This window comes from Leptinotarsa decemlineata, unplaced genomic scaffold (genome assembly GCF_025532065.1).
Source record: "Leptinotarsa decemlineata unplaced genomic scaffold, Ldec_3_MD MMD2_tig00000882_RagTag_RagTag, whole genome shotgun sequence".
Taxonomy (NCBI): Eukaryota; Metazoa; Arthropoda; class Insecta; order Coleoptera; family Chrysomelidae; genus Leptinotarsa; species Leptinotarsa decemlineata.
In genome coordinates this window covers 7,708,937-7,780,657 of record NW_027412556.1, presented here as the reverse complement: position 1 = coordinate 7,780,657, position 71,721 = coordinate 7,708,937, and the positions used below count along the sequence as shown (strand labels likewise).

The 71,721-nt window shown below is 35.7% G+C and overlaps 7 protein-coding genes across 13 annotated transcripts in view; 4 read left to right on the top strand and 3 right to left on the bottom strand.

The window, feature by feature from the left end:
* stai (stathmin) overlaps positions 1-1,604 on the bottom strand; it is a 40,611-nt gene extending 39,007 nt beyond the window's left edge. For both annotated transcript variants that reach the window (XM_023165188.2, XM_023165189.2), the window contains exon 1: positions 1,357-1,604. In XM_023165188.2, coding sequence (XP_023020956.1) covers positions 1,357-1,432 — 76 coding nt within the window. In that variant the 5' untranslated portion in view covers positions 1,433-1,604. The remainder of the gene's footprint in view (positions 1-1,356) is intronic.
* Positions 1,605-12,289: 10,685 nt separating this feature from the next.
* Positions 12,290-20,017, top strand: LOC111509432 (probable serine hydrolase). Its single transcript, XM_023165187.2, has 3 exons — positions 12,290-12,378; positions 13,051-13,104; positions 19,096-20,017. Exons 1-3 carry the CDS (start codon positions 12,360-12,362, stop codon positions 19,935-19,937), a joined length of 915 nt encoding a protein of 304 aa, XP_023020955.1. The 5' UTR covers positions 12,290-12,359; the 3' UTR covers positions 19,938-20,017.
* Positions 20,018-27,222: 7,205 nt separating this feature from the next.
* On the top strand, positions 27,223-30,391 carry LOC111509438 (probable serine hydrolase). The gene is made up of 3 exons (XM_023165197.2): positions 27,223-27,381; positions 27,655-27,699; positions 29,346-30,391. The coding sequence occupies exons 1-3, from the start codon at positions 27,375-27,377 to the stop codon at positions 30,182-30,184; spliced, it is 891 nt and encodes a 296-aa protein (XP_023020965.1). The 5' UTR covers positions 27,223-27,374; the 3' UTR covers positions 30,185-30,391.
* Positions 30,392-31,133: 742 nt separating this feature from the next.
* On the top strand, positions 31,134-33,848 carry LOC111509437 (solute carrier family 25 member 44). Of its 3 annotated transcripts, XM_023165196.2 has the most exons (6): positions 31,135-31,333; positions 31,433-31,507; positions 31,561-31,653; positions 31,706-31,890; positions 31,942-32,125; positions 33,336-33,848. In XM_023165196.2, exons 1-6 carry the CDS (start codon positions 31,309-31,311, stop codon positions 33,653-33,655), a joined length of 882 nt encoding a protein of 293 aa, XP_023020964.1. In that variant the 5' UTR covers positions 31,135-31,308; the 3' UTR covers positions 33,656-33,848. The 3 variants fall into 3 exon arrangements, with proteins under 3 accessions (XP_023020962.1, XP_023020964.1, XP_023020963.1); XM_023165195.2 differs by having other exon boundaries at positions 31,135-31,507; XM_023165194.2 differs by having other exon boundaries at positions 31,134-31,507; positions 31,706-32,125.
* Positions 33,849-39,489: 5,641 nt separating this feature from the next.
* Positions 39,490-58,991, bottom strand: Stat92E (Signal transducer and transcription activator Stat92E). 3 transcript variants are annotated; one of them, XM_074174926.1, is made up of 14 exons: positions 58,840-58,991; positions 58,432-58,559; positions 57,714-57,887; positions 57,048-57,216; positions 56,773-56,854; positions 56,434-56,710; positions 55,103-55,312; positions 54,442-54,910; positions 51,634-51,890; positions 50,720-50,844; positions 50,508-50,663; positions 48,195-48,345; positions 45,796-45,933; positions 39,490-42,185 (listed from the first exon to the last, which is right to left on the bottom strand). In XM_074174926.1, exons 2-14 carry the CDS (start codon positions 58,548-58,550, stop codon positions 42,164-42,166), a joined length of 2,349 nt encoding a protein of 782 aa, XP_074031027.1. In that variant the 5' UTR covers positions 58,551-58,559; positions 58,840-58,991; the 3' UTR covers positions 39,490-42,163. The 3 variants fall into 3 exon arrangements, with proteins under 3 accessions (XP_074031027.1, XP_074031029.1, XP_074031028.1); XM_074174928.1 differs by lacking the exon at positions 39,490-42,185 and having other exon boundaries at positions 45,834-45,961; XM_074174927.1 differs by lacking the exons at positions 39,490-42,185; positions 45,796-45,933 and adding an exon at positions 47,764-48,137.
* Positions 58,992-60,050: 1,059 nt separating this feature from the next.
* On the top strand, positions 60,051-64,926 carry LOC111509425 (uncharacterized). Of its 2 annotated transcripts, XM_023165180.2 has the most exons (6): positions 60,051-60,223; positions 60,294-60,646; positions 60,704-61,174; positions 61,410-61,779; positions 63,757-63,960; positions 64,552-64,926. In XM_023165180.2, the coding sequence occupies exons 2-6, from the start codon at positions 60,536-60,538 to the stop codon at positions 64,836-64,838; spliced, it is 1,443 nt and encodes a 480-aa protein (XP_023020948.1). In that variant the 5' UTR covers positions 60,051-60,223; positions 60,294-60,535; the 3' UTR covers positions 64,839-64,926. The 2 variants fall into 2 exon arrangements, with proteins under 2 accessions (XP_023020948.1, XP_023020947.1); XM_023165179.2 differs by having other exon boundaries at positions 60,051-60,646.
* Positions 64,927-65,934: 1,008 nt separating this feature from the next.
* Positions 65,935-67,699, bottom strand: LOC111509427 (lysosomal Pro-X carboxypeptidase). Its single transcript, XM_023165182.2, has 2 exons — positions 66,958-67,699; positions 65,935-66,670 (listed from the first exon to the last, which is right to left on the bottom strand). The coding sequence occupies exons 1-2, from the start codon at positions 67,679-67,681 to the stop codon at positions 65,958-65,960; spliced, it is 1,437 nt and encodes a 478-aa protein (XP_023020950.2). The 5' UTR covers positions 67,682-67,699; the 3' UTR covers positions 65,935-65,957.
* Positions 67,700-71,721: the final 4,022 nt, after the last annotated feature.

Below are 71,721 nucleotides of genomic sequence, written 5' to 3'. Positions count from 1 at the left end.
ATACCGGTTTTTTCAAAGAAAAATTAGGGGTGTTGTGAGGGTATAATGAAGTATCAGAATTATTTTTAAAAAATGATAACAATATTTCCAATTATAAGTATTCATTTCAAAGAGGCGAGTTCAATAGTCATTTTATTTCATCAAACTGAATTGTTTGTTTTGGAATCTGAGGCGTCAGTATTGTGACGCCTGAAGATGCTACTGCATATCGAAACACGTGTAGCGGTCCTGTAAACTGTTAAGAGGAAATCACACATTGAAGTGTTTTTTTAAGTTTTTCAGAATTCCAAACAAATCAAATTGAAAATTATCACCATCGAGTTGAGAAGACGTCATTATTTCTATTCGGGTTTGAGGGCCGTCCATTTTCGGAATTCCTTCCTTGCAAATTGGATGAGGCTTTCGAGGCCGATATTTTCAGTGTTACTATCTTCATGACGACAGATAGAAAAGAGTCAACGAATGTTATCGACAATTTACCTAATCCTGGTACAGGTATAAGCACTACCTCAATGAACATAAATACGCTTTACGCAGTCCTAATAATCATCGGAGATGAACTCGAGATATAAAAACCTCTGAAGAAGCTAGCCACTGGAGCTAGGGAAACGTCAGGAATGAAAATAGTAAAATTTTGTCGAGTTGAGAAACGTTTTTTGAGAATTGTCGCGCAAACTTTATTCATTGAAGATGAGCTCGCAAGTCTGAGTTATTTCTGAAAAACATTGGTGATATGGGAAACATGGCTGCCACTCCTTTTTCATATGACAGCCGTGACTAGATTTTTATTCCAGGGGAGTTTTTCGAACTTCGGAGAGCAAAAATGTCCCAAAGGTATATAATCGCGAGCCTGTATAAATATCGAGGATTTTGAACTGTGCTAATTCAATGGACTTATGAGTAGAGATTCATATCAGTGCAGAAAAAAATTCTTCATACCAGAACAACTTTCAAAAATTGATGACAAAATTCTCCATAAAAATTATTCATTTCAGAAAGGCAGGTTTATTGATTAATTGATTTCAAGGGAAAATAGTGGGTTCGTTATTGGACGTTCAATCGAAATGAAAGAGGAACTCAAGAAAACTCAATGTCATATCTACCAAAAATTCCGCAAAGATATTTTTAAGGAGCAAGTTTGTTTGATGAATTTGTTGTTAGAAAGAGTTGGTTTGTCTCAGACTAGAAGGAATTCGCTAGAAACTCAAGGAAGACAGGTATGTTACCAATCATCAAAAAAAATCTGCAATTACTTTAAAAACGTTGAAAGAAGCAAGTTAACTGATAATTCTCTGTGAGATAAGTTGATTCGTGGAAATTCGATGATAATTCGGGAAAACCCAATGATGTACTTACCGGCAACTGGTAATGGTGCCCGGCACGTATGGCAGAAGCACTGCATAACCGATTCCCTGACGAGTCCGATCAACATTTTGATCCGCAAATATTCCCTGCACCGAATGAACCTACTCGAGCTCGATGCCCAAATCGAGGAACGTCCAACGCCCGCAAAATTCAACAGGAAACAGGATGTCTGATATCCTACCCCAAAGTCTACCGGCGACTTGTCGAAGCGACAGCGGTTAATTGACAGAAGTCCCGACCAGAAATGGCGGAGGAGACGGTGTTGCGGCGCGATGACGCATACAAGCGGTCGATACGTCGGGCGTAGTTCCGACAGACCGACGCCGTCTTTCCCGATGTACGTGCAGACCCTTGGGAATCGCGGATTCAATCGAAGAAACAATTGCGATCTTTCTGTCGACAAGCACCTAAAAGATTTTTTTTAATCAAACCGTGGCCTGAAAAGTTCCGGACCTACGGAAGAAAACGCGTTTTATACAAACCACATTGCTTAAAATAGTTCACCTACTACAAAATGGCGGAACATTTAATAATTTCCTGAGACAAACACATTAATATCGATATTTCTAGAACTATTCCTTTTTATCTGCCATATGACAATTCAACAACCCGATAAGCTTTGTTAAGTTATTTTTTGTTTATAAAAACGACAAAAAATTTCAGTACAACAATGAACATCATTGTTAAGTTAGAATATTCTCATTTAGTTTTCGGTTTCACTAGTAGAAAGGTACCACGTCAACAATCTCTGAAATGGTCAATTCTCGTTCATTGGAAAAAAAATTTAAGCGATTTTTATTTGCGGTGCGACGCGTAACTTTCACAAGACCGAAAGGATTTTCAATGAACGTTTTCCGAATCGTCCCATCTGTAGAAAATATTTGTACATAGCAAAAAGCCCCCAGGTCATCCGTCAATTCCGGAAAAACAGCAAGTGCAAATAATAATTGGTGAGATGGTAGTGAATCCTGAACAGTCTACTTATTCCGTCGCGAATGTTTGTGAGGTGTCTCCTTCTACTGTGGGGAAACTTTTGAAAAGGAATAGGTATCATCCATACAAAATTAAGTGAAGATGACCCTGATCGAAGAACAGAATTCTGCGAAATCATGATGGTAACCATTGCAAGGCATCCTACCTATCTTCACAGTTTTTGTTTTAGTGACCAAAGTACATTTTTCAAACGGCAATGTTCACAGACAAAATTGACGTTATTGGAGTGACACCAACCCTCACGTTTTCCGGGAAACACATACCGATTTGGGCAGGAATATTGGGAAACCATATTGTAGGACCTCTATTTATTGATCAAAATTTAACAGGGAAACTGTATTTGAATATGCTGGAAACTATTGTTGACCCTCTCATCACAGAAATCGTCGAAGCAAATCCTAATGAATTCGATATGGATATTGTATTCCAACAAGATGGAGCACCACCACATTACTCCAGACGAGTAGGAAATTATTTGGATACTACTTTTCCCGGCCGTTGGATTGGCCGTCGAGGTCCTACAGAATGGCCAGCCCGATTGCCAAATTTGGCACCTTTGGACTTTTTTTATAGGGCTATTTGAAACAAGAGGTGTACGAAACCGAACCTGCTTCAGTATTGGATATACGGCAGAGAATATTAAATATTTGTAGAGATATTGACGTTACTATGTGAAATATCGAATAGGCTGTTCATATGTCAAAAAGTTCAAGGCAACCATTTCGAGCATCTTCTGAACGGACCTCGAACTTATTACCTCATATTATATAATTGGATGTCAATGTATTCAGGCAATTATTTAATGTTCCGCCATTTTGTAGTAATTGAAGATATTGACATTATATTCTAGAGTTGTGAAGCATTTGTCAGGAGCTTCAAAAAGATGTGTCACAAGACCCCCCCTTTCCATTCAATTGGCGTCCAGTCGCCATCTTGAAAGTTTTATCTGTCAATTTCACTTCAAAATAAAGTATTCATGCATTAATTTCATTATCCCAAATTTCAAATTTTTCAGTTAAACCCTTCAAATAATAAAAGGGGGGACATTAAATAAATGCACTGTATGGCCAGTCCAATCTCAAATGTTTGCCTCACTCTGTAATTCGTCTAATTCGTCTGCATGAATAAGAGAGTACAAATTATTCAAGATCCGCAGTCTTAAATAGAAAGTAACGTGTCTGAATAGAATGCAAAATAATTTTAGTGTTGCAAAAACCATGAAGGTGAAAAATACAGGTAAATACATATTTTCAAAATGAAACGTGAAATCTTGAAACTCACTCAACTGTTACTTATTGGAATACATTCGTCTGAGCATTTTTTTCCATGTGTTTTTCGAAAGACAAGTTATTTGAATATCAAAATATCTTCTGTGAACTTTTTTTCACTTTTATTCACTCGTGCCTTCACAATTCAGGTGATTTTTCAATTTATACGATAATTTTATTTATTCAGCTTCATTTTTGTCTATTGTTAAAAAAATATCGTGGAAAATAGACAAAAGTGTGTTTTTGTAGTGTATCCTCAGTGAACATGAATTTCCACAAAATAAACAAGTCGTCAATCGAAGAAGTTCATTTTTGTCCATGAAAGACAAATCTACTGAGAAATAAAACATCCTATGTTTTATACCACCTGTACAAGGTATGTCAACAAGATTCCGTCGGTCCATTGCTATCAGAGGAAACAATTTTTCGAACTGCTCCATTTTTTTTCGCAGTCATATCAATAAATACTATCTTTCAAAATTATTTTCTCGCATACTGGGCCGAGCGTAGCCAACCAAAGTTATATTTTTTTAAATGGAACACCTAGTATATGAATACGTCATTCGATTCCATATTTTTTTAGCTCTCTGAGGATTTTTTTTAATTTTTTCGAGTTTCCATTGCGGCATTGCCAAGTTATTTCGGAAGAACCTATTTTGCAGACAATATTTTTTTAATTCACCACCCACATGTTTACAGCAATTAAGTGGATTTTAAAAAAATAGTTAGTCAAAATCACTATGACATTTTCTGGAATCTCAACTTTCGGAAACAATGTATAGGGTGCTCGGTAAAATCGGTCAAGTTTCATTCATTTTCGAACAGACATAATTCAACATTTTCAAATGGAACACCCTATATTTTTTCATTTGTATGAAATGTTTCAACACTTCACTACATTTTTCAACAGAAGTATACTATACGAAAAACAGATATTTTACAAATTTTTTATTGAGAAGAGGAGTCCAGAAAATGTTTGAAATGGCGACCATTTTCTGCAACACAAAATGTCAGTTTTTTTTAAACGAATTCTCCACAAGTTCTAGCATATCCTCTGGATGAAGGAAGATTAATATTTCTCTTGAAGATGATCACTTGGTGATCGAAACACATGTCGAGGTGTTATAGTAACGGTTTGGTGTTGGGAAAAAACTCCAGTAATATTCATTACTACACCAAAGGTTCCAAACAGTGCATCATAAGTACATACATCACATTCCTTCATACTCACAAACTTCACGCATTTATAATATTAGTAGGAGTAGGATAATGAATTTAGTATATTCTTATTGATTAAAACAACGAGTAGGATTAGTGGGATTACCAATGTATTTCATTCTAATCCTTTCAGTTTTATTTTGCTGATGCTATTCAGTATTGTATACATAGGTTGCCTTTTATATTTCGGGATTAGAGAACAAAAACAAATATTAATCATCGAAAATCACTTCATTGTTTTCCAAAATATTCCCTATGAAGATCTATACACTTTTGCATGCGTTTGAACCAATTGTCGAAGCACTTTTGCCACTCTGATTGAGGTATCTCCAAAACATGCATTCTGAATGCAGCAACTGCTTCTTCAGGTGTCGAAAAACGATGACCTCTCAGTTTGTTTTTTACGTGCGGGAATAAAAAGAAGTCATTCGGTGCCAAGTCAGGACTATACGGCGGATAACTTATCAAATCGATCTTTTGGGTGCTCAAAAATGCAGTTGTTTGAGCCGATGTGTGAGAGCTCACATTGTCGTGGTGAAGAGTGATCCGTCTTCGGCGAATGATTTTCCTGATTTCTTGGAAAACAACTGGCAAACAAATGCTTGTGTACCACTCAGAATTGACTGTTCTGCGTTGTTCTAGTGGAACGGTTGCCAGTTTTTCCAGGCAACCATTTGCTTGTTGTCCGTGCGCGAACAACTTTTATTGGATTTGGCTCATCTTGAAACACCAATACAGTCGACTGCTGTTTACTTTCGGGCTCATACGTGTAAATCCACGATTCATCACCTGTTACGATGTCATAGACGTGTTTCGAACACCGCGATCGTATTTTTTGAGCATTTCCTTCGACCAATCGACACGAGCCTTTTTTTGAGCGATTGACAAATTGTGTAGGATCCAATGCGAACAATTTTTTTGTGCAATATTGAATGTATGCTGGTCCCACTAATGCCTAAGGTTGTCTCAATCTCACGATAGGTCATATGACGATCTTGCAATGTCAGTTCGGGCACAGCATCAAGCATCAATGGTTTTCGAAAGAACAACTGATTTTTGACGACCTTCACGAAATTCGTTTTGGAGTGAACCACAACCACGATTGAATTCACCATACCATCGATAAACACTGGTTCTTTATGGAGCTTCATCGCCAAAAACTGAATTAAGTTCATTCATGCACTAATGCTGAGTTAATCCACGTCGAAAGTTGTAAAAAATAATCGCACGAAAATGTTCACGATTCAATTCCATTTTTGGGCCGAGATAAATCTTTCAAGTTACTGTAAACAACACAAATAGCGCGCGTATGTCAAAACGTTCTGAGTACGTATAAGCTCAAAAATGTTCAACTTTACGATAGAGCTGTCAGTTGTCAAATCCCAAAAAATAAAAGGCAACCTAGTAAGTGGGTACCTATTGATTGACTGACACTCTAATATCAACGTACAGCCGAAGTTACTGAACCTATAGTCTTGAAATATGCAGGTAGGTTCTTTGTATAGCGTAAATAAGTATCAAGAAAGGGAATCAAGAATTTCCACCCCCAACAAGGGGAAAAATAGGGCTTCAAAGATAGTATTGAATTTCGTCAGTTTTGAAGTTGGAAAGCTGGAGTTTTGGGTTATTAATGTGACAAACCAAATTTTATGCGGGCGAAGTAGCGGGCAATGTCGATCAAATGGGAAGGTATAGAAAATGATTTGGACAATGAAACTACCCAGGAGTGGCCGTCCTACTCCAAAAACCAACTTCTCGATGTCTTCTTGATAGCATTTGATGGCACAGTCAATAGAGCTGGTTGTGAAGTCCTGCTACGAAGAGGGATAAAGAAAGCGAGCAAAAGAGAGGGTTATATTTTATCTCGAGATGCGAGACTGAAGGACTCTGGATTGGAGTTCATGCCGATTTCTCAGGTATTGGACGTTGCTTCAAGGATCACCTGTGAAGTTTTGAATATTAGGAGCGACGCAAATTCGAAAGCATACCATCCCGAATATTATTTTATGATTCTGGATGCGATTGAGAAGAATTCAAGAAAGTTGGAGAGGTATTATCTTCCAGGCAGTGATCATTATTTGCATTTGATGAATGCGAATGAAATTGCTCCTATTATCATCAAGTTTTTGATATCCCAATGAACTTTATACTGGAGATATGTTGTTATTACAAACTTATAATAAATGTAATATGCATTATCGAATTACTTAGTTGAAAAACGTTCCACTTTCGAATGTATTTATTGTAAATAGTAATATCATGATGGGTTCCTGTAACGACGACAGGCCGTGGAACCGACTTATCAAACGAAATCTAATAAATGAAATTCTCGTGTTACAGTGCCAGTTACCTTACTCCTCGGAGAATAGGTTTCAATATATTTTTCATACCCATAAGTGATAAGGGTGTTCCCCTCAAACATTTTTTTTAATTTTTGTAAAAAAAACTGTTTTTATTTATTCATGATGTGACATTAAAACATACATATAACAGCCATTTTTCACCCCCTTATCTCCAACGCCTCTCTTTCAATGGTCATTTTAATAATTTAATCATTTTTAACAGTTTTGGCCACTAGTATTGTTTATTCATCGAGTTTGCCATGCCACCGAAGCTGTGAAATATCTAACAGAGTGTTTGAACTCATTTTTACAACTGAAGGTTGGATCGCTTCGTAATTTGAATCCACCACGGCTGTGCAACGCACGCGATTAGTCAATGAAAAATTGCTGAAAAACGTTGTAGAAGCCAGCATCCTAAATCGCAAGTTCCGAGGTAGAAATATATTGATACCACGAATCCCTATTACACCTACATACGTGCCAATTCATTTTAAACGTGTGCAATTTACAATTAGATTGGCATTAGCAAGTCTCAAAGCCGAGCTATGTCTGTTTGTGGCTTGGATTTGAGCACACCATTTTTTCACACGGACAATTATACGTGCCATTCTCTCAAGTGGGCAAACCATTCAGTTTATTTGTGTTAACTAAACATTAACTAATGAGAAATATTGTACACACTATAGCATTGAGGGATATTATTTTAAGTGTTATTGTTCTGATAGAAATAATTTATGAGGCAAAACAACGTTTGCCGGGTCATCTAATTATCATATAAAACTCTCCAATATTTCTAGTAGTTTTTGTTGTTCACGAATATTACTGTGTCCAATATGGTAACACTATTGAGAACTGGTGGCCCCAAGAGGGGATTCGAAAGATCTGGCTTGTGGTAAAGAGGGGGATAGATTTAAAAAATATTTTTGAATAGTTAAGTATACTGTAAACTAATTTCAACTATATGAGTCGCCTGGAGCAGATAACATTTATCCAGTAATGCTGAAAAAAAGATCGTTCGTAATCCTCAGGGAAAGTCTGGCTCTGAGATACATACCTAAAATATTGAGAGTGATTGTGATTGGTCACAATCACTCTCAATATTTTAGGTATGAAAGCAGGAAAAATTGGACAGGTTTCGGCGATGGCCTTGAGATCGGTCAGTCTCATGTCATTTGCATCAAAAACATTAGAAAAACAGCTTGACAGGCATATTAGTGACATATCACTTTGTTTCATTAGTTTTGAACGTTTTTATAAGTTTACTTTAAATTATACAGGGTGTTTCAAATTCGATCGTCACCATTGGGATCTCGGAAATTATGAGAGATACGAAGATGGTTGAATTGGGGCAAAGTTGCGCATTTACTTGACTAACAATATGCTGTTGAGAAAGTTCTGAAATTCCGAGTTATATCCGAAAAAAACAGAAATTTCGAAAAATGGTTTTTATTTTTTGGGGTCTTTATTTTTCGAAGGATTCGAAAATGAATTGCACTTACACATTGCCACTTTTCCCTGCTACATAGTAGTGTTTTCTGATTTGATATCCGACGTTTCGTCTTCCGGCCACCACCATCAACTTTATTTTTTCTTATGGACGCTATATTGGATTCTTTCTGTTTTGAATAGAAGCAGATTTTAACTTCTCAATGATGTATCATAAGTATTCATTCTTATCCGCAACATTGGAGATATAGAAAAAAATTAATTCTTATCATAATCTCGGGAAATGTTATTGAGAAAAGTTTTTCAGCTTTGAAAAATACATCTAGATTTGAAGTCATGGCCATCTAAGTGGAATTTAATTTTTTTTACTAATTTTTTTTCAAGTGAGCACTACGAAAAAAAAATCTGCTAAAACGATAAATAGACATCATCCTTTATAAGACGTTTTATTTTAAGAGCCTGTGATATTACAAATTACATAACTATGGTGTTAACCACGGTCAATTTTTTTGAAGATTAAAATAATTTTCAAAGTTTTTGGTGCGGAGTTATTTTTATTTTTTGTTGACACCGAAAATTACTCAAAATTATACAGTACCTATATACTGTAACAAGAATTTGATATTCAATAATATCAAATCACAAAACATCAAAATAAAATAGGTATTTCGGAACAAACTCGTTGATTTTCTGGAGATTTTCTTGTCCAAAATAATTCCCCAAAATAATCTCTAGAAAATGAATGAGTTTTTTCCAAAATACCTATTTTATTTTGATGTTTTGAAATTTGATATTATTGAATGTTAAGTTGGTGTTACGATATTGTATTATTTTGAATAATTTTTGTTGTTATCAAAAAATAAAAATAACTTTCACCAAAAACTTTGAAAATTATTTTACTCTTCAAAATAATTGACCGTGGTTAACACCAACTTGTGTAATTTGTAATATTGCAGGCTTTTAAAATAAAACGATGTATACAGGATGCTGTCAATTTATTGTTTTAGCCAATTTTCCTTTTCATAGTCCCCATTTGAAACAAATGGGTAAAAAAATTAAACTTCACTTAGATGGCCATAACTTCAAATATAGATGTATTTTTTAAAGCTGAAAAAACTTAGTTTTATTATAATGTTATTTATGAATGAGATAAAATCAAACGAATTCACTATAGTTTTGGACTTTTCAGTGTCATATTCGTCGAGGAGGTGTGTTCTTGTTCTTTGTTTTATGTTTGAATCTGTGGTTTTCTAGATAAATCAAGAGATCACTATTGCAAATTCATAAACGTGTACTGGGAAATCTATAAATTGCAGTGAAAGCAATATATTTTTTCATTTCTAGAGAAATCCACTAGTAACTGAACTCCAAATTCTGTACATTCAACAAACAAAGTAACCCAAACAATGATCACAACGTAAATTTGGATAAAATAAACAAGTCTCCCCACGCTGACCAATTATATTTAACTGAAATCGGCCTCTGCCAGCCGATTTCATGCAGGAATATCGCTACACGGTCGGAGTGGTGAGTTACGTTTTAACGCCTCTGGTGTGTACATATGGTTGGGTAAGGTTAGTTCCGAAGTGAGTGGGTCTATTCGACCCTCCACCGCAACCCGCAAGAGTTTATTGTGGTTAACACGTATTCACACTTGACCAAATAAACCCATCTTCTTAACGAATCCGATTAGTTTGTATGGTGCATGGTCTTTCAGGTCAAATGGAAAGAGTACTTCTCTGCCGAACTCTTAAAACCCTATTCGGTCCCCAGCGGGGCAGGCACAAAGTATATGCTCTGCTGTTCATCATTTTCCAAACAGAGGCGACACACACTGTCTTCCGACAGTCCGAGTTTTTGCATATAATGATTCAAATGACAGTGACCTGTAAGAAGGCCTGTTAGACATCCCTACTGTAGTCCAACAACTGTTTGGTTTCAAGCTTCGAAGGGTGAATGAACGCCTTGGAGTGAGCCAGAAGATTCTGCCAGAAGTATATAAATCTTCTTGCCATCCAGGTGTTCAATTTTTGTTTGGCAAAGCCTAAAGCGATGCCAATGACAAGTTCTGGTCCGATGAAGCTGCTTGCAGCACCCTCTTTTGCAAAGGAGTCAGCAGCCTCATTGCCTTCCAGACCAGCATGGCCAGTAATCCAGACCACAGACAATCTGTTAAGTCTTCCTATCGAGGAGAGTCGTTTTTGACAATTTGCTACCAATTTAGATGTGGCTCGGTAAGAGCCAAGAGCTTCCAACGCCGCTTGACTGTCCGAGAATATTTTTATTGACTTGTGTATGAGGTTGGATTCTTCCAATCTCTGCGCACACAATTCAATAGCGTGAATTTTCGCTTGAAATATAGTCACATAGGTTCCTAGGCGGGTTAATATCTCTGTCCTTGGTCTGCTACCAAGTGTCTGCTACCAAGTGTCTGCCCAACCAGTGTCAACCAACAGTCTGTTGATTTGTGCAATTGGCAATCTGCACAAGTCTGTATGCAGTCCATCTAGCCCCTCTCACCAGAAAAATGTGGAGGGGAGGTAGATCTAGAAGGATCTCTATGGCCGCTGACGGTGTGGTACTGATGGCACCACTGATGACCAGACAAGCCTGTCTCTGTAAGCCAGGGAGCTTCGCCTGGACCGTTTTCTGTAAAGCCATCGGCCACCATGCACTTGCACCATAAGTGATCATTGGTCTGACAATCATCACATAAATCCAATGGATTTGTTTGGGACCTTAACTCCAAGTTTCACCACAAATCCTTCGACATGTCCATAGGAACAGTCTGGCTTTGTGTAAAACGTTTTACAAGTGAGCGTTACAGGTGAGTTTTTTATCAAGGACAATGCCAAGATATTTCATCTCCGTTTCAAATGGAATGACCTCACCATTGAGGAAAAGTAACGTTAGGCACTCAGGCACTCAAGCACCAACTGTGAACAACGTCCAACGTGCTTTGGAGAATATTACAAGCTACTCTTCCCGACGTGGATCTTGCGAAGATGACAAGGTCATCTGCATGAGCTTGCAGATCTACTTTTCTTCTGTCGAGGGCATCAAGCACACTATACATCAGGAGCGGCCACAAAAGGGGATATAGTACCCCACCTTGAGGGCAGCACCTGATGACCTTGAACCTAATGGCCACGCCTTGAAGAGTCGCAGTTCTGTTTACCAGCATGGCATAGATCCAGCCAGTTATGGTGTGTACATATACGGTATTTTGAAGTTTGAAATTTTCAAAATGTCAAGTACTGAAGCGGTTGAAGAAACTGCTAATTGAAAAAAACTATACAAAGCCGCATATTATAAAAAAAAAAAGAAATTTCGGTTGTTCCTTTGTGCGACTCTGTATAAGCCGCCTTGTCTGGGAGATCACGTGCAATATTCATGATAATGTTTTGGAGCACTATTTTAACACCTCGACACGTGTTTCGATCACCAAGTGATCATCTTCAAGTGGAAGATCGAACTAATCTTCTTCTTGAAGTTAAAATAACGGTTTGGTGTTGGAAAAAAAACTCCAGTAATATTCATTACTACATCAAAGGTTCTAAACAGTGCATCACAAGTATTATAACGATCTCAACTATTTTTACGCACTCTGTTTTTCGTCTACACTTCAAGTAAATGATGAAGTAGAATTAATTCAGGATCAGAGGTTTAAAACACAAAGTGTACGTGATTGTATTCAATGCAAAATAATTTTAGTATTGAATGAACCATGGAGGCGAAAAATACAGGTAACTAAAATGTTTAATGTTCCTCTTGAAGATGATCACTTGGTGACTGAAACACGTGTTGAGGTGTTAAAAATAACGGTTTGGTGTTGGAATTAAACTCCAGTTTGAAATGTTCAAAACAAACGTGACGTCTTGAAACTCATTTATTATTCGTGTCAACTGTCTCGAATGAATTCGTCTGAGCATGTTTTATTTTTAAATTTATCTTTCCAATAAATATATTTCAATCTAAGGCATGTGCTTTTTGAAAGAAAAGTTCTTTTAATTTCAAAATATCTTTTGTGAAGTTACTCTTGTTATTTGTTCAACAAACCTCATGAATTTAAAGACATAGAAGTGGGTGATAAACGAATATTTCATCATTTTCATCCGGGAAATAGAAATCTACTGATTCATTTCAATTTATTCTTGAGACTCACCTGATTGTCTACTTCTAACTATTCTGATAATAACTCAGTATTTGAAAGACTGTGGCATAGACGTTCTTTTGTAACTCAGATTTCGAACCCCAAAAATTTGTAAATTTACATTAGACAAAAATTAGACCAAATTGAAATGAAGATTCTAAGAGAAAAACTTGAGGAAAGTCATTGTGAAACCACTATTATTTCATATGTTTTACACACTGTGGATAATAATTTACTTTCGAATTGATTGACAATTTTTTTTCAGTCAAGGCCGATTTTACTGAGTTGAAAATACCGGTACCTTGGGGACATATCGCAGGCGAGTATATTTTCTTTCGTGTAACGTAGGAGCTTAGTCTTCTTGACCATCAGTCGAAGCAAAACAGTGTTGTCTTATTCAAGGTTATAACATAGTAAGAATAATCAACCGGTGAGTCAACTCCCACTACTTTCATTAATAAATTCACAAAGTCCTCGGTGACCTCGGAAAGAAGTGCGGAGCCGATTTCGTTCTTTTACCATAGGCGTGCGCTCATATAAAAACAAAATTTAAGGATATTGTAGAAGATTCTGTGGTAAGTTACTTATTCCGTATGGCGATTTCACCGGCTCTTCACCCTAAATTGGTACGACCAATCAGCCTTACATCCTTCCTGTTGAAAGGACTTGAGAGGATACTGAACGGACACATCAGGAGGGTAGCATTATATGCATCTCCCCTGAATAACCACCAGTATGCTTATCAAACCGGCAAATCGACAGATTTAGCATTAAACAACCTCGTTGAGAAAACAAGGATATTGCGGTCGCTGTATTTCTTGATATTGAAGAAGCATTAGACAATGCACTACCTAAATCTATAGGATTGTCTCTGGCTAGGAAGGGTATAGAGTCGACCATAACTGGCTGGATCTATGCCATGCTAGTAAACAGAACTGCAACTACGACTCTTCAAGGCGAGGTTCAGGGTTACCAGGGGCTGCCCTCAAGGTGCGGTACTATCTCCCCTTCTGTGGTCGCTCCTGATGGATAGTCTGCTTGATGCCCTCGACAGAAGAAAAGTTGTTCTGCAACTTATACCTGACAAGGTCCACGTCGGGTAGGGTAGCTTGTAATATCCTCCAAAGCGCGTTGGACGTTGTTCACAGTTGGTGCCTGAGGGAGCAGATGTCTGTCAACCCCAGCAAAACTGTGTTAAACCCCTTCACCAAGAGGAGAAAATTGGATGATCTAACGCCACTTTCCCTCAATGGTGAGGTCATTCCATTTGAAACGGAGATGAAATATCTTGGCATTGTCCTTGATAAAAACTCACCTGTAACGCTCACTTGGAAAAAGTTTTACACAAAGCCAGACTGTCTCTATGGACATGTCGAAGGATTTGTGGTAAAACTTGGGGTTTAGGTTCCAAATAAATCCACTGGATTTATGTGATGATTGTTAGACCAATGATCACTTATGGTGCAACTGCCTGGTGGCCGAACGCTTTACAGAAAACGGCCCAAGCGAAGCTCTCTGGCTTACAGACACAGGCTTGTCTGGCTATCAGTGGTGCCATCAGTACCACACCGTCAGCGGCCATGGATATATTTTCAGCTCTACCTCCTCTCCACATTTTTCTTGAGAGAGAGGCTAGATGGACTGCATACAGACTTGTGCACATAGCCAATTGCATAAATCAATTTAATGCAAAGTGCAACCGATTGTTGGTTGACACTGGAAGTCACAGCATTATGGAAATGACCTCTGACTTTATGCCTCCAATTGTAAACTACGAAATGCCTGATCAAGTACCATTCCCGGGCAGAGAGGACTGGATCCTCCGGGAGACTGAAATATTAAGAGCAGATAGTTGTTGGTTCACAGATGGATCAAAACACCTTCCGGTTCTGGTGCAGGTGTTTTTAGTCACAGAACCAGGACAGAGATATCTACCTGCCTAGGAACTTATGCTACTGTATTTCAGCGGAAATTTACTCTATTGAATTGTGTGCGGAGAGATTGGATAAATCCAACCTCACACACAAGTCAATGAAAATATTCTCGGACAGTCAAGCGGCGTTGGTATCTCTTGGCTCCTACCGAGCAACGTCTAAATTGGTAGCAAATTGCCAAAAACGACTCTCCTCGATAGGAAGACTTCAACGAAGCTGCTGACTCCCTTGCAAAGGAGGGTGCTGCAAGCAGCTCCATCGGATCTGTTATTGGCATCGCTTTAGGCTTTGCCAAACAAACTTTTAACACCTGGATGGCAAGAAGACTCTTGGACTTCTGGCAGAATCTTCCAGGATTGGCTCATTCCAAGACGTTCATTCACCCTTCGAAGCTTGATACCAAACAGATGTTGGACTACAGTAGACATGAACTACAATGTCTAACAGACCTTCTTACATCAACATCAACATATACAGAGACTCGGACTGTCGGAAGACAGTGTGTCTCACCTCTGTTTTGAAAACAGCAGAGCATATACTTTGTGCCTGCCTCACTGGGGACCGAATCAGGTTTTTGAAGTTAGCCAGAGCCGTACTCTCATCATTTGACCTGAAAGACCACTCACCATACAAACTAATCAGCTTCGTTTGGCCGAGTGTCAATAGGTGTGAGCCACAATAAACCCTTGCGGGTCGCGGTGGAGGGTCAAATAGACCCACTCACTTCAGACCTAACCTAACCTCAGAGCCCAAGCCATGAAACATGCAGTCCACACATGTGTTGATATCGCCGCCCGGCCAGCCCAAGCAAAAAATCCGGCCAGTGACCATTTAGAAAAATGTTCACGGCAGTTTTAAAGGCGTACTTTTTTTTGTTTCATTTTCTTTCTTTCATGTCTTGAATAATTTTTTTTCTATAATGTTGATATGTACATATAAAGTCTTGTAAACAAGTACTCATGTGAAATAACAAAAAACAAGATATTAGGGATGACGTTGAAGCAGAAGAGATGGACAAATCTAATAATGATGTGTCGTCTGTCCCAGGTGTTCCTTAAATTGAAAATTGCAAAACAGTGAAAGGTGTTGTTTATTATTGTTTAATAACATAGTAATTATAAACGACATTATCATACCTATATCAGTACTTGACTTTGATGTCCAGATAAATATCTGCAGCATAATTCAAGCCATATTTTTGTCCTCGAATAAAAGTCATACATATTGAACAACTTATTAGGGATCTCTTGATCTTTCGGGAATCTTGAAATTTTCTTACTATAATTGTAGGCCTTGTTTTTGCAATCATTGAAGCAGCAAACATTTCCTGACTACTTTAATAATGTCTTTTGTACATCTCCCATTTTCTAATCACTTAATAATAAAACAAACAACAATAACCAACTACAGAAACTAAAAACAATAATAACAATAGCGAATGAACTAAATACAATATCAATTTCCGACCGGAATATTATAACTAATTCGATGCCCGCGGGACCGTCGAATCCTTTGATACTAAAGCACTGAACATATGATAAGAGAGCCTACTGGTTGTATTCTGCTGTGGTTATGATTTGCAATCCCTTTTTAGTTGAGAAACATTCTATTTGAGGTAAATGTCAACTTCTGAGAAGTAGAAATATTTCCTCACAAAGGACTTGAATAATCTTGGTACTAATCGTCCTTGCTTTTCAAAAAGGCTTGAAAAGAGCTGCTGAAATGAAAGATGAATGGATGTTATGTGAAATACTCTCACTGCTGTGATTTTCAAATCAACATTGTATGTGATGTTTGAGTAAGTTGCATTTATTATATGAACAGAAAATACCTTCAAAAGTTTTTATTTTGTTAGAGATATTGTAAATAGACGTTCAAAGACCAAGTTACAATAAATAGAAATGAATCAAATTCAAGAGATAACTTGAAACATTATTCATTCCTGATGAAATTCTTCATGACAATTACGTTTATATCCTAACAAAAATAACACACAAATGCTAACAAGAGTAAGAGAAGCCCTGAGTCTGGTTGAGATACGTTGACGACACCTTCATAATATGGAACCATGGGAATACAGAACTAGACACTTTCCTGAAGCACACCAACAACGTAAGTCCTTCCATCACTTTCACAATAGGGAAGGAAGTCCACAACGAATTGTCATTCTTAGACGTACTGGTGAAGAGGACCGACACTAGGTGGGAAACATCTGTATACCGAAAACCCACTCACACGGAACAGTATCTGAATCACGAATTCAACCACTACCAATCTACCAAAAAGGGAATCATCAAAACTCTAGTGAATCGAGCAGTGTAATACGGAGAAATATCTCGAGAAGGAGCCGGGCATCATCAAAAAAGATCTTCAGCGGAATGGTTACTCCAAAGTGACGGTAGAACAGACTTGGGTTAGAAGACAGCAAGAGCCTTGCAAGAAAGAGAAGCCTACATCAGAGGATTGTCGGAAAGGATAAGAGGAATTGGGTTCAAGTACAACATCAGAACCTGCTTCAGATCCGAAAACACCATCCGTAGCAGCCTCACGAAAACCAGGCCACCAAACGCGGACTGCGATTCCAAGAATTGCATTTACCGGATACCCTGTGAGTGCGGCATATCCAATATCGGTGAAACAGAGGGGCATTGAAAGTCCGCATTGCTAAGCGCAAGAAAAACACACATTGAGGTGAAACCAGCAAATCGGAAATTGCAGAGGGAATAGTGGCCGCAAGCTGCGATCATTCACAGGGAGAAACACTGGGTTAGGGGGAAGTTGGAAGAAGCTGCATATATGTTGTCCAACGATGCATTCAGTCGAGCTAGCGTAGAAATACGCAATATATGGAAACACGCAATAAAGCAGAAAACGGTCAACTCCCGCTAAACCGAAGAAGCGAATAGAGGCAAGAGGGGATAGGTAAAAGCGCTCCAATGTCCTATTAACAGTCATCTCGCGAAGGAATAGTCCAGTTTACCCGAAGACGATTGTGGATACTTTGTGAAATCTTCAAAATTTATTTCTAATTTTTCATGTTTATTTTTTTTTTATTTATTTTTACTCTGGAGTCATTTTTACTTCATAGATTTTGAATCATATTGGAATCATATTAGACAAAGGAACCCCTTACTAATGAAATTTAAAAGTAATATACATACCTAAACCTTTATACAAACCCTACACACATTTGATCTGTTACAAAAAAAATCTGTTTGAAATATGTTTTTCCATCAACCAGCTGTCGCACCCCTACGAACGACAACCCTCAGAAGTCGATACTTGTGCGAGCTAAGGATTAACGAGGTCTTACCTTGTGATTCCGTGTGATTCCTTACAAGGAATCCCTATCGACCTGATTACAGACACACCCAGTGATTGGCTCATTAAGTTTTGTCACGAACAAGTATTTGCTTTCGATCAGAGTACATTGCTGTTATCTGTGATCTAACTTGAAATATTTATTGGATTTTGACTTCTTGACATCTTGAGTTCATCTCCGATGACTGTGACTAGGTACTACGACCGCGTGAAGAGTGTTGAATCAGATACTTTGGTGTGCTGATATCCTTGAAGATGACTTCGGGATCGACTCGATACAGTGTACTCTAGAGCAACAAGGCCATGAAACTGAAAAGTTCCAAGGTTCAAAACGTGGAGAAGGCTCAGATGGTTGCACTTACGTACCTGCCATATCTCTAGGGTCATGGATAGAATTGGGTAACTCTTGGGGAAGCACAAAATTAAAACGGTTTTCAAACCGTTACAACAAAACCTCAGACCAAAGAAACCCACTATCGCATCCCGTGCACTTGTGGGGAGGTATACATCGGAACCACCAAAAGATCCATGAAAACACGGCTGAAGGAGCATGAAAGAAATTTCAGACTAGGCCAAACGGACAAGTCGGCTGTAGCGGCACTCAATGAAGAAAACAACATGATTCTGTTCGAAAACACGGAACTCATTGCCTCCAACCAGGGATATTATAGCCGACTGGTACGGGAGGCAATAGAGATCTACAAACACAGATAATATGAAGCTGTGAACCTCAACCGAATATGGAATCACATTCGAAGGAGTTTGACAATAACAAACATCATGACGGTAGGTAGAAAAAATGGTCGACAAATGTTATTGGCAATTTACTTAATACAGGTATAGGTATTACGCAGTCAGAGTACTCAGCCATCGGGTATAAACTCAAGATGTATGAACCTCTAAAGAAACTAGCCACTCCCCAGCGGAACGTCAGGAAGAAATTTCAAAAATCGATGGCCTTCAAATCCGATTGAAAATTGTGACACTGAAAACCTGTGCCGCGAAAGCCTCAACCATTTTGTTAACCATAATTAATATTAACTAAATTTTCACAGGCAAATGGTGGGGTTCCAGAAACGAGCAACCAATCATCGCACTCCACGGTTGGCTAGACAATTGCGGTTCCTTCGATAATCTGGCACCGCTGCTAGTCCAAAAGGGCTTCTCCCTGCTGTGCATTGACCTTCCAGGTCATGGATTTTCATCACATCTACCGAAAGGACAATATTATTACCTTATTTTTGATGGAGTCCACTACCTGAGAAGAATCGTGAAGCGCTTCGGGTGGAGGGAAATCACGATAATTGGACATTCCTTGGGAGGCTCTATAGCTTTTTTGTATGCAGCTACTTTTCCCAAAGACGTGAAGAAATACATAAGCCTCGATATGGCAGGTCCTTGTGGCAGACTCGATTCAGGCCGTTTTCTCGAATATTTCAGAACCAGTATAGAAAATGGTTTGGACAATGAAACTACCGGGGAGTGGCCGACCTACTCCAAAGATCAGCTACTCAATATCTTCTTAATGGCATTTGATGGATCAGTCAATAGAGCTGGTTGTGAAGTACTGCTACGGAGAGGGATAAAGAAGGCAAGCAATAAAGAGGGTTATATTTTGTCTCGAGATCCGAGACTGAAAGACTCTGGATTGGAGTTCATGCCGATTTCCCAGGTATTGGACATTGCTCCAAGGATCACCTGTGAAGTTTTGAATATTAGGAGCGACGCAATTTCAAAATCATACCATCCCGAATATTATTTTATGATCCTGGATGCGATTGAGAAGAATTCAAGAAAGTTAGAGAGGCATTTACTTTCAGGCAGTGAGCATTATTTGCATTTAATGAATGCGAATGAGATTGCTCCTATTATCATCAAGTTTTTGATATCCCAATGATGTAGAATTTTATATTGGATGTATATTGTTATTACAAACTGATAATGAATATAATATAAAAATAAAATAATAAAACCTCAGTATGATTTTTGCGGCCCTCTCTTATATATTTTGAAGCAGAACAAATTAAATCAATTAGAAAAATTACAAAATCGTGGAATGCGAATAATATTACTCTGCAATAGAATGACACCTATACATAATATGCTCTGTAGTTTAAGGTGGCTTAATGTCTCTCAACGACTGTACTATCAAACTATGATATTCATATTCAAAATAATAAATAAATTGCAACCAACATACTTAGTAAACCTTTAAATCACAAATAGTGAAGTACATCATCACGATTCTAGATCGAACACCAATTTTCACATCCCAAGGACAAATTCACGAAGCAGTATGAACTCGTTATTTTTCAAAGGTCTGGACAGTTTTGATAAACTGCCAAATAATATAAAAAATTCTTCTTCTCTGCGTCTATTTAAGACTTGGTAACATTCATAACGAAAAACTGAAATGAAGCTAATTTATATTTAAAATATAATAATAACTAAGACTTTGTTTTGATTGAATATATTAGTGAATATGTAAACGTGTATCCTATATAGAATATGTGTGATATAGTTTTTTTTTCTTTTTTGAGATTTTCTGTTATTTGGTTATAATATATTAATTTATTTTGATTTTTATATATTATGTTTAGATAAAGTACATTAATTATGTTTATATTAGGCTTGCCTATCCGGAAATAAAGTTCTTCTTCTTCTCCATTATCGAATTACTCAGTTGAAAAATGTTCCACTATCGAATTTATACTTATTGTAAATAATGATATCATGATGGGTTTCTTCAACGAAGACAGGCCGTTGAAACGACTAATCAAACGAAATCTAATATATAAAATTCTCGAGTTACCCCTTAGTGATGAGGGTGTTCCACCCGAATTTATTTTTTTCATTTTTTGGATTTTTTTGTTTTTATTGGTGTTGTGGCATTAAAAAATACATATAACCAGCATTTTTTACCCTCCTATCACCAATTCCTCTTTTTTAATGATCATTTTAATAATTTAACCATTTTCAACGCTGATCATAGATCAGTTATTTTCGCCAGACGGCTACCGGTGTTACTTCTCACTCAGTAAACAGCACGGTGTATGGATGAGAACGAAGCCGGTCTACTGTCTCTCACAATAAGCCTTCTTTCAATGCCTACACAGTTTTTGGTCACTATTATTGTTTATCAATCGAGCGTAGATACATTTTGCAATGCCACCGAAGCTGTGAATTATCCAATAGAGTGTTTGAACTCATTTTTGCAACTGAAGGTTGGATCGCTCCGTAATTTGAATCCACCATTGACGATTAGTCAATGAAAAATTGACGAAAAACGTTGTCGAAGCCAGCATTTTCAATGCATTGAGGGATCAATATTATTTGTAAGTGTTATTGTTCTGATAGAAATAATTTATCAGGCAAAACAACGTTTGCCAGGTCAGCTAGTTATATAAAATTCTGCAATATTTCTAGTAGTTTTTGTTGTTCACGAATATTACTGTGTCCAATATTGTACCAAGAGGGGGTTCAGGAAGAATTGGCTTGTGACAAAGAGGGGGATAGATTTAAAAAATATTTTTGAATAGTTAGATATACTGTAAACTAATTTCGTTGGTCGCCTGAACCAGATAACATTTATCCAGTAATGCTGCAAAAAACGGTTAGTAATCCTCAGTGGTAGTCTGGCTTTGAGATACATACCTAAAATATTGTGAATGATTGGAGATTAGAGCCATCTTCACACTTAAAGGAGGAAAAATTGGGCAGGATTTGGCGAAGGCCTAGAGATTAATCAGTCTCATGTCATTTGCATAGAAAATAGTAGAAAAAACTGCTTGACAGGCATATTAGGGACATATTAGGTTGTTTCAAAAGTTTTGTTCATTTTTTTGAGTTTACTTTAAACTATCATCGTACTTTAAACTATATATATTTATATATATATATATATATATATATATATATATATATATATATATATATATATATATATATATATATATATATCAGTGAATATTTATTCAATTTATTCGAAATAAACGTTATTTGGATCAGTTCACTTTTGCCAACGTAACACAAGTCGATTAACTCCTTCAGCATAAAAATTGCGTGCCCAAAATTCGATGAAGTCGACGAAGGCCGTTTTTGCCTGATCCTAATTGGCGAAGGTTCTACCGGTGAGAAAGTTATCGAAGTGCTTGAAATGATGGTAGTCGGTTGGAGAGAGGTCCGGGAAGTATGGTGAGTGGGGCAGAACTTCGACGCTCAATTCGTTTAATTTTCAGATGATGATTTGTGAAACGTGCGGACGGACGTTGTCGAGGAGCAGAATCGGACCTCTTCTGCTGAGCGGTGCCGGCTGCTGCTGACGCAATTTTCTGTACATTTCGTCGAGTTTCTCACAGTAGGACTCTGCTATAATGACTACCATACAGTATCCATGGTTTTTATTTATCATGGGTTTTCGCTTTGGGAAGTGCCTGGGTGGCTCATCGGCGTCCAACCACTGTCTTCAACGTCTCCTGTTGTAGAGGATCCACTTTTCATCACACATGACGATCTGATTCAAAACAGGATCTTTTTGGATTCGCAAAAGCAAAGGTGAACATACTTCGAAACGTGACTATTACTGTCGATTGTTCAAATCGTGGAGCACCTACTTTTCAAGCTGTATGACTTTTCCATTACGTCTCAAACCATCAAAAACCGCATTGAAGCTGACGCCCAGTTCTTCCGTCATCCCACGCACCGTTTGTGATGGGTCAGTCTCCACCAGGGTCCTCAAATCCTCGTCCAGGATTACTGTTGGTCGACCACTTTGGGGCTCATCCTCGAGTCCAAAATCTTTTGAAATAACTTAATAGCTCTGGTTAAAAGACTACTACATCGAGACCAACATGCGTACAGGTTAGGTATGTCAACAGAAACGGCTTTATGCCTAGTCACGGAAAAAGCAGAATATGCTTACAAGAACAAGGAAGTACTTTAAGTTCTTTCTTCAGTAGTGAGGGCGCATTTTATACGTCTCCAGAATCAACTATCTGGGCGTCGAGGAGGCAAGGGATCGACGAAACAAGCTGCAGGTGGGTGGGATGTATGCTTAGAAGATTGGTATACACGACCGTTATGAGAGAAAAAGTAGTGGCACACAAGTTGTATAAAAGGTGTTTCAGAGTTCAGTTCTGTTTCAAAAAGAGATTTATTTCTTTTCGAATAATGTTGGCGTCAATAATGATGAGTACAACAACTTAGAATTCGTCTTGTGAAGGTTTTTTTGATTGAGAAAATTTGAAAATGTTTCTCTTGTAACGTTAACCTCGGTAGCTTAGAACAATCACTACATAGTATAAAACAAAGTCACTTCCCTCTATCTGTCCCTAAGGCCCCTCGTCCACGGAGCAACTTGTTTTCGATGAAACTTCAATAATAATTTAGTAACGATGCAGTTGGATACTCGGTTCACGTACACTTTAGCGATGCGAAAATAACTAGAAAAGTATTATTGGTATACCAACCGATTATTTCTTACAACGTTCCTGTTTACTTTTAGTTGTACTTTATTGTGTTGTGATAAATTATGGATGATCTGGATGAGATAGCTATTTTGTACAACTACAATCGTAGATAAGGCCGCAAAAGAAGGCGATTCTAGGTCCATCCCTGCATAGAGAGGAATATAAACTGTAAATTATTTGTAGCCGCCTCAGAATTGCAACTAGATGAATGAATGAGCAAAAAAACCTATAGACTCATTGTAAATAGAATTCGTCCTGCAATTGTTAAAAGTAATACAAATATGAGGGAATGCGTTAGTCCTGAAGAAAAGATAATGATAACTTTGAGGTTAGTGAAAAAATGTATTTATTCAATCAAAGTATTATGTATTTATCCACTTGTTAACACATCTAAAGGGGAAAAAATCTTGTCCAATAGAAGTATTTTGCAACGATGAATCAATCGCGATTTGTCTGTCTCTGGAGTATGAATCAGTCTAATTATCATTGGAGGGAAAAGAAATCTGAGCACTATCTGAATATGGGGGAGATGCCATTGTAACCATATATTCTTTTGACAAATCAGAGAATCTCCGCAAACTATCTTGAAACTGATTTATATATGTTCTTGATGGAGTCATGATTTCATCTATTACATTCAGTGTTCTTTCAAATAATTTCCATTGTTGATCTGACATGTTGGCGATTTCATCCAATCAACTCAGAAGGAACATTTTGCGTGTATTTTCTGACTCCCCGACTTGCCTTTGCCTTTCCTTCATGAAATTATCAAAAAAGTTCTATCCACCTCATCTAGAGGCCTTTTACGCTTGCTTATTTTCGTTAGAGGTATTGAACGGTTTTGTGAATGAGGCACCTCAGCTGACGGTAGATTTATTTCTGTTACATCAGAACTGCATTGCTCTGTCTGAAAAAACGGGTTGTTCGGTTGATAATTCGATGCCTCGGTTTAGGCTGCTTCACGATCTTCTAAAGACGGTTCACCGCAAGTTTAAGCTTTGTCGTCTGAATTTATAGTATTCTTTTCTGGTAAGTTACTAGCATGTAACGGTATTGCGGTTTTGACATATGGTTATACAAACTGGATAACGTCTGTTAGGTAGTATTGTTTTTTTTTGCACTAGAACTACTTGGGGCAGGTTTCATATGCCTTACAAAAACTGCCCGTAGATTCTTCTATTTCTCCTTACAGGCAGCCCCTGAAACAAAATAACACCCGTAAAACAACAAAGTAAAAGATGTACTTTATAAACTTGTTTAAAATAACAGAAAGCAAACCTTTGTAATGTTCAATAAAATAAGAACATATTTTATTCTGAATTTATATATAATTAAAAAGAGAAATGAAAATTTCATTTCTCTTTTCATCATGATCTCCTACCACATAGTAACGGCTACATCCATCAATTTATTTATAGATAATTGTTTGTTTGTTTTAGATACTTGGCAACGGGATGCACTTCTGTGGCACTTGGCTTGAATTTTGCAAGAGAAGATTGCACGATCTCAAAAATTGTGGCAGAAACAACCCCTCTCATTTGGGAGATCCTTCAAGATGATTATTTGGCAATTCCTTCTATTCAAGCTTTGAAGAGTATTGCTGATCGCTTCTATGAATTATGGAATATTCCAAACTGTTTAGGTGCAATCGACGGGAGACATATCAGAATTAAAAAAATACCCAATTCCGGATCCACTAACTATAATTACAAACATTATCATTCTGTAGTTTTGATGGCTTGTAGCGACGCCGATGGACTTTTTACAATGATTGAAATAGGTTTTGCTGATAGAAACGGTGATGGCGGCATATTTAGAGCTGGTCGGATGAAACAACGGATACCGAGAAATGGAAACATTCCTCCACCTTCACGGTTACCCCACGACCCACAAGAAAATGATTTTCCCTATTATTTTGTTGCAGACGAAGCATTTCCGCTTTTGAAATATGTAATGAAATCCTATTCACAGCGTTCCTTAAACAACAAAAAACGCATTTTTAATTACAGATTAAGTCTTGGTAAAAAACCATTGAATGTGCATTCGGCATGGCGTCGTAAAAATTTCAAATATTAGAGACGCCTACACGGTGTCTCAAATTACAGACAGTCATTCATATAATTAAATGCGTATGTATTCTTCATAATTCTGTCCGAAAAAATGAAAGTGCACCATTCGCATTAAATGTGCAAGAAAAACAAAATAATCCAGATTTTTCCATAATTCAACAAATACAGCAAGAAAATATATTACATATTGATAATCATTCAACGGCATTTAATTTAAGAGATCATTTAGCAAGTTACTTTTTGACTCCACTTGCACAACATCCATGGTAATGGAACGTTATAACTTAAAATTTAAAATTTTCTATCAATGTATTTTTTTACCTATTTATAAAAATAATCAATATAAAATATACTCACCGGATATATTCATTCATTTTCCTATTATATTCCATGCTCCTTCTGTAATATCTTTTCTGGAGTATTGTGACAATTTATAATTGTACAAACAAGGAAATTTTTCCACTTTCTGGACAAATTTTAAGTTCAAACTTTGTTCATTCGTCTTTTTCTTGAAAAAATCAACGGAAACTGAAGCAAAAGTCTCTCGGCGACCGACACTGCCAGTCTTTTGGCGACTAATCACTTACGAGTAGGTACGCTACCGATCTGTGACTGGTACGTCCGTGTACGAGATATGATTTGAATCTACATGCAGAGACGCGCAATAAACTGACAAGTGATGCAAGTATTTAATCAGTCAGAAACCAGTTGCTCCGTGGACGAGGGGCCTAAGTATGCTTAGATCTTTGAAACTACGCAACGGAATTTGATGCGGGTTTTTTAAAAGATAGATTGATTCTGGAGGAAGATTTATATCAGTATAATATGTATAACCAGCTCTTCACCTTCTTCAAGCCGGATGATATTATTTTATTCAGCTCCACTGACTATTTCTCATTCCACAATATTGTAGTATCGTCCGCGAATAGAGTGAAACTTCCAAATATGTCAATCATAGAGATGTCATTCATATATAGCAGAAATAAAATAGGACCTAACACAGAACCCTGTGGTACACCAGAGCTCCTTTGTCCTCACCATTTGACTTCGCCTTGAAAGGTACGATTCGAACCAAGTGTTCGTTACACCTCTACATCCATATTTATGAAGTTTCGTACGGTAAATAAGGAGTATTATCTTGAAGTTATGCGCCGTTTGCGAGAAGCAATACAATAATACCGTCCGGTACTGTGAAAAAACATTCATGGCTTTCGCATCACGATAATACACCTGCTCACATGTTCATTGCTTGTTCGTGATTTTTTGGTCAAAAACAACACCGTAATCATGCCTCAGCAGATTTGGCCCCTGCGACTCTTTCCTCTTCCCAAAATTGAAGAGCTATGAAAGGACGGTATTTTGCGACGATTAAGATAAAAACCGAATCGCTGATAGAGCTCAAGACAATCCAAAAAGTGCATATCAGAACTGCTGAGAGGATTGGAAAAAACTAGCATAAGTGTATTATATCTGAGAGGGACTACTTCGAAGAGTTCAAAATAGAAACTGATGAATAAATGAATATTTTTTGAGAAAAATAAAAATTCACCTTATTTCTTTAACAATCGACTATAGCTATTGTTTTCGAAATAAATATATTCCGATATGACTTATATCAACCTGTAGGTATACCACAACGATGACTTTTCAAATTAGCGATGCATATTCATCAGCAAATGCTTACTATATTTCATTCCTACACTTCGAACGAAAGCAGGGGTCTGGAACGTGTGTTGATTGTGTCAGAAATAAGAAAAACTGTAAATTGTGCGAACCATCGAAACTACCAAAAGAACAATGAAAGGTAAGTGAAATAATGGAAAAGTATACGTAAATTTGAGGCTGAAGATGTAGGAGTGCAGACATTTGTAGATTCTCAATACTTATGCTCGCACCGAAATATTTATAATTTTTGACGTACTTTATTTATCGAGCATTTTTAGATATTGTTATTTTCACACTTCGAGTTTATTTTCTCATAAACCTGCCTGGGGAGGAGAAAAGGGAGTTGGAATGTTTTACACGTTCAATTCTTGTTTATCGATGAATGCTAATACTTACTCATTATCTATTCTAGATTTTTCCGAAGTGAAAATACCGGTACCTTGGGGTCATATTGCTGGTGAGTAGTTCCTTAGATAACAATAATATTTCTGTTTCACGTATTTTATTGTTTCATATCACTTTGGGACACTCTTTCCTTCGAATGAGTATTTTTTTTGAGGAACAATCAACATTTCTGACATTCTTCTGAACTTCATTAATAATAATAATATACTTTATTGTCATTAAGAATAAATTTTGTGGACAAAGCTTGTGAAAAATACATACAAATGTAAGTCTAGACATATAAAATGTGAATGGAAAAATTATTATCAGTAATGAATCGTATCATAATTTGAACGTATGTTGGAACTTTTGATAACAAGCTCTGAGAAGAAAAAAGTTTCTAATTAATTCAAATCCATCAAATCATAACCTTACATAATGTATCTATAGATACATATCTATAGAATCTATGTCTATATCTTGCCTGTACAGATAAACGACGATAATGAATGTAAGTCAGATAATTGTTTTTGCGATCCTCTTGAGGCAGTATAGACATAAATCGTCGTTGGTACCTCTTCAGCACCATTACAACATATAGCATAAAACCAACGCTGTGATATCCAAAACTAAAAAAAAACGAAAAGGCAGAAATGTTATATTTTTTTGGGACCAAAACTTTTTATTCCGTCAGAAACTCTAGAAAGCTTTATAGCTACAAGCAGAGTATGTTATAGACTTGCATGAGGTGTTGCTTATACTATACATTATTATATTATAACATTATAATAGTGTCTGCTAGATTGAACCTTCCGAAATCTTCAAAAGCAAAGTAAACTTCTCTGAAGTAAGGATAGTACCTTGGTACTATCCTCGACAGGGAGCTAATATGGAACTCTCACCTACAGAGTGGAGCAAAAAGAGCATATGTGTCTTATGAGCAATGTCGGAGGACAGTGGGACGCGCATGGGGTCTTTCACCCCGTGAGGTCACCTGGATCTACACTGCAATAATAATACCTATGTTAACGTACGGAGCCATTGCATGGGGACCGAAAGTTCTACAAGCAACGGTCATCCAAAAATTATATCAAATACAGCGACTGGCGTGTTTAAACATCACAAGAGCCATGAGACCAACACCAACCGCGGCTATGGCAACCTCTGCTGCAGGAAACTAGTGATGCAATTGAACCCAGGTTTGTGTTTAAGAAACCCTACAAAATACAAATCGAACAGAACACAGAGTCACATGCTACAAATGCAATACGCATATATACAGACGGCTCAAAAACCAAAGAAGGCTCAGGATATGTGGAGTGTATTCTAGATCACTAAGCATTAAGTGGGGAATGGGAAGTAATACCAGCGTGGTCCAAACAGAACTGGCTGGTATCTCAATTGCCACAAAAGAACTAACCAGGAAAGGAATTTCTGGCAAAAACATAACAATCTGCACTGACAGCAGACAAGCCCTATTAGCCTTGAACAGACAACGTATAACCTCAGTGCTAGTACTAGAGTGTCACCAAGATTTAGCCAAAGCCTCGGTTGATAATAACATTATCCTGGGGTGGGTTAAAGGGCACGACAGGAGTAAATAAACTTGTATGTATCTCTCCTCGATAAAGTCTTCAACCTTTCCATCTCTGTTTGGATTTGGATTTCGGTACCTATTACCCCTTGAATTCAGTTATTAACGTAACATATTTTTCACAGGGAAATGGTGGGGTTCCACAACAGAGCAACCCATTATCGCCCTCCACGGCTGGCAGGACAATTGTGGATCCTTCGACAATTTGGCGCCATTACTGGCCAAAAATGGTTTATCCGTGCTGTGCATCGACCTTCCCGGTCATGGATTTTCATCACACTTTCCGAAAGGACAGAATTATTACATTTTTTGGGACGGTGTCCACCATTTGAGAAGAATCGTAAAACATTTCAAGTGGAGTCAAATCACTATAATTGGACATTCTTTAGGAGGCTGCATAGGCTTTCTTTATTCGGCCACTTTTCAGGATGACGTGAAGAAGTTCATTAGCCTTGACGCAGCAGGACCTTGCGGTAGGCTTCCTACAGAACAACTACTTGATGACTTCGGAACCAGTATAGACAAAATTTTGAGCTACGAAAATACTGTGGATTTGCCTTGCTACTCTCGTGAGCAGTTACTCGATATTGTAGTTGCGACATATGAGGGATCTATAGACAGAGCAGGTTGTGAAATACTTTTAAAAAGAGGTATCAAAAAAGTTCCTCGCAAGGATGGCTACATTTTATCTCGGGATCTGAAACTGAAGGATTCTTCACAGGAGTTCATGGGAATCAATCAAGTACTAGACTTCGCTTCGCGAATCACCTGTGAAGTTATGAACATAAAGGCCAACAGATCTATGGTTTTGCATTACACAGAGTATTATTCGATGATTTTGGACGCAACTGAGAAGAATGCAAAAAAATTGGAGCGTCATATGATTCCAGGAACAGGACATCACTTCCATTTAATGGATGCAGATAAAGTGGCACCTCTCATCATTCAGTTTTTGACTTCCTAATGATGTTGAACAATCACAAAATTCCCAAGTTTTGACAATGCTTTTAACGTTTTCTATGAAATGGCGGGTAATATTTAATATGTATTCTCCTTACAATATCGAAATAGGACTATTAAAAATTGGTCAGGGGTAGAATTTCAGCTGCTTTCCATTTAGCCAAATGATTGTATGATAGATTTTACAATATAAACATGAGGATTCTGAAAATGTCACTGTTTTTTATCACTTATGAATCACCTAGGCCCTCTTTGGTCTTGGGTTACACTTTTTCAATACATAGGACATTCACAGATAGTATGTGAAGTATTCAAGGAAGTACCATATTAATGATAGGTTGGTTCTTTACTTTCAAGTAAAAGAAACTCTTGAGTAAGTTCTGTATGAGCTATTCGAAGGCGACACAAACTTATTCTGTGTTTTATATCTGATTGATCGGGAAGATTGAGCTCAAGATAGATAATACAATTTCTTACAATTGTAGCTCTCTCACCTTTTATCTGCATTCAGTCAAATTCATGAAGTTGCTAAGTTACTTCATACAAGATGTTGATTATTGTTACAAGGAACCGACACCGAAAATATTTAAATATCACTGGTTTCTTCCGTTTATATGAGCCAACCCAAAAGCTATTTTCTAGAAAATTCATAATTCCCAGAAAATCTGGATTTCGGAATAAGTAATCTAAATCAAAAACTGTATAACAAATTTATGTTTTGTAGAGAACTTTTGCTGAGATGACCTTGCTTGTTAGTACACTGAATATATCAATAAATGTATCAGCAGATATCTGACCCAATTATTTATCATCGTTATTTATGCGTTAATTTCAGTGATACTTTGCGGTAATGGTCTCCTCGAGATGTAAATTTCTCTACCCTACTTACGAATCTGGCAAAATACGCCAATATGATGAAATAATAAGAAGAAGAATATGAATATCCTTATCTTTTTACTTTCCTTTTTTAATGACGCAATGTCAAAGTTCAGCTGATTCAATTTTTTTTTCGTAAAATGACCCAACAAATATGTTTTAGAAAAAAAATAATTCACCTTGCGTAAAAAATGTACCTCTTAGAAAATCCATACTCAGGAACATGCAAGTGATCAAAGAGATAATTCAAATATGGATTTTTACACTATTCTTGAAGGTAAAGATGAGAAGGATAAGAAATTTATAAAAACCATAGAATGGGACATGATGGATAAAACAAAATTTTTCCCATTATCCATGTTAAGTTCCTTTTCAGTTAGATGCGCTCTGTATCCATTGACTCTAATTAAAACCAGATTACAAATTCAAAAACGCAATGCCTTATACTCAGGTAAGCAGAATTGTTACAATTATAGGTACACCTTTGAATAAATCACCTTTCAGGTATGTTTGACGCCTATGGTAAAATTTATCGACATGAAGGGTTTTCTGGATTGTACAGAGGGTTTTGGGTATCATCTGTACAAATAGTTACTGGTAAAACATTTTTTTTTCATTAGTTGGGATGTTAAATAACATATCATTTCAGGAGTAGTTTATGTTTCAACATACGAAAGTGTTAGACATGTTTTAAACCAAAGAAATATAAACTCGAGCCTAAGAGCCCTAGTAGCAGGTGGAGCAGCTTCGTTAGTTGGCCAAACAATCATAGTTCCCTTCGATGTCTTAAGCCAACATTTAATGATGATGGGCATCACAGGACAGGAAGGAAAGGTAACTATTGATTCAACAAAGTTAAGAGGTACAAATAGAGACATTTTTCAGGCATTTAATAATTTGGGACTAAATTTGAAACCTGGGCGAAGTAAATTTGCCGTGACAGTAGACTTAGCCAAACATATTTTTAAAATGGACGGAATTGCTGGTTTTTATAGAGGTTATTGGGCTAGTTTATCAGCTTATGTGCCCAACTCTGCATTATGGTGGGGATTCTATCATATTTATCAAGGTAACCTCCACAGGTTTTGTTTTATTGTGATGTTTTATTCTATATGGATAACAAAACGACTTTAAACCACTTCTTTGTGTTCAACAAAAGGCAGAGTTGTGGAATTGGATTATTTGAATATCATACTGTCATTTCAACAACTTGAAGGTCCTTTCTGTCTGAAGATTACACAAAGTTTTCCAATCAATTTAGAAGAGAACTTTGTCAGAGATTTCAAAATTTACATGAACGTAATGAACCGTATCTGCGAAACTTTCAAACTCAAACCTAAGACCGCTACCCATACCCAAGGGACATAATTTAATCCTAGTATTAGGCACTTTCACAATTTCGCAAGGATCGTGCACTTTCCTTATCGAAAATGGGGTCACCCTGGAGAAACACCTTCCTGACCATCTACGGAATCCAGGAGTCCCTCATGTAGGACATATCAAAAGATGGGATGGCTTTATAATGTAAAGTAATATTGACATGAAAGAAGTGAAACTGTTTTCTATTGTCTTTTTTTTTTGGGTAATTTCACCTTATAAAACTCAGTGTTGAAAGAATTTCTTCCAAACTGGCCAATGGTGATCATAGACTCAACCATGACCTTGAATAGTCAAGGTCAGGTCAATTTTCAAATGTCAGAAATCCTATTTTTCAATCTGAAAATGGACAAAGCAATAAAATATACTCTCCATATAACATATGTCCTTGAGTATTTTAGAAACGTGACTTTCGAAGGTCATTGCCAAGTTCACTATAAAGATATTGAAGAATAACTTTGGGCAGACAATTGTCTTACCTCAACTGCTTTCCTCCCAATGCCTATCTTGGAAGTCGACTAATTAAATTTTGTTGAGTGGAGAATACGATTCCCACTTATAAGAATTGCCTTAACCTTGAAGATAACCTACAAGGTCATGGTCAGGGTCAAATACATAATCACCACTGGCCAGTCTGAAAGAAATCCTCACTTCTTTAGCCCCTTTGAGATATCCGATTGCCATTTTGAAAACTACCTCTAGGCAAAATCTCAGCAAATTTAGTTGAAAGGCATTTTCCATAAGGAAATTGTGGGGACCTTCAAACCTTTTCATCTATGTCGATAACAATTCTCTGAATATTGAATTATTTAAAACTTTTTATCTCAATTTTAAACGTCTATTCATGTATCTGTTCTGAACAACTTGTGACAAGTGCAATATTAATATCGCAATAATTCCAGACGAACTTGCTGCTATACTGCCGTTCTGGGTTTCACATCTCTTAATTCAAAGCGTCGCTGGTACGCTCGGTGGATTTACAACAACGATTTTAACTAACCCGTTGGACATTGTGAGAGCTAGATTGCAAGTTCAAAGGATAGAGGGTTTCGGGGCAGCATTCAGAAACTTGTGGCTCGAAGAAGGACTCAAGATGTTTACCAAAGGTCTAAGTGTTAGACTCATCCAATCTGCCACTTCCAGTTCGCTCGTCATAATCATGTATGAAACAATAAAACGGGTGTCAGTGAATGAAGAATATAGAGAATACATTAAATGGTGATATATTTGCATTGCTCCTACTGAACCGCAAATAAATTGTTTTTATTTTTGTTACGTTTCATGTGAAATCATTATTTATTGAAAAGTTGTACATAGTATTTGAATGTATATAAACCTGAAATAGCGTAACTCTGTTACAATAGACTGCATATGTTGAAATCTGCAAAAATATAGATATTGACTAGATCGTTGAATTGCTGATTTTTTTTTTCAACGTGAATAAAAATAGGTCCAGTGGAAGAACGATAAGGTTCCATATTTTGTGGAAATTACTATTTCAGTGGCATCTGTTAAATCTACAAGTCTCACGTCTCAAACAGAATAATTTACCTCGGATATTTCTCGGTATAAAAAGTTTCAGATGATTTTTTTACTGGAAAATATTCAGGAGAATGCCGGGAATTCGATATCTTCATTAGTTCCGCTCCGCGAATGATGAAAACCTGGATAATTTCTAGCGATCTCGACCGTCATCCATAGCACCCGCTTTGGTGGAGCGATGACGTGAACAACCTCGTCAGAGCTGAAGGTTCTGTATCTATAGAGTAGGGAGGGTGAGTATAGATCCACAGCACTTAGGCCACATGTGACCCATTGTACATCCTCCCGAGGAGTTGTTCTCCTAGGTCATCATCCATCCTGTCCTTTCCAGGAAGGTGAACAAGTCACTAGAAGACATCTCCTTTATATTGGCAGGTGTCTGCCAAGACTCGCCGAACCACACTCTCTTTGGCAACCTTGAGTGGTCTCCGCGAAGATGCAGCGACATTACTGTCGTTGCGCGGCTTCTTTAACCTTCTTAGGGTTCCCTCCATGGAGTTGCACAAGTGAGGGAAATTTCCTGCAAGGGCAGCCGGTTCTTTGCCTTTATTCAAGGCGGAGCTCTTGGCATCCGCCGAAAGAAGTGCCTTTGCTGTTGGAAGGTGCACTTATAGTTGATGCCACTCCTGCCTTTTTCTACTTTTGGTCTCGGCGCCACAAATGCGCTTACGCCTTGGCCTTACATCACGAGGTGATCTATGTCCAGCCTCATTCCAAACGATAGATTGGGGTGGACATTTCTATTCATCCCTATCCACCGCCTTAGATTGAGGTGAGCACTTCTGTCCAGCTTCGGGATTGGTTTTTGTTGTTTCTGTTTTTGTGGTTGTTTCATTCATGTGGAGCGAGTAGCAAGGGAAGATTTGGTCACCTCTGGCAGAGCCTCGCATTACCAGAGAAAGGCTGATTAGGTACAATGAGATTTCGCCCAGTTCCCCAATGGAATCGTTCGTAACCGCATATCACCCTGCGGCCATTCAGCTGTCTGCACGATTCCTTAAACCTTAGCTTGGGTAGGCTGGTCCACGGTGGTATGTTTTGCAAAGGCTTTTGGGGAGTTTCAGTTCCCCTTACCCTACTTATTTCTGCCACTGACCAGGAGTCAGCTCCTCTCCGAGTTTGCGGCCCTTTGTAGTATTCGCCACTTGGACTATCCTTTTCTTGTTTCCGGTACTCTTGTCGGCTATCGTCGCTATCAAAAATATGGTGTAGAGCGCGCGGAATCCGGAGCTTCATCCATAATTCGAGGTTAAAGAATAAAGCTCGAGTAGGTGAGAAACAGGCATTATTTTTGAGGTTAATTGCACAAAGCTTCCAATACCCGCTTGCTTCATAAATCGTAGTCGATTGCGTTTCCTGCCTTCCGTTAGAACCGCTGTCGTTGTCTCCGTACTTACTTCGTTGCACGTCCCTGTAATTAGTTACAGACCGTATAGTAGTTAATTTGGTTTAAATGAAGAGTTGAAACCGATTTATTCGATTCTTTTTTTATGAGTTATTGAAATATATCTGCAGCTGGTTAACAGGTTGAATTCCCAGCTAAGTCAAGTCAATTCTGACTACCGACTTTGTATAGTTCACACAGACCCCTGGATTACCGTTCCTTCCACTGTAGCTGCCCGGTGTAGTGGTGTCTTTTGTTACTTGAAATTTGCAAGTCTGGCGCCCGAGATCTCGTCCTTTTCGTCTAAGGGTGTCAAATATTGAGTTGTCGCAACGAAAAGAAGGCAGCATTTCCTATCTTTTTGATACACAAAAAATATGACGAAAGCGCAACCATGTTCTTCATTAATCCTCTAACACTACCAGCAGAACCATTGGAAAGCTCCTTGAGAAGATACATTTATCCAAAAAACTGTGGTGTACAACAAAGCTAGAACATGGTAGTCGCGTTCCAAGAGGACCTCACAAAACTCAAAACTTCTGTCATAATCATCTTGTTTAGTTCATGAAGGGTGAAGGGGAAGTCTCGTGGTGGCCGTGGTAGTGGACGGACGTGCTGATAACGTCCGTCCACAAAGAAGGTACGCGGATGCCATGTGCTATCGTGGGGCTCCGTTTTGTGTCGTGGTATCCGGTATCCAGGCCGGGTGGTTTGGATAACCACGTAAAAGGGCCATATATCTGAATTCAAAAATCAGAAGGTCTCCCGAAGAGGAGGCGACCCAATAAATATATATGTAAAAAATCAAAAGGTCTCCTGATCAGGAGGCAACAGTTAAGCACATCGTCTTTTATTATAAAAAGTGTGATAAAAAATGGCTGGCAGGAATTGCTTCGAGCAAGACCGCTGCGCCTCTCCCAATGAGCTTTTGTCAAATTGATGTCGATTTGATAGGAGGAGCCTGGACAAATGCACGAATGCACCCGAGTGGGAAGCATCGTCCATAAAATTAGAGAGAGAGAGTTCATGAATCACTTTCATTTTGTAAAGGTGGAATTGTGTGGATGATGAATGAGCCTTTTTCCTGAGAATAGTACAGCAATCGAGTCACGAGAGGCAGCACTAGTAGTAGGGACAAACAATACTTTTCACATGTAAAACAGTGTTATTTACGTAATATTAATTTATTAATTAAAAATATAAATCTGATATAAAAAAGTATTTTGTGCTAGTATAATGCCAACAAAGCATTGCTGTTTTGCAAATTGTACGTCGGATTATCGATATCTGAAAGAAAACGTGTTTTTCATACCATTTATGAAACCTCATAATAATGAAGTTAGATGTAAGAAATGGATACATACTTCGAGGAGAGTGGATTTAACAGTGCAAAAAATAAGTAAATATTCATATGTATGCTCTAAACATGAAATGAATAGTAAATTTTTCATAGTTAATTACCATTGATCAGAATGAGATATAACCTCAATCGTTTATTAAATTATATTCAGTATATTTAATTAAATTTATTTCATTACCATATATATTTGATTCATATTTAACTCGGAAATAAGTCTAAAATTCATAATTATTTTAAATTTCTTTTATTAAAGTTTGAATTTACCGCTACTCGTTTACTAGAGTCTGTATACTAACCTGTCTATTAATTCCCTTTTTTTTCAGTTACTTTCTAATTACGGCATGCAAGCCAACATTTTAATGTTACAACATTGTTATCCTTTACAGTTGCAAATTTCAGTTTTGCACAGGAACATTTTCTTCTGTTAAAAAACATTCTTTTTTAATTGTACTTTACCATATATTTATATGAGGATTAGTCAGTGTTTGTCCCTACCGAACTACTAGCGCTGCTAGTGAGTGATTTTTCGTACTTCAGGAAAAAGGTTCATTTAGAAAAAAATGTTTGTACTTATGAGGTTTGGGACAACTTAGCCAGAGTAACCACGGTCTTTTTTTGGTGGGTTTTCTCCTTTGGGAAGTGCATGAGTGGCTCATCGGTGTCTAACTATTATCCTGAATGTCTCCAGTGACGGCTCGTGCATTGGAGAACAGGGGAGGCTAAAGTCATAAAGAATATATACACACAGAAAAGCCCGCCGGAAGCGTAAATTTTTTTTGAGGTACCGCACCTATTTAAAGCAAAATACGTAATATTTGCATGAATGCAAACAAAAATTGTGTATTGCCGAAAATTAGATGTATAAAACTGACCATTAAAATATAGAAAAAAGGGTTGTCTTTGAGTTATTTAATATAAATGAACTCTTCTCAGTCAATAAATAATACTTTTCTCTTCTAATATAACAGTTTTGTTAAAAATTGCTACAAATATTTTATAAACACAAGTACTCAATTATGCTTGTAAAAACAGGTCTAAAAGTAAATTTTATTGCCCAGCAAGAACCAACGGGAGGTGAGAGTCGTGTCTTGCCAGGAAAGGAAAGGAAGGATGGGGTAGAAAGGAAGGTTAAATCTGGTTTGTTTAAGTGAATTCACAAGGCACCCGCAAACTACTTTCAATCGGCGGTCATTCAAGTTCAATATAGTCTGCGAGGGTCCCGCATTTTGAAAGGTGAACTGAAATGTGTATTTTGTAATTTTGGATAGGAAGGAAAAAAAGAGACTAAAAGTAAACATAACATTCGTTCTTAACCAAGACGATATAGCTGTTGCTATATTTTGTTTGCTAAACAATTTTAATTTACAAGACGAAAATATATGCTCCTTAGATTTAAAGTTCCTTTCTGTAGAACGATGTAAATTTTTTAAATCGGAGTATCCTATTTTAGACCACGTTTGGTATTCGATTTGTACGGAAAATAAAACACAGGGCCAACAAAAAAGTTTTTCTCGTTTAATGGAGCAGGTTAACCAATCGCATTTATCGTACCAACCGGTCCGTCACGGCATCCCGTCCGAATAATTAAATAAAAAACAAACGCAGTCGTACACTAACGGAAACCAACTGGAGGATAGCCTCCTCTAACGTTTTATTTTCTGCAACTGAAATTACAAATCGGGACGTATGTCGCTGGTTGGATCGGTCTCGTAGAGCCTGTGTATTTTAAAGCAGTCGGAGGCTTGGCTCCCTTGTAACGTATGGCATTTATCTACTATTTCGGGGTGATGGTTTATTTGTTATTAGTTCATGGGCGGTGCGTTTGAGTTTTGTTAATGCAGGATACAGTGTGGTACGTACTACGTAGTGAGTGATCGTGTTTTTTCAGGCATATTATGTATTTATATTGAAAATTAATGGTAAAGTAATGATAACCAAGCAATTTTTAGAAAAATAATCAAAATTATTTGTCAATATGTTTCAATTTATTGCGATGAATAGCCTCAAATTTTATTGGGAGGCTAAGCCTCCCCTGAATGTTTCCTGCTGTCGTAGAGGATCCACTTTTCCTCACACGTGAGGATCCGATCCAAAAAATGATCGTTGTGGTTGCGCAAAAGCAAAGAACAGACCTCGAAACGTGATAATTTTTGTTAATCCTTCAAATCGTGAGGCAGCCGCTTTTCTATATTTCCAATACGCGCGACACAGTTGAATTAATGTTTATTGGGATATGGGGCTACAAAAACATAGACATTAAAACAGATGAAACTTTTGAAACAACCTGAACCTCCAGCCAACGACCTGTCTACTCGCTGAACATCAGACTGGAAAGCATCTAAGAAGTTATGAACCCGAGTTCGCTTCTTTGTTTCCCTGATTGAGGTGTTACCATCAAGACAAAGCCACTCTGTAATTTTCAAACTTACAAGATTCTTAATCTGCCTAGACCTGTTGTAATTCGTTTCAGCGTTTGTTACTACTGGTTGTCTTAAGCAGACTTTTGGCTATTTTGCACCTGGTATACTCTGATTGAATGCCTGGCTCTGTAAGATTTGACGGGAACAGTTGAAGGTACTTCAGGTATTCTCCAGAGTTTGAACTCGAGGCGTTATGATTATTTTTACTACTGGTGGTTTGATAGAGTTCTAAATAATCTAAATGACATCAAAACCAAATCACGAATGGTTTTGAAGTGAATAATGAAATAATTATTACTGTCACTTTGCTTCAATTTTCAATGGGATCTTGGTGAAATAAAACAAAAACAAATTCTGCAATACCTTTATTTAATACAGCTTTCTGTAATTATTACTGATAACAAAAAGTAGAGCACTCGCATGATCAACTTGGGAGTTCAAAAACTTCTGAATTCATATTATTTTCAAATCGACTGTGTATCAACAAACAAAGTATAGAATCAGACGATTCTATAAAATTAAAAGCTACGTCCCACTGATAGAGCTGATAGATTTTCGTACTGATGCTCTATATCAGGATTTCCAAAGCACTGAAGTAAGCTAACAACCTTCAAGATATAAGTATATCCAGAACAAACATGGAAAGCAGAAACTATACATGTTTCATTGCATTTTGAAAAAATATAACACGTGTCCTAAATTTGTGTGAATAAAATCATTTTCACATCTATGAAAAAGTGGGTCAACAAAGAGGCACTAATACAGAGAGACCAATCAATAACTGAACCAACAAAAACAGATAATCAAATGTTTTCTCCAGAAATAATGGAAAAGATATTCATTTATGTTAACGAAATAGTTCAATTTTCCTCACGTTCAGATGTGTACGATTGCTAGTTATTAACTGGCAGTTAGACATAAAAACACGTACCCATTAGTTTACATTTCAATTGCCAACGTTTCGGCGACGTTTGTCGCCAGCTTCAGAGCCACAATAAAAATAGCCAAACTGTATATCTGAGCATGTTGTTTTAAGTAAAATGAGATATTTTGTGGAATATCTAAAAAAAATAAATAAACAAAATACTCAGATTTACAGTTTTGGTGAATACAAATGAAGGGCAACATCGTCAATAGGTTTTTTGGAACTGTACAACAAATTATAGTTTATTATCATCTATTTTTATTGTAGGACTAAAAAAGGCGACAAACGCCGCCGTAACATTGGCAATTGAATTGTAAATTAATGTGTACTTGTTTTTATATCCAACTGCAAGTGGATACCTTGAAATTAATAAAATAGTTGATATGATCACTCAGCAAAGCAGCCAAAATACTAGCAAGTTCACAAAACTTTCGAAATTTTGAAATCGCCAAAACAAAATAAATGTTATTTAATAACAGTTGAAGTTGATTGGTCTACCACTATTTTTTTTTCTTTTAAAACCCCCACAGTTGCATTTTTAACAATCTCGAAAGGTCGATCTCGTGTAGAAAATAACTGAATCATTCGATACAAAATTATCAATTGAAAACAAAATAGGATTTATCAATAAAAATACCAATGATGTTATTGATGTCAAGTTGTATCATTTCAAAACCTTTTCAGGAATGTGGAACACTGTTGGTTTCAAGTGACTCAACGTTTCACCGAAACAAACGTTGCTTTTTCAAGAGTACAAAAATTCCTGAAGATGCAAACCACTCACATGGGAGAAACGTTGATAAACTCACTAGAAACAAATGACAAACATATCCCTACCCTCTTTGTTGGCTCCAACACATCATATGCTAGTCAATAAACGGTTTGAAGTTAAATTTAATGGAGGTTCTCTAATCCATAATTCGATCCTTGGCTATCCAGCTGTTCAAACTTCAATTGTTAAAAACATTTTCAGACCCTTACAGATGAAAAACAACTGTGGAAGTTCTATGAAGAATAGTCTATTTACATCAATATTTCTTTCGAAATATTAGGATTGTCTATTAATTTAAAAATAGTGTAACAAGGTTTATATCTCTCTAAAAATATATGGTCACCCTTATAAAATGGCGGAAAAGAAGGACCACAAATTTTTATTACTCGTTTCTTGGAAATTACGACTTCGAATCTCAAAATGTCGACTTTAAACTTGAAATTACGTCTTTTTGACTGAAAATTATAACTTTTAAATTCGAAATTACGACTTTTTAACTCGAAAATACGACTTTAATCTGGAAATTTCGAATTTTGTCTCAAAATTTCTATTTCAAACTGGAAATTACGAATTTTCAACTCGAAATTACGACTTTCTAACTAAAAATTACGACTTTTCAACGACTTTTTAACTAAAAATACGACTTTTTAACACAAAATTACGACTTTTTAACACAAAATTACGACTTCAAACTCGAAATACCGTTTTTTAACTCAAAATTACCTTTTATTTCGAGATTAAAGTCGAAATTTCGAGATTGAAGTCAAAATTTCGAGTTTCAAAGTCGTAATTTAGAAGAAACGAATAATAAAAATATGTGGACCTTCCGCGCTTCCGTATAAAATATGTGAATGGGTAAAACATTTAGAATAAAATAGTCTCGCAACTGAATTATTCTTAAAAAAGTTAAAAACGCTTAAAAACTAAGTTAACTACAACAAAACTTGAAATATATTCAAAAGCACCTTATTCAAACTATCGATAACATATACACGAATTACCAATAAATTGCACATCCAAACAGGTTCCTAGAAGATAAAAATTATTGATGCTCCGTGTTTTTCCAAACACTTCACAATAAAGTATCATTGTACTCTCGACTATGAAAGCCACAGCCTTCAAAACACGTTTGTACTCACATGCCCGTTAGTGTTTTCAGCAGGAAATGTTTTCTGATTAGAAGATAAGACTCAATCACAAGTAGTCCAGTTGTAGTCGAAATCTAATTTGAATTTAAAGTCAACAACCCCCGATCAGGATTAAACGGATACTGTTAGATAGGTGGTCCTGAAACCTCTTGCTGCTTGTTTTAGGTATCCAGTTGAAATTAGGTACGTGCCAAAGGATTCCTTTTAAACAAAATTTCATATATTGAACAGTCAAACAACATTTCCAATTCGTTACTCGGCACAGCCAACTCATTTTTTAAAGGGTTTTTCCCTACGAATACTATTCAATAACTTTTTTCAACTTTTCTCGTTCATAATAAAAATATCCCTCGGAATATGCATTGTATTGCAGCTAAATAGTCCCTTTTTCAACTAAGCCCCACAAACCTTGTTGAAGAAAGTACGTAGTTTCATATAAACTGCTCAACAATTGAAGTGGATATTAGTATGTACAGATTTTGGGGCCATATTCCTGCAAACATTTTTTGTGGAGACAAAAACACCAAGAAAAAAGAAAATGCAAATAAATTTTGACTACAAACAATATAGCAAACACGATTGGCCTCAAAATATATTTTTATATCTCAATTTTTGGAATTTAAAAATTATCCAGTTCAATTGTTGATCAGAGTATTTTAACTGGCTGATGCGAATATGTTAACTTCCTCAAAAACACTCTTTGACTCAAATTGTTCAAAAATGGGAGTGGAAGTAAGTTCTCAAATTGAAAAATTCACCTAAATACCTGAAGCAGCACAAGTCATTCAAGCTATTCAATAAAATACCACATTCTCTACGTATATTTGTATATCTGTTCACCAAATCAGGAGCAGAATATTTTTATGAAATGAGACCTTAGGAAAATCCAGAGTTTTCAAAATTCTTCATTTTATTAATAACGAATGTTTTTGAAAAAACAATTGGAAATATCTATAATTGAATAGAACTGGCCAATACTTGATGAAAATCCATATTAAAGAATTAATGAATACAGTTTATTGTATGATTTTCAAGCATAGTTATGCTTGAGAAAGCATAACTATGCTTGAGCACCGTGTCGCGGTTTTTGTAAAACCCTTTATAGTGAAAATCATACAATTAACTGTATTCATTAGTTTTTTTTTTGAAATATCTATCTTCTGAGACGATATTAATTCACAATATTTGAGCTGATTCATTTTACTTCATACGAGTCCTTCTGTTCTGGTATGGAAAAAATGTTTTCCTCAGATTCATTCTTCGCTGGAGGTTCCAATTCTTTTTATCAAAAATACTCGGCTAATATTGTTATAAATTACTCAATAACCAACAGTAATTTAGTTCATGCTTTCTCTAGCAAATAACTGCTGTAATTTCATTTCTGAGATGATTAATTCCTATGAAATGTCGATAAACAATGATGCCACGAAAACAAAATAGAGACTGTTAATTCAAAAGCTAAAAAATCTAACGGGAAGGCATCAACACAATGTTAATTGGATACCTAACGTTGAGAGAGTTCACATTTAGGCCAAGGAAAGAGTAGGCATATTTGTTAACTCTGTAACAAATAGTAGCCGTCTAACCTATTTATTTGTAATTGTTCTATTAGCCCTTAAATTGACCTCACACATGAATCTCTCAGAGCATTTCTATAAATGCCAAATTACCTACCTATAAATTTCTACTTTATCATGTCCTACACATGTTTTACATATAGTGCAGTTAGTGCGGTCTAACCTATAAGGTCAATGAAAAATAAAATTCCGACAAAGGGAAATACAAAAGATTAAAATGATGCTATTTGCAATGTATATCACTTCTTATTATGGCAACACAAAACACATAAAAAATGATTGTTTGAGAACCATTTTCAAGTCCGAGAAAAAATTTATACAGTCCATACATAACCCAACTTTTTTTAATCATCTGTTTTTGAAAGTAAACTAATCAATAAATTGAAAACAGTTGGATCAGAGTCAGCATTATGTAGATTATATTCAGTTCCATAACATAATATCAATTTATTTCAACTTGAATGATATTAAGGGACAACATTTCAAATATACAATCATTTGTTACATGTTTCAGTGAACAATGTTTTAAACAGTAAGACATCGCTGAGAGTTCGTATTAGATTGATCAAGGAAATAGCACACAATTAACAAAAATGTTCTCGCACATTCACATTTTTCTTGATCTATCTCAAAACGTGCTTGTTACACAATATCTATGTAATTCGAACGATAAAAATCATGTGTGAAAGCTGTTTCCCGGGTTTTTTGGCCGTAGTCTTCAGGATTTCATGCCAAGTGTTTCGTCTACCGCAGTAGTAGACGAAACGTCAGGCATACGAGGGTGGTTTGAAAAGTTTCCGACCTCAACATGAAGATAGCAGCACTAGTAATTGAAAGCTAGTGAATTTCGTTGTTCATATGTTGACAGTTACTCACCACAGCCATTTCGGACGCGCAGTTATTATGTAACAGTCGTTTGAGTGAGTTGATGTGTGTTTTTGTGAAAATGGACAAAATAGAGTTTCAAGCTGTCATTAAATATTTGTTTTTGAAAGGCAATACGCCTACGCAAGTCAAAGATGAGTTGGATTCTGTGTATGGGGACTCTGCATCATCATTTACTACAGTGAAATTTTGGGCAGCCGAATTTAAACGTGGCCGTAAGAGCTTGGGAGACGATGAACGTTCGGAACGTCCAAAAACTGCAACTACCGACAAAAACATCGCCAAATGGTGCTAGACGGCTGACGAATTAAAGTGAGAGAGATAGCAGAGGTTACGATAAAAGTGAGTGGGTCTATTCGACCCTCCACCACAACCCGCAAAGGTTTATTGTGGCTCACACCTTTTCAAAAGTTCGGGACGTCCAAAAACTGCAATTACCGACGAAAATATCGCCAACGTTCACCAAATGGGTGCTAGACGATTGCGCAATTGAAGTGAGAGAAATAGCATGGGATACGAACATGTCAGAAGAACGTAATGAATCAACATTTGGGCATGAGACAGCTGTCCGCGCGTTGGGTGCCGCGTTTGCTCACGTTAGACCAAGAATGCGTTCGAATGAACATTTCCAACGCGCAATAAATACGCCTTTTGACGCCGAATAATTGCCGCCAAACTTCGATACACCATGGTGTATGGATGGTGAAATTTGGATACACCATTATACGCCCGGAAGTGGCTCAAAAAAAAAAGAAAAAACTGTTTTTTCAACTGGGAAAATGATGGAAACGGTTTTTTTGGATAGTCATGAAGTTATTCTAATCGATTATCTTCAAAAAGGAAAAATTATCACAGGAGCATACTACCCATCAATACTTGACAAACTGAAGGCAGAACTTGCGGAAAGAAAGTCCTGTTTCACCAAGATAACGCACACTCTCACACCTCAGCGGTTGCCATGGCAAAAATCCACGAATTACAGTTTGAACTGCTTGACCATCCGCCTTACTCACCAGATCTAGTCCCAAGCGACTTCTTTTTGTTCCTTCATCTAAATATTTCGCTCGGAGGACAGATATTTTCATCAAATGAAGAGGCAATCACCATCGTGAACAATTATTTTGCAGAGAAAAACGCGTGTAGAGTTAAAAGGAGATTATGTTGTTAGGTCAGTAACTTTTCAGACCAACTTCATAAAAACCTGCAGACCATGGCCAAAAAAACCCCGGAAAATAGCTTTCTGACAGTTATCTCCAGCCGTAAAGTTTACATTCTTCAAACACATTACATACACTGATTTGGAAGTAACAAAAACAAATTAACTACAAAATAAAAGTCATGAAACTTACTGTTTATAGCCCATGAGCTCGTTCAAGTTGACCAGACCATTCAAATCGATGTTGACGTCATCGAGCTGATCCAAATAGTCCATCCCGGAGGAGCCATCCAGATGAGTGGTAGCGGTCGTTGCCACGGAGCCGGCATAACTGCACAGACATAACCAGACATCACATACTGCAACACAGACAACCAATAATACTGAGATAATGTTGTGAGAGAAGTTTGAAACTGACTTCGGGCACAGAATTAGGAATGTTGCAATGTGTCTGGTTAAGTCTGTTTGCAGCATGCTTGTCATTAATTGAAGGAAATCCGGCCTTGGCCGAATTTGCGGATTTAGGATTTTTATGGCACTCAAAGTATGAATACACTAACTCATTATTTGATAGTCATAATTATACAATTTCCGTACTAAACATTTCTTTGGGATTTGTTTGACTTCCATTGTCTAACATGATGATATAAATCGATTTGGAATCCCTGAAAGAATCTGCAAAAAATTAAAAAGATTAGCTGAAAAAATAACAATTATACTAAACAAAAAAAACTGAAATTACAATGTAATAAAATACAAGCAACAACCAAAAAATAAAAAGAAAAAATTGAACTATTAACACGAGATGAAAATTACAAAATGAAAATTATCAACATGAAATGAAAAATAAAAATTAAAAGATTCCAAAGCAAGAATCGACTGTTAGTATCGACAATCGTCGTTTTTTTTTAAAAAATCTCGTGTTAATTTTTCATTTTTTGGTTATTTCTTATATTTTATTTCATTGTAATTTCAGTTTTTTGCTTGATATAATTGTTATTTTTTTAGCTTATCTTTTAAATTTCTTACAGATTCTTTCAGGGATTTTGAATCAATTTATATCATATTAGACAATGGAAGTCCGAACTAATGAAATATTTCTTCAGGACTCGTTTTGCTACAGAAAGAGGAGCTTCAACTCATGTCTAACTGATGAAGCAACCGCTTGGCGAAACGACGTTTCTTAAATAAAACTTTTAGTGTGAAAACTGTATAATTATTATCGTGGATAGTTTATAGCACTTGTCAAAACCAACTGAATCATTGAACTCTTTTACAGCTGATTAACGGAAAAACATATTTTAAACAGATTTTTTTAAAAACCTTTTCTTCATTTAGACAATGAAATATTACATTTCAAGTCGAAGATTCATATTGTTCCTGTAAAATGATTCATGTAGCGAAGTAGTCAACAGAAATATCATCATTATCATCACTATTACTGTTAAATAGGACAATTTTATTACAATTAAAGTTACGTGACCCAGACGATAAATTAACGTTCAAAAACACCCCTCTTTCAGGGAAATTTTATCATACTTCAGGGGCATGTACGCTGAGTGTTCAAAAAATAAGGTGAATTTTCATTTTTCTCAAAAAAACCTTTATTTATTAAAAATGTATTAATCAAAAAAATAGGAAAACCGGGAAATTTGAACATTCACTTCATATTTCGAACAATATACCAATATAAAAAAAATTAAAATCAGACTCTCAAAACCCATGAAATTCAAAAACTCCCCTTTTGATCATACCTCGTATGCTTGTGTTCTTCTCCACAGCTCACATATTACCCTTTTTTAGTTACAGGAAAAATATTCGATGATATATAGGAATATGAGTTGTTCACAGAAGTTATTCAATAATTCAGTTAGTTCAAACTTATATTTGGTAACGAATAAAAAGGTTCTTAAATTTTACAGTCTGGAGGACTATATTAACACCAAGAGTTCATCTTTTACAACAATGTTCAACACCATATTGATACGAATGCTTAGAATATGCCCTTCCTGTGTTTAAAATGGTGTTAATCGCGTTGTAAATGTTTGGACCTTTAATGGAAGTTATGTCTCTTGAGGTAACTTTTTTCCGATCTGTTGAAATGTGTGAATACTAACATTGTTCATTTTTCCCCAAATTAATATTGAAATAAAAACACGACTTCAACAAATCTTGTAATTTGTCATATGTAATACTTCAAACATTCAACATTAATTAGAAATTTTATCACATTCAATTATATTTATGACAATTACCCTGACTTTGAGCATAGATAAAATTTTAGAAATTTTAGTAAATTTTTTTATCCAGAAGTAACAAAATACTATAGTTTCAGCACAATACAACTTTGTTGTTCAAAACTATATAGTAGATAGATATTTATTTGTATATATATCAAAAAGTAAAAAAATGTCCACTACTCTTCGTATCACTTAACTTAAAGCACATAGTTTTGCAAAACAATTATTAAATTTTTTTTAAAGTGGTCCGTTTGCGTTCCTCCTCAGACTCTAGAGATCGATCATATTAGGATAGCTGGTACAGAAAAAATCAGTGAAGATAAATTTCATACTTGAAGGGAACATAGCTCACCTGCTTGCTACCGACGGCGTGTCACGACTGGGATCTGGAGACTGCATGAACGGATGTTGTGGTGTATTAGGATAACTGTGACCAGTGAATCCAGGGACGTGCGTTACCAGATGTGGCCTCACGTATCCGTTATTTGATGTCGGTTGATTGTCTGCAAAAGCAAAATGAATGATTTATGATGAGTGATTTACAAGTAATAATTAAAATAATTTGATGTGTTTACACAACCGCGACACGTGTTTCGCTATACAATAGCATCTTCCGGCGTCATACTACTGTGACGCCTGACTGAAACTGAAAATTATGACCTCAAACTCGAAACTACGACTTTTAAACACAAACTTGCGCCTTTTTAACTCGAAATTACGACTTTAAACTCGAAATTACGACTTTCAACTCGAAATTACTACTTTTAACTCGAAATTACGACTTTTAATTCGAAATTACGACTTTTAACTCGAAATTACGACTTTTAACTCGATATTACGACTTTTGACTCGAGATTACGACTTTCCAATTCGAAATTACGACTTCAGTCTTGAAATTTCCACTTCAATCTCGAAATTGCGACTTTAAACTCGAAATTACGAATTTTTAACTCAAAATTTTGAGGTTGAAGCCGTGATCTCGAGTTAAAAAGTCGTCATTTAGATATTAAAGTGGAAATTTCAGAGTTAAAGTGGAAATTTCAGAGTTGAAGTCGTAATCTCGAGCTAAAAAGTCGTAATTTCGAGTTGAAAGACGTGCTTTTGACTTTAAAGTCGTAATTTCCAGTTGAAAGACGTGATTTTGACTTTAAACCTGAAATTTCGAGTTTAAAGTCGACATTCCGATATTAAAGTCGTAATTCCGAGCTTAATGTCGTAATTTCGAGTTTGAAGTCGAAATTCCGATATTAAAATCGTAATTTCGAGTTTAAAGTCGAAATTCCGATATAAAAGTTGTAATTTATAGTTTAAATTCGTGATTTAAAGTCGTAATTTCGAGTTCAAAGTCGTAATTTCGAGTTCAAAGTCGTAATTTCGAGTTCAAAGTCGTAATTTTGAGTTGAAAGTCGAAATTTCGTGTTGAAAAATCGAAATTTCGCGAAAAACTCGTAATTTCGTTTTTTAAGTGGTAATTTTGAGAATGAGGTCGTAATCTCGAGTTAAAATGTCGTAATTTTGAGTTAAAAAGTCGTAATATCGAGTTAAGAAGTCGTAATCTCGAGTTAAGAAGTCGTAATCTCGAGTTAAGAAGTCGTAATCTCGAGTTAAGAAGTCGTAATCTCGAGTTAAAAAGTTGTAATCTCGAGTTGAAAAGTCGTAATTTCGAGTTGAAAGACGTGGTTTTGAGTTTGAAGCTGAATTTTAAATTTAAAGTCGAAATAAGTCGAAATTTCGAAAAAAAACTCGTATTTTCAAGATTGATATAATTTTGAGTTGAAAAGTCGTAATTTTTACTTTGAAAGTCTCAGTTTCGAGTTTAAAGTCGTAAATTTAAGTTTTAGTCAGGTGTCACAGTACTGTGAAACCTGAAGATGCTATTGTATAGCGAAACACGTGTCGCGGTTTTGTAAACTTTCAAGTGGAAATCACACATTAAAGTGTTTTTTCAATGTGTCATAATGGATTCTGTTCCTTTCAACACTTGTGATATATTTTTGTTATGTTGTTACATATGAATCCTGAGCACACACTTTTATGCTGACGAAATCAATTGACTTGGCAAAAGTGCATTGATTCAAATGGCGCTCGTTCAGCTAAAACTGTGAACATATGTTCGAGCCGATTGTACCAACATAAAAAAAATCGCAAATCGAATATATGTAGCCTGCGAAATTTGAACGTTCTTAAGGAAGTTAACCTGTACTCTTTCCAATATGTCGGCATAGTTAATTCCCCAAACAGATGAGCACGCAGAGAAAGAGCTGATAACAAAAGCAGCGTATAGTTTTATTAACGATTCCTGAGAATTTGTCTTGAATTTCGTAAGAATTGAGATTTGCTACCTGATTTTCTTTCGACACAGAGGAAACTGATATTTTTCTGAAGAGAGATGAAGAAGCGAAAATAACTCCTGAATAAGTGTACTTATTTACAATCTCAACTTCGGAATTGTTTACAAGAAAACGGTAGTTATAGTTAATTCTGAATCAGCTTTTGGAAAACCGCATTTTCTTGGTATTCATTTCTAGATGGTTTCCAGGAGCATATATTTCCAATTTCTGGAAAGACCAATTTCTATAAACAGCAAATAACCTACGAAAAATCAGTTGGAACTTCTTTGGTTAAACAAATATTACTTTGAATAATTGATATTCCATATACTCACCTTGATATGGCGTATAGTATTTTCCGAAGGGAAGATCTTTCGCAATATCCGGATACAAGTACACCAGATGATTCAGATCTGCAACCCTATCGGCCAAAGATCGTATAGCGAAATCTTTTGAAGTGAAAGGTTGGAGACTGAAGACTTCTCCAGTGTCTGAAAATAAACGTCATTAAAAGCTGATCTCGTATCAATATGAATGAATATTATACCGGAGACCCATGCAATCGTGATTCCTCCTAATTCGCTGTCTGAGAATCGTAAAAGGAAAGTCCCACACGTACAGGATGATAATAGTTCTTCAGCTTGTCTCTTCCTCACAAAGCCCATTATGGCCCTAAACATAATTTACATCTATCATATGGAATATCGTTACTCTACTGTTATAAACAAACATTTACCAACATAATTATAAATTCATCATACTGGATTTCAACGAAGTTATAGTATCTGCTCTAACTACGCTCTGTTCTATGATCTCCATTCTACAATTGCTATAATTCATTTATTGAAAAAGTTCAATATCATTTCTTAAAGTCTATTTACTTCAAATCTTATGGTATCTAGCTTGATAGAGGTATTCCATGTGAATATCTTACTATAACATTCAATATTAAAAGTCTTGAGTTACGTAAAAAATTTGCTGGAATAGTTTTCCTACATAAATCACTGCACAACAATATGGATATTTTGGAGGTGTTATCTCTTATAAATTTCTGTGTGCCTCATTTAAGAACTTTTTACTGCCGACTGGCCAGAACCAATTTGTACCTCAATTCACCTATCTTTAGTATTTGCAATAATCCAAATTCAATTTCAAATTTGTATGATATCAATTTTGATTCCCTAGAATATATTTCCAAAACTACATCTCAGTTTTTCATGGAATTTTCAATTTCTGGCATATTTTTTTCATTTATAAGAACCTATATTACTTTTCAACATACTTAATCATCCCTGTAAATGATTTTCATCTGTTGGGTAATGAAAGCTATTATTATTATTATTATCAGGTTATTTCATAAGTTTTGTCCATTTCAATGTCATATATTTTTGAAGCTCAACACTTCAATAATATTATATGGACAAAACTTTTGAAACAACCTAATATATTATCAATTCTTACCCGTCAGCCCATGGTCCCCTCAAATGTTCTCTAGTCAACTTCATTATTGCATAAAACCATTCCCAAAACGTGAAATTCCTTTCACTCAAAGGTTCCTTACAAAATTGAGCCCAACTCAACATTGCGTTACTGGTTTCATTGTAATTTCCTCTGAAAGCTTTTTCTGCTAAAAATCGCAGGTTGTCCTCAGTCAAACATCTGTTTGTTGCAGCTCTAAACTTTATGGATAATGTTTCAGCAACTTTATTCCAAGCAACCTGAAATTGATTTTTATTGCCCATTTCATATCAGCAATATTAAGCAATAATAAAAACCACACTAGTTGCACCGTCCTGCAAGAGAGGGCGCTATAATATCCTTTCCGGGAGAATATAATATCCTTATATTACTCAATATAATTTCGTTTTATTTAGCAATAATAAAAACCACACTAATCGCACCCTCCTGCAAGAGGGGGCGTTATAATATCCTTTCCGGGAGAATATAATATCCTTATACTAGCCAATATAATTTCGTATTTAGCAGGAATGAAAACCACACTAGTTGCACCGTCCTGGGAGAGATGGCGTTATAATATCATTGCCCGGAGAATAATTTTTCATTTTATTAGCCAATATAACTTCGTTTTATTTAGCAAGAATAAAAACCACACTAGTTGCACCGTCCTACAAAAGAGGGGTTCATAATATCGTTTCCGAGGTAAAAGTCCTTCTAAATGAAGCCTCAAATGTATGAATACCAAGCTAGATATTGAGTTACGTCCAGCAGACATTCATGCACAATACCTCACAGAGATTTGTCTCGTAGAGGTTTCTCGTGTAAGAAAAAGATTGTTAACTAGTAACAGCTCCATCTCGTAAACAAAGCCTCAAGCCATACTCTAACAGAGATAAAAAACGTGTCTGAAAACTATATCGAGGAAAGATACATACGTATAGGAAAATGAATAGTTCTAAAATTACTAATGATAATGATGTGTGATTAATTTGATGAATCGATTGAAATTTTAGTTTGTCAAAGATTGAAATGTTCGTTCACAATAAACCAATCCATCTCCACTTTTTTCAAAACAATAGTAAAATGAATAAAATCGTCTTTCGTGAAAACAATTCAATAACAATTAGTGAAAATGAACATGAGATAGCTGAGAATTTCAATAATTACTTTGTTAATAGTATTTCAAATATCTGTTAGTATAGTATTTCAAATATCTGTTATTCCTATACCAAAGGTTAGTAATACAATTGAAGCAAGCGATTTTCTCCCAATTAATACTCTACCAACTTTGGAGAAAGTCCTTGAACTAGCAGTTTACAAACAATTAGTTGCATACTTGGATGATAATGAATTATTCTTAGGTAAACAGTCAGGATTCAGAAAAAATCATTCCTGTGAATCAGCTATTCAGTATACTTTCTCTAGATGGAAAAATGCGTATGATGAAAATAAATACACTGTAGCTGTCTTTTTTGACTTTAAGCGCGCATTTGAAACAATTGACAGAAACATTTTGATAAAAAAATTAAATTATTATGGGTTAACAGGCTCTGTGCTGGCATGGTTTCTTAGTTATCTTAGTGAAAGAAAACAGAAAACGAAAATTGGTTCAAAAATATCTGATGAGATAGATATCAACATTGGTGTTCCAAAGGGAAGTGTACTTGGTCCACTTTTATTTATTATATACCTGAATGATATTTATTATGTTCCTGGGCTACATGAACTTAATCTGTTTGCAGACGATACATTACTCAATGATGCTGTAGATACTCTCAAAGGTTCTATGAAGAACATCGAAAAATATTTACATATGAATAAATTAAAATTAAATGCAGATGAAACAAAAGCTATGGTGATAACAACTAAATGTAAACTGAACTCTATCGATTATAATGAAATAAAAATTGAAATTGGTAACACTACCTTGGAATATGTGTCTGAAATAAAGTATCTGGGAGTTATTGTAGATAACACTTTGAGTTTGAACAGTCATGTTGAATACGTTATAAAAAAAAATTCAAAAAAATTATATTTTTTTTCTAGGATAGCAAATAATTTGACTATCAACTCCAGAATATTAACATATAATTGTATAATTAAACCTCATTTTGAGTACTTTCCAACTTTAATGCATTTAATAAACCAAAATAGGCTTACCCAATTTCAAAAACTCCAAAATAGGGGCATGAGAATTATATTAAGATGCAGTCGTTATACTTCCATTGATCACATGTTGAATATACTACAATGGCTGTCGATTTCAAATCGATTATTCTTTTTAACAATGGTTTTTATATTTAAAATAACCAAAAGTCTCCAACCAACGTATTTTAATGAATTTTTGGTTTTAAATAATCAAATACATGAACATGAGACAAGATCTTATAATAATTTTCATATATATATAGAACTCACACTGGTGGCGGAACGAAAAACTTATTCTACAAGGGACTACGGGAATTTAACAATTTACCAAATGCCATTAAAGAGGAAAATACTGTAAGAGGGTTTAAAAGTAAATTATTGGAATACCTAGAGCATTAGTTAGTTGGAAAATATGTATATTATATATAGTTACTATATCAATATTGGTTTTCAACATTGGGTCTTATAAATTGTATATTTTTTTATTATTATCTTTTTATTTAGTTTATCTTCATTATTGTTATTATCTATATACAGATTTGAATGTTATTAATATTTTTGGCACTGTGGAAATTTAAATTGTTAATTAGTTATTATGTCTTGTAAGATTAGGATGTATCCTTTAATAAAGATTACTATTACTACAAACAATATTGTACTTACCTTATCAGGTACAACAAATGGCACTCGTCCGGGTTCACTAAAAGCATTATCCCAAGTTACGGTCGCCCACGCATGGGGTTCCTGATTACCGTGGACTATAACTACGACAGGTAAACTCAGAGTCCACACTTGGAACATCAACTCTCCACCTCCGACGCTGAACTGGGATTGAAACAGCAACGAAAATTTCTCATCCATAACACTCTCAGTCCCTTTCTTTTCGGCGCGTTTTATCTTCTTCAGTTGCATGTTACGAAAGCTGACAGACAACTGTCTGGAATTCTGTTGGTACTCCATTGTTCCAGTGTTGTTCAAGATTTCCCCAGAGCTCTCACCGCTTTTTCCGAGCTTGTCATTTTTGAGTAGCAGATTCGCCTGCGATTCAGATATTATCGTTACTTTAACTTGGGGTGGGGTCATATGGACATTTAGTTTTCCCCCAACAAGTAATCGCACAGTGGCTGTGAATCTGAAAAAGTGAAATACGAGATCAAAAACCTTGTCCACTTTTAGAAAAAAAAATTATTCAAAGTTTTTGGGTACCCAAATTACACTTTGTCGGGTTGTTGTTGATAACATTGTAGTCGGAATAGCGAATTCTGGAGACAGTTAATACACTTGCATCGCAGACTGAAAATGAAAGAAGTAGAAGAAAAGATACCTGGTGTTAGTCTTCATCACTTGGGGAGGCTGTTTTTCGATTATGAAAGTCGAAGTCACCAATGTTGAAAGCAGCTGTGTAAAATCTTGAAGCAGATGTGGCAATACATCAGCCACACCAGGTGGATCAAGCGGAACTCTTTGTTTGAGCCTCTCTACTTCCTTGATTTGTTGTCTATTCAACCAAATCAGTTCTGCCAAACTCTCGCACCTTAAAAAACATCAACAATGGAAACTTGACATATATATTACAACCCCACAAGAATAGCTTCACAATTCAAACTTATGTTATACTGTTGTCAACTATTCAATGCAGTGACATTATTATTTATGAATCAAGACGGAAAAAAAGTCTGCCATAGACATTTGTCATGCCGTTTGTACTTTCAACATAGCGGCATCTATTGGATACTTAAACCAGTCAACTTATATCGTCATCTATTGGATACTTACTCAATCCAGTCTATAACGCCTTATACCGCCATCTGTTAGAATATTATCGAACTAACAGATTATTACGACTCTTTGTCAGGTAATGAACAAATAATTTGCAATAAAACAATATTGCAATCATAAATTGAGATTTAAACTATTCTATCTATCGAATTGGATAAAAGTGCACACAGTGTGCAAAATTTTATTAAAATCGTGTTTGGTAGTTTAGGAGTCCATAGCGGACAAACAACGTGACACATAATATATATATTAGGATTTGAACTGTTCAAAATAGTAGCACTGAGTATTTTGAGTTGTGACTTTATTCTTACTGGGTTGAGATGAGATTTGTGTCTACACAACTTTGTAAATTCAGATAGGCAATATTGTGAAATGAATTTTTTATATAACTGAAAATTATTTTATATATAGCTATAACATTTAAACATTACATAAGGACATATTGTAAAATAATAGATAAGGCAAATTGTAAAATTAATTTAGGTGTGGTATACCTGTATGGTTTACCTGATGGTATATCTGTATAGGTTAGCTCGCGAAGTGTCCAGTTTAATCTTCCTCTTGAAGATGATCATTTGGTGATTGAAAAAGTGTTGAGGTGTTAAAAATAACAATTTGGTGTTGGGAAAAAAAACTCCAGTAATATTCATTACTACACCAAAGGTTCCAAATAGTGCATCATAAGTTTATGACAATGTTGGAAAAACATTCAAAAGTAAGTTCCCGAATATCATGGAGAGAATAACAATAAAAAAAAAAGATCACGACTCCGTTTCTAACACAATGAATTAATATTTATATTTTTTAAATTTTGAAAGTTGTGAAAATCCAGTGGACCTCCAAAAATCTGAGGAGTAAACCACCACATTTTCTTACCACTCCTGTATAGTATCCAAATTACTATTGAAGATGGCACCATTTCCCGCCAACTGCTGTTCCCTCTTCCATTTAATCAATTCCTCGTCCAATACATGGGTTTGCAATTGCATGAGTAATTGATATGTCTCTTTCAATTTTTCTCCAAGTGCTAATCTGAGTTGCATCAGCCCAGCTATCTTCTGGTTCAATACTTGTTCCAGTAGCTCTTTCTGTCTCTGAAGTTTCTGAATATTTGCCTGGGAATTCTGTTGACTTGACATCTGTTGCAAATGTGCTGGAAAATGGAAAATAAATAATGAGGCAACCAAAATTCTCGCAATGGACAAACATACTCACCATTAATTTTGGTGCATTCATGGTATTGCAGAGCAAAAGATTCCAGCTCTTGCTCCATCTTTCTCAAGTCTTCAGCGGTACCCTGAAATTGATAATTAGTAAATAAATTCAAATCCATTAAGAAACGAAGCAATTCAATACAAAGTAGCACGAATAAAGTTGTAACTATTCAATAGTTTGAGCAAAGACAATCTTGACTGGGCTATGATACAAATATACAGAACCCATATCTTTTTAGCATGCACATGTCACGGGGCAAAAAACATAAGAATTACCTGCGTTCTGCTCCTTAACACAGTTACTTTTTGCAACACTTCCACACCAGAATTTGATATCATCACGTTCGGTAAACCTGTAAGGAGTTCTCCTCCAGCAGCCTGAACCAACCTCACCTCAGCAGCAAGACAGGTTCGAATATGTGTAAATAATAGCACTGGAGTGGCACTAGAATCAACCAACACATTATAAAATAGTCTATATTTTGCCGAGTTGGAATGAATTTATGTTGAGATTTTTTGACTAATAAGTAATTGCCTAAAGTGATAGTTCACAGAGAAAAAGAGAAGAAAAAAGGGGAAGGAAGAAGAAAAAGAAGAAGAAAAGGGGAAAGACAAGAGAAGGGAAGAAAAAGAGAAGGGAATAAAAAGAGAAGGGAAGAAAAAAGAAAGGAAGAAAAAGAGAAGGGAAGAAAAAAAAATTGAAGAAAAGGAGAAGGATGAAAACAAACCAGAGCAAATATACGATATAACAAGGCCTACAGTTGGCAAAATTTTTGAGAAAATATCATATTTAAACAGATATTTTGAAATTTTCAGATGAATGTATTGCACAATTCTGGTATAAAATAGTAGGAAGGAATTATAGATTAGCGAAACAAGAAATTCAAAAATAAAATCAGTTTCACGAAATTGTAAAAATCTTATGAAATAACTAAAACATACCTGTATCTTTGTCGAAACATTTTGGCTGCTTCTGCAAGCTTCAGCTTTGTTAAAAAATATTCAGCGTCAGTGACAACTGCAGCTTTATTTTCTATTTCTTGTATCAAAGAATTCACCAATCCTGCAATATATGGTTCATGTTGTGGGTTTTCAGGTTGAATATCAACGTCAGACCTGTAAATACAGTCACTATTGAAGATTATTGCTAAAATGTATGGGTGGATCATCAAAACTAAAAACAATTATATAAAACATAGGAGCAGTAGGACATAAGTAGAAAATATGAATCTCTCAAAACAACATTTGTAGATGAAATGAATACATCTAAATAAAATACTGATGTACTGGATCTGATCAATTTACTAGTTAATACCATATAAAACCTTCCACATAAAAATAATTATTGGATTAAAAACTATACCATGCCATACAAAGAAACTGCCAACACTCAATAACTATTCAGTTTTTATGACGAATTATACGAATTGACTTCGTATATACTATACTTATGAATACACTGATTACTGAAAAGGTATCGTCCAGGTACGTCCAATGGGATTAAACGTTCCTGAAGAAAATGCAGAACTATTTTATTGAATCGTTCTAGAAAATGAAGAACCCCAATCACTACTTCATAAAGAATGTAAAGTTAAAAAATATATACTGATTCAATAATGAAAATATATGTTCAGTCTGTTATAAATACATAATTTCTTACCAAAACTTTTCTTCGATGTACTGTGCAAGATAATGCCTCACTTCAATAGGAAAATGATCTCCATAAATTTGTTGGAGACTCCCAGAAGGGAGCTGTTGCACTTTAGCCCACAGAGACATGTTTAGGTCCTAAAAATGATTGTGTAAACATCGGAATACCTTGTCAATTTGATTCATTTCCCACTTTCAAATATACATGTAAGTTCTACTCAAGGTCATCACAAACAAAACTGCACTGATGGTTATCTTTAAAAATGATTGTTTACATTGTTACGATTAAATATATAATATAATTGTATACTTGTTTGTTCGTAAGGATTTTCAAACATATAACTTATTCATTATACTGAAATGGGATAATACTGTTTTCAAATAATTTAATATATTCAATAAATTATCAATACACTACCTTCTATATTCACAACAACCAGCCATGATCATAAAACATAAAACACAAATTCGTAGATTGCCAATACCAGTGTTGCCAATGAAAATTACACAAAATACTCCAAAGCTTGAAACAGAATATATGTATTTTACTCACTTTGTAATCTATAAAAATGATCAGTAATATCCTGCAATCATTGATTTTATATTTATATACAGCGATTGAAATTAGGCGAAGTAGAGAGATGTGTGTTTGTTTAATTTCTTTCGTGTTCAAAGCTATTAAATATGGAAAATAGTAAATTATGTAAAATAACATAAAATGGTGATAACTGATGAGTATGACAGAGATGGAGGTACCCACATCGACGTGGACAACAATAAACAAAAGCACAGAACGCATCTGACTCATCCTGACACCTCTCAATTCTGACACTTCTAACAGTCATCTCATATGTAATCATATGTTACTACGTTACTGATATGCATATGTAAAGACTAGTTCTCAAATTCATAAGTAACATTGCTTGTTTTTGAAAAATAAAGACTTGGATGAGGCTTACGGAACAAATAATAACTTATGCAGAAGACAATAAAGAAGAAACTTCTGTGTCGGATATATCAGGAGTAGTTTTTTTTGAATATGACGACTAATTCTACATTTGCAAACCATCTTTTGCCAGAAGGACATGATTTCAGCCATGACTATGATGTATTACATTTGAAAGAGAAAGGTTTGGAAATCAAAAGATTAATGAATTCTCGAAATTTACTGAATAGACAAATATAATTGAATTATTTCCTTCTGTTGAATCTATTTTCTAATGTGGAGATAGACAATTAGTTCATTAAATGTGCATTTAATGAGTTGGATTTCTTTTATGTTTAACTAGATAATACATAACATTAAAATGAACAGTTAGAAAATAACTTTACAAAATGCTCAAAGGTGCGAACTCGTTTCCTCCTTTTCATAAAAGAGGATGTATTTTTGATTATCAATTGGATACATTTATTAGGCATCAAGTCATCAATCACTTATTAGGTATAATTTATTCAGTATGAACACGCACAACGAAGATTTTATATAGATCAATACGTGTTGCGGTTTTGTAAATTGTTTAGTGAAAATCTCACAATAAAGTGTTACCTGAATATGGAACGAGACCTGACAGACCATGTCATTGGCTGAGCAGTAGTTCTTTCAGTGACGTCATCGACATATCAATTATGACAGTGACAGTAATAGTTCGGTGAATTTTTTCGGTTGTTACTGGTGGTTGTTACACCAATAAAAGGCAATTTCAACAACCTGACCTTCTATTCTTCTATCACTCAATTAAAAATCAAAACATTTCTGGCAACAGTTTATGTCATATTCATATGTGGTAATTGTTAATGATAATGTAATGTTATAACAAACATACCTATATACACTGAAAATCATTAATATTATTTTGTTTTTGTCTGCTATAGTGATAAGAGGGTTTCTGAGTACAATTTTATGCCAAATCAAATATCCAACACTACTTACTTCTCACTCACTGAAGGTTAATTTCCAAATTTGTGAAAAGGCCACTCAGCAATTTTCAAAAACTTTGAAGTTGGTCGGTTTTTGTCCAATACTATCTACATAGAAACGTTCATAATAAACGTGAATACTACAAAAAATTTGAATAAGACACTTCACTTACCCTGTATTATGATCTATTGAAGTGATGGAGTACGATTTCCAAAAAATTTGTAGGATATGTTTGAATGATGGCATTATGATGTCCGTTTTCAAAGTCAACATTTCTAAGAAGATGATGGCTTGCGCATCCGTACAGGTAGACTCTTGCACAAGTGATTTCAACAGCAAACACTCACAATTTTATTTTTTTCAGGTATGGCAAAATGACGGTTTGCCTTCACAAATTTGTAATAAATGTTCAGCGAAGCTGCATATTTCATTCCAGTTCAAAAAGTTATGCGAAAAGTCGGATGCAAAATTGCGACAGCTACTGACATCCAAGTCGAATAAGGATCAGTACGATCAGACCCAAGAAGGAACCCATCAAAATGATACTCCAGAAGAATTGACACAAGCAATATCCCAAAACAATTGTATTTTTATAGAGTGTAATCCGTTGATAGAACCCATTCCTCAAAACTCAAATAATTTCTCTTCTGGGCCTCAAAATTTGCCGCAACCCCTAAATCAGATCAATTACAATGGCGATCAAGGTGGTGTGCCCTTGAATGGATATAATTTAACTGATGTGGGGCAAGTGCAGGTTTATAGTACTGGCACTTATCCTTTGTCCATGCAACCATCTAATCCTGTCCTTCCTGATCATTTAATGCAACAAATACAAGTAAGTTACATTATCAATAACAATACTTATAAATGTATATGTTTGAATGTATTATATGTTTTGAATTAGATGGATTTATGTAGGATTTATGTATATTAGTTTACCGTAAAAAGCCAGTTATTTCAAGAACCAACCTGAGCCAGGTCTCTCATTTTTCTCATGAACGATGTACCTGACATGTCTTCCCAGGTAAACTAGTATTATCTTTCACATTGACATCATTTCATAATTGCAGCTGCCACCACCTGCTCAAGTTGTCAATTTAGTTCAACAACCAACAACAGGAATATCGGAAGACAACAAGGAGAAAAATCGAGATACAAATCAGACAAAAAACGCCAAAAAAGAACAAAAGGAACAGGGTAAACAATGCCCTACTTGTAAGAAAATATTTGAAACTACAACCAAACTAAGCAGACACGTAAAAACTCACTCTTTGGATATGCCATATAAGTGCAAGGCGTGCAGCAAATCCTTTGCACATAGCGGAAATTTCAAGATTCATCTGAGAATGCACACCGGGGAAAGACCATTTCGATGTACAATCTGTGATAAGGGGTGTAGACAGGCACAGGATTTGGAAAAGCACATGCGAACACACACAGGTTCGATAACATCTATAATATTCACAAAAATCTACTTTTTTTTACCAACTTAGCACTTCTTACACTAGGAATTGAACATTTTTTCAAGGGAACAAAACTGGGTGTAATAGAAACGTCTTGTCTATGGATCCGCCTCATTAAATAATATAATAATGTAGTTTAGAGGCGACATGTTCCACTATACAGAAGCTTGCTTGAGCAGAACTTCTAAATTATAACCAGTTCATACTTATTATCTATTACTTATGTTCAAATCCGATCCTTAATTCTAGGCTAAAATTAACCACCTGAAAAAAGCGGTTTGGAACCTTTGGTGTAGTAATGAATTTTACTGGAGTTTTTTCCCAACACCAAACCTTTATTTCAACACCTCAACACGTGTCTCGATCACCAAGTGATCATCTTCAAGAGGAAGATCAATCTAATCATATTTACAAAGATATCCTTATTTATACCATAGGTACCTGTGTCTTGGTGGCTTTAATTAATTTTAGAATTGAATCAATGTAAAATTAGATAGATAATGGGGTATGACCCCATTATCTTGATAATGGGGTCAATATAAATAAAATCTACCAGTGGTATTTAGACAAAAGTGTTTTTATTCATTTCATTTAAGTGATCATTAATTACCATAAAGTAAACAAGTCATCAATCACACATATTAATTTTATATAGCTTATAATATTTCAATTATTAGATTTACCTGACTATTACATAAGGACACATTGTAAAGTCAATTCAAGACAAGTAGGTAAGGCAAATTGTAAAATTAATTTGAGACACCAAGACATAGGTACCTAGAACAGGTATCTATGGTATAAATAAGGATAGCTTTGTAAGTATGATTAGTTTGATCTTCTTGAAGATGAATACTTGGTGATCGAAACACGTGTCGAGTTGTTAAAATAACGGTTTGGTGTTGGGAAAAACTCCAGTAATATACATATCCTTGTTAAAAAAATGCCCATTTAAATTCTCCATCAGTCATTGGCCAAAGGATTTTCAATAAATTACCATTGACTTCGAAAGAATTTTTGTTGAATCTAGTTTTTTAATATGTGATGAATATTTTTTCACTGAATTCAGATATACAAATTTTTTGTCATAAAGAAAATGAAGACTTACCTACTTACTTTCTCAAGTGTGAACAGGTAAAAATAGTTCATTAAATTTGGAATAGTTTCAACTCAAGAATAACTAAGAGTTATATTTATTAACTTTGTCTTTATATTTTTTGAATTTTTATTGGATATATTGTTGATTACATGCATTTATTTTGTCCATCCTACTTTGAATCTTTTTAATTATATTTCATTAAAATGATTCGTCAATAAGAACTAATTTTTTTGTTGTTAAAGTATATTTTGAATTGAATTGAAAGCTTAAATAGTTTTTTCCCAAATCTCCTTGGATTTCATCTTTGTGTTCCAAACTGTTGATATAATATGTGACGTTTTTTTTGACATGTTCATAACCTCTGCTATCTCACTCACTTCAATTCGGCGGTCGTCTAGCACCATTTGGTGAACTTTGGCGACGTTTTTGTTGGTAGTTGTAGTTTCTGGATGTCCCGAACATTCATTGTCTCTCAAGATCACGTTTGAGTATGTTTAATTTCAGTTGCCCAAAATGTCACTGTTGTAAATAATGGTACAGAGTCCCCCTACACAGATTCCAACTTTTCTTTGATTTGTATAGGCGTATTGCCTTTCAAAAACAAATATTCAATGACAGCTCAATACTCGATTTTGTCCATTTTCATAAAAACAGTCACATCAATTCACTTAAACGACTGTTACATAACAACTGCGCCTCCAAAATGACTGAAGCCTTGGTGAGTAACTGTCAACAGATGAACAACGAAGTTCACTAGCTTTTATTTACAAGTGCTGCTATCTTGATGTTGATGTCGGAAACTTTTCAGATCATAATCGTAGGTTTGCCATTTATGTACCATATTTTTTTCTTTTGCAGGTGAAAGACCCCATAAATGTGTAATATGTCCAAAAGCATTCTCAACACGTTCTAACCTCATAGCTCACGTAAGGACACACACTGGAGAGAGACCATATGTGTGCTGTGTATGCCAAAAAGCGTTTTGTCAGTCTAATGAACTCACCAAGCATATGCGTACCCACACTGGTGAGAAGTCTCATGTGTGTGACATATGTAACAGGGGTAAGTATTTTTGTAATGACACTGTTCATAACTGCATATCAGTTATATATATATATATATATATATATATATATATATATATATATATATATATATATATATATAGCTACATATCCATTTGTCGATCTTCCCGATATCTATTACCTGAATATTAGGGGTCTCCGTACTAAACTCAAAGTCCTTCAATATAACATAGAGGTATAGTACGTAACATTGCCAACTAATATGAGTCAGCGCAGAAACGTAAAATCGTTCTGTGTTGAAAAACTCCGCCCACTTAAGTCATATTTCACTAATGTACTTTTGATATCACTTTGTGTGACCAATAGCTATCTTCTGGGGTGGGTACAATTTGGTTTTAAATGCGCATCGAAATCTCATCTTAGTTGGCAAGTACTATATCTTCTTACATACGATAATTTTTACTGAAACACGGCTTTTCTTGTGATCTCCTTGTGTATCTTGTGATCTACCAGGTCAAAAGCCTTGCTTAGTTATAGAAAGATACATACAGTTTCATTACCTCTATCTAGACTAGATTAGCTATATGCTAATCGCATGGTTATAAACATAACCTAACTGTTGTTTCAGGTTTCAATGGTTCCAGTACCCTCATAGTTCATCGTCGTTCACATACAGGTGAAAGACCCTACACGTGTATGGTTTGCAACAAAGGCTTCTCACAGTCAAGCTGCCTTGCTGTTCATATGAAACGTCATAACAATGAGGAAAACTATCAGTGTGACCAGTGCTTTACTTACTTTTCTACGAAATCTGAATTTGAAGTGCATTTAGCATCCCATGAGAAGATTGAAATTATTTTTGAGGAATCCGGTGATATTAGCTATAAACTTAACACAAAAAATGATGATACATAATAACTCTGTTTTTTTTTTGTAAATCGCCTCTAAGTCTACCTCTCATCTACTCATGTTCATGGAAGATTAACATCATCATAAGTGAATATATAGGCTGTTTTTTCTAGTTTTCCTACTCGTGTTGTATCATTTTAATGTTTTTTTTTCCAATGGCATCAACTGCTAAGCCATATTGAAATTATTATTGACATGGGCGTGTCCTGGATTATTTTCAGGGAGGTGCATCTGCATCTACACATACTAATAACCGATATAAAATCTAGAACTATATATATATTTCTTGATTGATGCAACTATTTTTCCTTCAATTTCAGTATTTTAATATTAACGTAGGTTTACAAAAAAGAATTTGAAGCTTTAATAACTTTTACTTATCACATTCGAACATTTTTGATAGCATGCTTTGCTATCATCTTCATGGCTCTACTCAAACTGAACGGTTTATCTCCTTGTTTGTTCTTTTATACGATTAAATCGCCTTAGTGCAGGTATTTGTCCCCTCTTGTCATCCGGATGTTTCTTTAAATTGGTCTGTATTTGGGTTGCATCAGGTAATATCTTTTTGTTCATAGTTTCTTGAAATGTGTAGTATATTGAATGTTGGGTCTTGTTGTGTAATGATTTGTATTTGTTCCTCGATGAGTGAATTATGACATTTGAATTTATGAATGTTTAATTTTCCCAGATGTCCATATGGTTTTCTATATATGTATAGTATACAGAGTTGCAAGTATTGAGTACTTTTTCTAATGCATTACGCTTTTATTACCAAATATTACTCGATTTTGTAATTATAGTGTGAAATAATATTGAGTACTTTTCATTTTTGATGTGAAACATCTATAGCCGCAAGTAAAACTGATTGCTGGCGTGGCGACGGGTCGTCATGCGGAAGCGACTGTGTGATTCTCTTCCCACTGGCTAAGCTATCACTCTCGCCATTCTGAGCTCGGATACTTATAGTGTATACAGTTGTGTTTACTACAGTATACATAACCTGTGTTTTAATAGTTTTAATAATTAATTAAAATACGCCTGACAGTGATTATTTAAAAAGTGAAAGTGAGCAGCCTACCGCAAAGAAAGCAAATAACACTTCACATGATGTATAGACTTTATTCAAAACATGTTCAACCATTTTTTGATAGACTTTACATGGAATTTTCTAGCTTCGATTACGTAGTTGGTGTCGGCAGGATCGGCACTTCTGAGATCGCTGTGATGTACCCCGTCCGTTATATTCACCGCCCAAATGTTGGATGAAATATTAGTAGTCACTCCACCACATGACCAGGGATCCATCATTCCATTGCTGAAAACAATGTTGGAGAAATATTTCAAATTTTTTCCTCCATATTCCGAAACTATCCAGTCTGGCCTCGAATTACTGACTCCGTATTTTTTGGAACACTCTTCCGAGTACTTTTTTTCATCCCAAGGTTGTGTTTCGAACATGTCTTTGTTCGTGGAACATATTGGCATCACAAGTTCCGTGCAAGCTTGGTAGTCCCACGTGTATTCTCCCAGATACTTTGATGTTGAGTTGATACTGTTGCACAGTGTGCTTCCGGTGTAGTTGGTGTACACTGTCAGAGCTTTTCCTAAATTCGCTAAAGTACTCAATGGGTCTGTGGAGTTCAAACTAACGAGTTTGTCGCAGAATGTTTTCACGGGATACGCTGGAAGTGGCACAATGAAGTTGGTTGGATAATGGTAGTTCGTCATGGCCATGTTGACGTATATATCGCTCAACCAGTCTACGAGCTTTTCCACATCTGTAGCGTTACCGAATGTTTCGCATATTCTCCAAGTTTCATATAAATGTTTCATCCCTGAAAAATAGATGTTATTCGAGTTCAATCAATGTCAGAAATTACCATAATTCGTCATGATAATTAGCGATACATAGCGTACGAGGTCGACTAGCAAAACGTGTTTCAATCACCAAGTGATCATCTTCAAGAAAAAGATTAAAATAGTTTTAATACTCCTCTTGAAGATGATCACTTGGTGATTGAAACACGTGTCAAGGTGTTAAACGAAAAGGTTTGGTGTTGGGATAGAACTCTAGTAATATTCATTACTACACCAAAGGTTTCAAACAGTGCATCACAAATACCTGAACTTGTTTTGGTGACGTTCCTGAGGATTTCCCATGAAGCTTTGATAATATTAGTGCACTGTGCAGTTCCAAACTTCTCGAATACGCCGGTGACGATCTCATAAAACTTCTCACACGGTATCATATTTCGAAAATACCAAATCGGAGCTGAAGAAGCTATCGCACCGATCACTGACGTGGGATACTTCATCCTCAGCCACGCCGCCAACATACCTCCGTATGATCCGCCGAACGATACAACTGGAAGAGTGTCGTTGGTGAGAATTGTAGCAAAGTAGGTTTTTCTCAACTCCTCGATAACATGGACATAATCCGCTAGTGCTTGGGAGCTGGTTAGAAATCTTAGGTTTTCCGGGGTGTTCGACTGGTTTCCAAATGGCAGGGACTCCCCGTAATACCGATGTTCGATAAACACTACGAGGGCGTTGAAAACTGGTGCAATATCGAACATGAAGCCCGTGTTTTGGGCAAACATGAAAATATTTCCTTCATTGCCGGTGTAAAGAAATACGGGTCCACCCTTCACGTGATAATCGCCGTTTATCAGGTATCTCAATTTGAAAGTTTTGTTTTGTATTGTGAAGTGATCGACGGGCACATCTGAATATTTAATATCGAATGTGTATTCCGAAAATGTATACTTCCAAAGGAGGTTCAATATTAGACACTTAAAAATCATATTGACATTTTTTCGTACAAACTTTGACGTACATCTTGACATATGTTGGTCATTTCAGAGTGGTTTTTATATGATTTTTCATTGTTGTAATGGAGTGTTAAGAGTATAAGTTAGTTAATTGGAACTTCCTCTCCGATCGCGACAGAGGACGGTTGTGCTAACGACCACCCCCAAAGTTTGCACGTGAATGTTGTGGTCGGTGTGAAGTCTAAAAGATGTAATCTTAAATGAAGTTATGTTTGAATAAGCATTGAAGTGAAATATAAGAGGACTGGCAGCCCCCCACGCCAGTAACCAGGCTGGATGTCAAAATATATGAACGTGTGTATTTGTGTTATTTTTATCCGAAAGCCTGCCGAGAAGGAGGCGACAAGTAAAAAATGAAGTGTTTTTGTTCAAAGAAGAAGTGAATTAAAAAACTTAGGGTGGCAGCATTGCCTCGTGTCAGACGAAGCTTCTGTTCACTATGAACAGGAAGAGCCTGGCCAAATGCACTCGAATGAGAAGCAATGGTCATAGAAAATAGAGAGGAAGAGAGAGAGGGATAGGTTTTTTTGGAGTTTTTTGCAGTATCAACATGTTGAAGGATGAACAGGGTAAATTTTCGTTATCTAGACACCCGGCGATTTTGAAACAATTTTTAACTGTACTTACGTATTTTGATGCGTAGATTACGAATCCGAAATAAAAAAGCGGCGCTCTCCCTTTTTTAAAAAGTTACGGCCCTTCAAAGTTCAGAAAAGGGCAACTCTTCAGCCTTCTTTTTCACTGAATAAACTATTTGAAAACACAACCATTTATTCACTAGGTCACCTTTATACCTTATTTCTCCTTCTTTAACACTTTTTACTTCAATAATCAACATTTTTCTTACAAAAATGTTAAAAATTTTAACATACGAGTACTTCCAAAGTGATAGTTTGCTAAAATACCCATCTGATTGTTTGGAAATCCAAGAATTATTCCATACCTGAGAATTGAGTATTTTACCTGAAATTGTGTCATAGCGTAAAACATGTATTTTTCAGTATCACAAATGTTTATTTGAATCATTTTTGTAGTTGTGAATATAGTTATTAAGTACATAAAAATTATATATTTTTTTGTATCTTAACAAACAAATACTCCTAAAGTGTGAGTTTATTAAACCCATCTGATTTAGGTATTTTTTGTGAAATTATAAAACAACAATCAAAATAAAAACAACAATAAAAATTAATTGGCGCTCCGGGGCGACTTCATTGATTCCAGGGGCGCATTTGCTTTTTTAGCTGCAGGAAAACCCGGAACAACCAATAATTATTTCACACCTAGTCTTCAAGTGAAAAATTTGGAAAATGAATATGATCTTACTTAACGTTCCAATCAAGTATTTTACCTGTACTTGGTTCTGTTATAGCGTCAAAAATGTATTTTCCCAAATCATGATTCAAATTTTGGAAAGCGAATATGATTTGACGGAACAGTACAATCAATCATTTTACCTGAATTCCATATATACCTGTAATATACCTGCGTTTGTATATATATTGCCGATTTCGGTAGGTATTCACATTCTCGTTTCTGCTAGTGAGTGATAATCATTGACAAGATGAGTATAGAAGAAAGTAATGACATTGTTGATATAACAAAGTATACGACTGATCTAATTAAAGAAATATGTCCGGCTATGGAAGAAGAATTGCTGGCTGCAACGGCAAAACGTCTCATCATCAAAGCCGAAAAAATAATAGAAAGCAGAGAGTTGAGAAGAACAACACAAGCCACCTCAGTAGAAGATCCGCAAATAGTTAGTGACACAAAAATTAGTCAGTATCCTCTGGTAGTGGCAGATCCAAGGCTCAAATCTGCCAACCTAAGTAAAACAAGGCCCGAGTTATTCAACGGCTGTGCCCCAAGACTCCCATCAGCCAACTGCAGTGACCCAAGGATGGTACATTCCAATCAATGCAATGATGTCTCTCTCCCACCGAGAAAGCGGAGGAAGTTTGATGAGTCCAGGTTCCCCCCAGGACTGGAAGTACAACATTTCCATGACCACGGGAGGTGGCAATACCCAAATAACACCAATGGGGTCTACAACGGCAACAGGGTAGTCGACTATCAGTTTCCGCCGAGGAATCGAAGGAGATTCGAAAGATCCAGATTCACTCCAGGAATGGGAGTGCCAATGCATCATTTCAATGGTTGACAATTGGATTTGTAGCAGCATTAAGTTATTCAGTGCATAGGAATGCTGCTTTTACACGGATGCTTCCATAGTGGGAGTTTATTATTATACCCACTTATTTCAAAACTTCATTGATGCATGATGATAATGTTTATTTTAATAATTTGAATAATTGTTAAGTACATAAACATATTTGTTTTATTTTAACTAATACGTACTTCCAAAGTGTGAGTTTATTAAAATGTCCACCTGATAAATCCATTCATATAGAAGTAAAATTTGGAAAGTGATTATGATCTTGCGCAACATTCCAGTTGTTTGTATTTTAACAAACAAGTAGTGATAGTTTATTAAAATACCCAACTGATTGTATGGAGTCATTTCATACCTGAGTAATTTTCATGTGTGAAATTTTGAAAGTGAATATGATTTGACGGAACATTCCAATCAATCATTTTACCTGTATTCCATATACAGGGTGTCCCTGGACTTCCTCTTTTCCTCTCGGGAATGTATAGATGGGGTCAAAATATCACCAGTACTTCATATAACTTTTTTTCCTAAAAGTCTTCGTAACCAAGTTACGGGCCCTCGAAGTTACAAAATGAAAAATGTTTTTCTTTGATAACTTTTCAAGTGAATATTCAAAATCATCCAAATTTTGGTAATTGACTAAACAAATGAATTCCCTCGATGAGCTTTCATGCAGGAGTCAGTTGTTTTGCTACAAAGTCAGGAACGGACTACCCCCGATGGTCCACACCCCAAAACTTTGAAATGACAGATATTTTTCAATATTTTTCAACAAAATAAGGTTACTTGGACAATTTTATGAATAAAAGTACTCGTGTGGAAAGTCGATCGGAGCAACGAGTCTTGATAAAAATGAAGTTCTACTCGACGACATCAAACCATTATTTGAAATGAATAATTATCAAAGCAGAAATGATAATGATAACGTTAATTCAACAACATTTATAACAGGAATAATACAAAGTATGCTAAAATGAAGTCGTAAACAAAAAGTACAGTACCTATATGGAAGTTTAAGTCACAATTGTGATAGCAGATATTTTTTCAAAAGAAATATCAAGTTCTGTAGATTCGTGGTGTTTTTAAACTAACAAGCTACTCTACTATGAAATATCGAATTCATTCCATATTTTGTATGTACATAATACGTGTGGAATAATCACGTTTCGTGTTGATCAGTTATCTGAATCTCATGAAACTCAACATTCGAATGTTTCAAATTCTTCTTCACAGCTAAACTGTTAAGGAGTTTCACTGATAATTATAATTTTATGGGAGAAATTCTTTAACACGAATCTAAATTTAGCTGAAAAAACGCACATCGGAAAAAATATTTACTATACTAATAAAAAGCAAACGAATGAACTACAAAAACGGCTGCACATGATCAGGTGAAAAATATCCAGGGAATAATTATGTTCCATTTCTTTCACAGATGTTGACAAAAAAACCTTTTAGAAAGTTTTGATAAAAAATGAGAAACTGGAATGCGATTTTGTTTCGTTGAGTGGTGCGTTGTCATATGACTATCATTGTATTGTCAATATTCTATAGGATATTTTGAATTTTTTTGATATGGCCGAACAGTTTACATTCAATGAATATGCAGATATGCATGTATTTTATGGACGAGCATTTTGTAATGCTGCAGAAGCTCGTCGTCTGTATTCCGAGCATTTTCCCAATCGAACGGTACCGTCAAGAGAAACATTCGAGCGTGTCGATCGCAGCTTGAGGGAGACAGGTATGTAATAGTTGATAATTAATTTGAGCACGTTGTTTTATTTCGATATTATTGTAGGTACAGTTTTGCCAAAACGGGGTGGTGAGGGCACTCCTAGGACTGTACGTACCGTTGTATTGGAGGAAAATATTTTGG

Excerpts from the sequence above, each read along its gene's own strand:
- LOC111509432 (XM_023165187.2), top strand. Across the intron at positions 13,105-19,095 it reads ACCTTGGGGACATATCGCAG|GCAAATGGTGGGGTTCCAGA; the intron begins GCGAGTATATTT and ends AAATTTTCACAG.
- LOC111509438 (XM_023165197.2), top strand. Across the intron at positions 27,700-29,345 it reads ACCTTGGGGTCATATTGCTG|GGAAATGGTGGGGTTCCACA; the intron begins GTGAGTAGTTCC and ends TATTTTTCACAG.
- LOC111509437 (XM_023165194.2), top strand. The coding sequence starts at position 31,309 with ATGGATTTTTACACTATTCTTGAAGGTAAAGATGAGAAGGATAAGAAA. Across the intron at positions 31,508-31,560 it reads ACGCAATGCCTTATACTCAG|GTATGTTTGACGCCTATGGT; the intron begins GTAAGCAGAATT and ends ATCACCTTTCAG. Across the intron at positions 32,126-33,335 it reads ATTCTATCATATTTATCAAG|ACGAACTTGCTGCTATACTG; the intron begins GTAACCTCCACA and ends CAATAATTCCAG.
- Stat92E (XM_074174926.1), bottom strand. The coding sequence starts at position 58,550 with ATGTCTCTGTGGGCTAAAGTGCAACAGCTCCCTTCTGGGAGTCTCCAA. Across the intron at positions 57,888-58,431 it reads TACATCGAAGAAAAGTTTTG|GTCTGACGTTGATATTCAAC; the intron begins GTAAGAAATTAT and ends CTGTATTTACAG. Across the intron at positions 48,346-50,507 it reads ATACTATACGCCATATCAAG|ACAATCAACCGACATCAAAT; the intron begins GTGAGTATATGG and ends TTGCTTTTGCAG.
- LOC111509425 (XM_023165180.2), top strand. The coding sequence starts at position 60,536 with ATGGAGTACGATTTCCAAAAAATTTGTAGGATATGTTTGAATGATGGC. Across the intron at positions 60,647-60,703 it reads TGGCTTGCGCATCCGTACAG|GTATGGCAAAATGACGGTTT; the intron begins GTAGACTCTTGC and ends TATTTTTTTCAG. Across the intron at positions 63,961-64,551 it reads GTGTGACATATGTAACAGGG|GTTTCAATGGTTCCAGTACC; the intron begins GTAAGTATTTTT and ends CTGTTGTTTCAG.
- LOC111509427 (XM_023165182.2), bottom strand. The coding sequence starts at position 67,681 with ATGTCAAGATGTACGTCAAAGTTTGTACGAAAAAATGTCAATATGATT. Across the intron at positions 66,671-66,957 it reads CGTCACCAAAACAAGTTCAG|GGATGAAACATTTATATGAA; the intron begins GTATTTGTGATG and ends TCTATTTTTCAG.